Source organism: Equus caballus, chromosome X (assembly GCF_041296265.1).
Source record: "Equus caballus isolate H_3958 breed thoroughbred chromosome X, TB-T2T, whole genome shotgun sequence".
Taxonomy (NCBI): Eukaryota; Metazoa; Chordata; class Mammalia; order Perissodactyla; family Equidae; genus Equus; species Equus caballus.
The window spans coordinates 142171680-142243768 of NC_091715.1; the positions used below are offsets into that span (position 1 = coordinate 142171680).

The 72089-nt window shown below is 40.4% G+C and overlaps 1 protein-coding gene across 1 annotated transcript; it reads left to right on the forward strand.

The window, feature by feature from the left end:
* The first annotated feature begins 17476 nt into the window (after positions 1-17476).
* LOC111771545 (uncharacterized) lies at positions 17477-45336 on the forward strand. Its single transcript, XM_023633766.2, has 4 exons — positions 17477-18057; positions 43547-43685; positions 44586-44768; positions 44960-45336. The coding sequence occupies exons 1-4, from the start codon at positions 17894-17896 to the stop codon at positions 45251-45253; spliced, it is 780 nt and encodes a 259-aa protein (XP_023489534.2). The 5' UTR covers positions 17477-17893; the 3' UTR covers positions 45254-45336.
* The last annotated feature ends 26753 nt before the right edge of the window (positions 45337-72089 follow it).

The following is a 72089-nucleotide window of genomic DNA, read 5'->3' on the forward strand; positions in this document are numbered from 1 at the left end:
ACCTTGGAAGCAAGCCCTCCAGTTTCATTTAAGCCTCAAGATGACTACAGTCCCAGCAGACATCTTGTCAGAGAGACCCTGAGCCAGAACCGCCCAGGTGAGCCACTCCGAATTCCTGACCCACAGCAGCTGGGAGATTATCAATATTCACTGTTTCTGTAAGCCAGTCAGTTTGGCAGGAATTTGTTATACAATAATAGATAACTAATGAAATATGTCACTTTTGCTATATTTTTTATTTCTTTGATTTTTAATGAGGTTTACACTTTTTTCAAATGTCATTGACCATTTTCTTTCTCTCATTTATGCCTTTTGAATCATGTTTATAGGGTGTCAGTCTTTTTTCCATTGATTTTAAGATCTTTATATAAGAACATTAACTTTTTGCCTATCATAAACCTACTATTTCCCCTCAGTGTTTATTCTTCTGAGATGAGGAGTAAAGACAAAAGGCCAGATTGGATGGTGGGGAGAAGCCATGAGATTGCAGGCAGGGGGCATCCTGAGATGTGTGGGGAAGTCACAAGAGGTGGATGAGAGTGAGGAGGGAGGCAGGAGTGCCAGGAGACTGGGCTAGTGCTTCTCAAACTAAGTGTTTACAAGAATCGCATGGAAAGCTGCTTCAACTGCCGATTCAGTAGGTCTGAGATCAGGCCTGAATTTCCAGATAACACTGATGTTGCTGATCTGGGGACCACACTTTGAATCACAAGGATTTAGAGAGGTAGGAGATAGTTTGTGGAGGAAATCTTAGAAAATAGCAATAAGCAAAAACAAAAGTTAAAATCACCTCTAGTGTCGTGATCCAAAGACACCAACTCTCTGTGTTGTACTGAGAGGCCGGACCTCTATCTTGCAGAGGGCAGAGAGGCATGGCTATGTTGATATATGTATATATATATATTTTTTTGAAAACCAGCTTTATTGATTAAATTTTTTTGTTTTCTATTCTTTTTAATTTTTATTGAGCTAATGATAGGTTACAATCTTGTGAAATTTCGGTTGTACATTGTTGTCTGTCAGTCGTGTTGTAGGTGCACCCCTTCACCCTTTGTGCCCACCCCCCACCCCACCTTTCCCCTGGTAGCCGCTAATCTGTTCTCTTTGTCCACATTTTTAAATTCCTCATATGAGTGGAGTCATACAGAGATTGTCCTTCTCTATCTGGCTTATTTCACTTAACATAATTCCCTCAAGGTCTATCCATGTTGTTGCAAATGGGACGACTTTGTTCTTTTTTATGGCTGAGTAGTATTCCATTGTATATATATACCACATCTTCTTTATCCATTCATCTGTTGCTGGGCACTTAGGTTGCTTCCACGTCTTGGCTATTGTAAATAGTGCTGCAATGAACATTGGGGTGCATGGGACTTTTGGAATTGCTGACTTCAAGCTCTTTGGATAGATACCCAGTAGTGGGATAGCTGGGTCGTATGGTAGTTCTATTTTTAATTTTTTGAGGAATCTCCATACTCCGTACTGGTGGCTGCACCAGTTTGCATTCCCACCAGCAGTGTATGAGGGTTCCTTTTTCTCCACAACCTCTCCAACATTTGTTACTATTAGTTTTAGTTATTTTTGTCATTCTAATGGGTGTAAGGTGATATCTTAGTGTAGTTTTGATTTGCATTTCCCTGATGATCAGCGATGATGAACATCTTTTCATGTGCCTATTGGCCATCAGTATATCTTCTTTGGAGAAATGTCTATTCATGTCTCCTGCCCATTTTTTGATCAGGTTGTTTGACTTTTTGTTGTTGAGCTATGTGAGTTCTTTATATATTATGGATATTAAGCCTTTGTCGGATGTATGACTAGAAAATATTTTTTCCCAGTTAGTGGGTTGTTTTTTTTGTTTCAGTCCTGTTTTCCCTTGCCTTGAAGAAGCTCTTTAGTCTGATGAAGTGCCATTTGTTTATTCTTTCTATTGTTTCCCTTGTCTGAGAAGACATGGTGTCTGAAAAGATCCTTTTGATGCTGATGTCAAAGAGAGTACTGCCTACATTTTCTTCTAGAAGCCTTACGGTTTCAGGTCTCACCTTTATGTCTTTGATCCATTTTGAGTTTATTTTTGTGAATGGTGAAGAAGAATGGTCAATTTTCATTCTTTTACATGTGGCTTTCCAGTTTTCCCAGCACCATTTGTTGAAAAGACTTTCTTTTCTCCATTGTAGGCCCTCAGCTCCTTTGTCGAAGATTAGCTGTCCATAGATGTGTGGTTTTATTTCTGGGCTTTCAATTCTGTTCCATTGATCTGTGCACCTGTTTTTGTACCAGTACCATGCTGTTTTGATTACTATAGCTTTGTAGTATGTTTTGAAGTCAGGGATTGTGATGCCTCCAGTTTTGTTCTTTTTTCTCAGGATTGCTTTAGCAATTCGGGGTCTTTTGTTGCCCCATATGAATTTTAGGATTCTGATATATATATTTTTTGAAGGTGGTGCTAACAAGGTTTGTTGCTGGCCTAGCTGCACCTTGAGAGGGAGGGAAAGGAAGGACTTAGGGTTTGTGGTGATTAATACAAGTTACAGGGTCACAAGACTCATTCCTCAGGCATCCTTACCTCCCTCCCTATCACTCATTGCCTTTCTGATCTCATTCAAAATCATCGCTTTAAAAACCATGTATGTGCTCCTCCCGAATTTACTTTTTCAGCCCAGACCACTCCCTTGAACCCCAAACTTGTACACCCAACTGTGAACTTTGCATAGCCACTGGGGTGTGCAGTAGACATCTCAAATCAAACCCTAGATCTTCTCCCTTGAACCTACTCCTCTTGCAGCCCTCTGCATCTCAGTAAATAGCAGTTGCTCAGGGCAAAACCTTGTAGTTTAACTTGATATCGCTTTCTCGTAACCCAAATCTAACTCATCAACAAAATCTGTCTACATGTCCTTCTAAATACAGCCACTTCTCACTGTCACCACTGCTTCCACCCCAGTCCTACGCATCAGCAGCATCTCTTGCGGAATCACTACAGTAGCCTCCTCCTGCTCTTCCTGCTTCTGCGCTTGTTGCATTCGATGTACTCTGCACAGCTGCCAGAGTAATGTTCTAAGTGTAAAAGTTATATCATGTCGCTCTTCTGCTCAGCACTCTCAGGGGAAAACCAAAAGTCCTGTATGATATTCTCTCAGTCACCCCACCCCCATCTCCTGTTGCCTCTCTGATTCCCTCTCTTACTCTCTCCCCCTTGCACTTAATGAACAAGGTTGGGGGAGGGGATACAATTTGCTTCAAAGAAAAGGCAAGGCACGTGTGCTGTAACATCAGACATGAACCAAAGAAAACCAGAGTGGCTTTTGGTATACGCAGGAACTTTGCTTTCTAAGTATATGGACCCTGGGCAGAGCACCCAACACTTCTCCTCACAGTGACTCAGGACTGAAGGGCAGCTGGGTGCCTGGAGCAATGCCTGGGGATTCTTTCATAGACAGAGAGAGGCATTGTTATGCTGAGATTTGGTGTGTTGTAATTCTTTCTTGCTTGTTTGGTACTGTTTTGAGTCTTTCAATCTCCTAGGATGTGCCACAAAAAACTGTAATAATCAAATGTAGGCTATGAACACAAAAATTAGACGACCACTTGTCTTGATTACGATAGTCTTGAACCTAATTAAAAAAAACAGTAGTGATTTTAAAGACTGCTAGAATGTGGGACTGACCAGTCCACTGCCCCCGCATTTTGTAGCTTGAGAATTAGGCTAAGAGAAGATACTATATGCAGTGTCACCCAGGGGGCCCTACCTACAGCCCCATCCTGCTTCCTCTTGAGCAGTGTTGAGAAGGCTGTTGTGATGAGGGCTCCCAGCAACAGTTTTTTGGGGAATCAGCGAAGTACTCTGTGAAGGATTTTCTGAATATCAATAATCTTGAAAATGGTTCACTTTTTTCCAATTTTACATGGAGTTGAAGTATTTATTTCAGAGGGTAAGTGCTCTAATCATCTTCAATATACTTCATGAGAGGTTTTGATTTAAGGCTTGTCAGTCGATTTCTGCCAAGGTGGTGTTTTGAAATCAACACACTATTTCCAGTGCCGGTAGAACATAGGGCTGCACCCGTGTTCTCTGCTGTCATGGGGAGTTTAAAAGCTCCTAATGGATCAACAGAGCAATCCAGAGTGACATGGAAACAATTTAAAACTTTATGCAAAAATAGGTCAGAAAATAAAGTCATGATAGTAACCTGAAGGTGGTTATAGATCCATAAGACTAAATGGGCTAAAATTGCTTGGCCATGTCTAATTATGGTGTACTAACTTTCAACATTTCAAACAGAACTTTCAGTTGTTAGTTTTTGAAAGTCTTCGCTTGCATTTTGGGAGACATCAAAACCAATGAGAAAATTACAGACTTGACTGAACTGGGTCACATCAATCCACGGAAGCTAGTGAGAAGCCTGGGCTGCTATCGAATCTTGATGGTGTCATGCTGCAAAACAATACAGAGCACTTCAGACCTGAGGAAGGAGCTAGACTTGTTAAAATACAGACAAGCTCAGTCAAAAAGCATTCTGGAAGCACCTACTATGTGCCTTAGCGCTGTTAGACAATGTGGTGGTACTGAAGTGGAAGTGATGGTCAGTCTGGTAGAAGGAGATGAACCAGAAGACATGGCTAAGTCTACAGTCAAGCATGAGATGAAGAGAGTGTTGGCTTTGGGTCAAGAGCACCCTGAGTTCAAATACTCTATGACTCTACCATGTCATAGCCACAAACCTGGATAATTTATTCTAACTTTTCTGAGCCTTGGTTTTCTCATCTGTCAGTTGTGGTTGATAAGGGTGGTCACTGTGGTGGGGGTGATGTGAGATTATGTATGTAAATTCTCTGCACTTAGCATGCTCTGAGTAAGTGTTGGTTCTTTCCCTTTTCCTGTTCAGCTCCTGTACATGGTATAATACCGACATTCAGAATAAGGCAATTAATAGGTACATTTTTGTCTGAAACTTGAGAAGGGAAAATTAATATGTCCTAACTGCTGGGCTGGAAATGAGAGGAGACTGTATGGAGGAGGTAGGAATGGGTAAGGTTGACCATGGTCACAGGAAGCAAGGACAACACATAGTCCAGGGCTTTCCAACTATTTTTCACATAAAGACCTACTTACAAAATGATAATGTTGTATAGCACACTGAAGTTGGGCAAAGGAGGCTGTTCACAACTCAAAATGTCCTTCCCACGGGCTGAGCCCTTGTCCTAGGCTCTGCCAGCCAGTGGAAGGGCCGAGGGGATCAATAGATGCCAGCTTGTGACTGATTTGTAGCCCACTGGTTGGGAAGCTCTGGTGCAGAGAACTTAAAGGTTCAATGACCTGCACCAGACCCCTTGAACCCTTTTTGGAAGGAGGCAGGGGGTGAATGAATAAGACCTCAGCCAATTCCTTACACTTGGCTTCGCAGTGATAACGATGGCTGTGGCACTGTTACCCAAGGTGTGGTGCCAGGGACTAGGGAGGGGGGCCACACGTACACAAGGAGTAAAGGCCAATTGCACAGATGTCTTTAGTGCCCTCCCCTCGCTTTCCTGCCTTCTCTAGGTGAGCCCATTGCGCTGGCCTGCTCTAAGCTGCCGAAGTTCCCTCCATTATGGGCCATTATGCATGGCCCATAATCCTTTGTGTATCAGCACTCAGTCAATATGTGTTGAGTTGGATTGAATAGATAAGGCTACTGGCAAAAGGCCCTGCCCTGCATGTTGGGGCTAGTGCCCTGCACAAACGCACGTGTGCAGGCAGGGGAGGCTATGAGCTCATCACTTCTCTGTCCTCCCTTATCCTTTTCTCCAGGCCTTGCTCACTGAGCCCGGATTCACTTCCAAACATAAAGACTTTCTAGTTATAGTTGAACTCATTATCAGGGCTCATGGACACCAGGAATGCATAAGGGCACAGAGGAGGACATGGGAGAGGGCAGACAACCATCAAGAAATGTGACCATAAGTACCACTCACCCGCCATCAGAGCAAGACCTTGGGGAGGCTCCCGCCCTGTGGGTTAGTCCTTAGAAAAGGATACTCCTTTTGCTGTCTTCCCCACGGCCTCTGCCTGAGAGTTCTGGCACTTTCTAAGAACTGGGCTGTGGCCTCAGCTGAGCCACTGATTTGTGAATTTGGACCAGTCGCTTGTGGGACTGTATGTGTCTAGGGGCCCCTGTAGCCTTGTCAGTCCATGGGTCCAAGTCTCAAAGTCTCTTACAAGCAATAGGCCCTGTAATGTGAGAATGGTACTCTCCCTAGGGACCAGATCACACACTTGACAGGTGTTATGGGTTGAATTGTGTCCCCCTCCCAAAAGATGTTGAAATCCAAACTCCTAGTACCTAAGAATATGACCTTATTTGGAGATAATGTGTTTATAGAGGTAATCAAGTTAAAATGAAGTCATTAGTGTGAACCCTACTCTAATAAAAGGGGAAAATTGGGCACAGACACGCACACAGGGAGAACACCATGTGAAGACACTGGGAGAGATGGCCATCTACAAACCAAGGAGAGAGATCTGGAAGAGAGTTTTCCTTGCAGCCCTCAGAAGGAAGAAACCCTGCTGACACCTCGATCTTGGACTTCTAGCCTCCAGCACTGAGACAAAAAATGTCTGTTGTTTAAACTCTCCAGTTTGTGGTAGACAAGAGACCTAGAAAACTAATACAGCAGGTAAAGCAGATTTTCCCCAAATTTCTTTCACTGGGAGCTGACAGTGTGACATATGGCTGTTCTTAGTTACTGAAAATTCCTTTCACCTCACCTCTCAGGGCCCTCCAACAAGCAGGCTTTAGAGGCATACTATGTTACCGGACTCCAGGGAGAGTGAGTCACTGTACAGAACAGGCTTCCATCTCAGTGGTCATTCCTGTCTCTTCCTAACCGGAAGGTTCTAGAAGTGGAAGGAGAGGGAGAAGACTGGTGATGAAGGGTTTCTTTATCAAAGGGCTTTAAGCACCTTTCTTGGAACAGGGACTGCATCAAGTGTCCTCACCTTAATGATTCATCAGCAGAGGCTACCTGGGACAGGGTAAGTTTTCTGATTTACACAACCCTCTCCTAATGCACTCTTGTCACTTAAAAAAGGAGGTAAAATTTAGTGCTGTGATGGAGGGGCTCTTCTAAGGAACTTAAAGTGCTAAAGACTTAGTCATATGGCCTCTCAATGCTCCCTAATCAGTGTCACTCGGCCGTTGCTAAGATTTTAGTAAGTCCATCAACAGCCTCTCACCTCCTCTCAGTTCATTATTTCATGCAATTAGAGTGCCTATTATGGGAAGTATGTACTGTCATCAGCAGCTTAGACATAAAATTATTCTCTGTGTAGTTGGTCAAAGCACCTCTACTGAGCTCATCAAGATTTTTCAACCAGAACCAGGAAATTGCTGTCTGATTATTCTCTCCAGTCCCATCAGTTAAGGAGCCCTTTCCAATCCAGCATCTAAAGGTTTGACCAAATAGATTTTTGTCTAAAAAGATTGATCCTGAAAAATGAGATGAAGAGCTGTTTAAAGTGGTTTAGGGAACAAACAAACAAACTTCTTTTCATCAAAGTACAGTGTCTTCCTCACAAATTGTTTTTGGCTTAATTCCTCTCCAGTAAGTTCCACTGCCTGAATTTGCGCAAAACATATAGGAGTTGTGGTGGCAAAGATGTCATATTGGAAGTTAAATCTTTTTCGAAGAAGTGTTACAGGGAAAGCAGCAAGGTGCGCATTGAACAGGAAGTTACCATATTCTGTGTTTCCTAAGTTGCTCTGTCCTCTAGAGGTCAGTACTCTTCTCTCTTTACTCTCCATCCTCGGCCATCTTGTCCACACCCCGGTTCCCATCCTTACACTGGTAATGCCCAGAAACGTTTCTCCAGCCCAGACCTCTCCTCTGAGTGCCAGAGCTATAGAGCCACCCGCCTCTTGGACACCTCCACTCAGTTGTTCCCCAAACTCCTCAAACTCATTCTGGTACGGGCAAGTAAAAGATGAAAATCACCATCATCTTATCCCACCCAAGTTTGCTTCCCCTCCACTGCCTAGCATCTCAGGAAATGATACCCACTGATGTGCCAAGCTCTGCAACACCTTCTTCAGTTCCCATCCTCAACAACTTTCCTTTCATCCCCATATCTGTAGCCAAACCTTGTCAACTCAGTCTTCTTAATCTCTTCTACCGTCTCATCCTCGCTATCTCCCCAGTTATTTAGTGTTGTTCCCTGAACAAGGAGATACTCAGATGGGACTTGCTATGGAAGATTCACATAATGGACCCATTTATGAAAGGGTCTCCCCAAGATTCTGTAAGTAGGCATCGCCATGGAGCCTTTCCTGGCAGCAGATGTGAGGAATGAGTTTCCCTTTCTTAAGAAGAAATCTAGGGCAAGGGGAAGGGGAGAAGCTCTGCCATGGGGCATGGAAGCAGGATGGATGGTGTTGGCACACTCTACCTCCCCACCCCCAGACCCTTCCTGCTTGAGAGGCATTTCCCATATGCTACCTGGGAGAAAGTGTGGGAGGCAAGACCAGGCCTAAATTAGGAAGTAGCTGGGATGTGTCTTCGGTGCCGCCCCTATTTTCCTTTCTTTATTCTATTCTAAAGTCCCCTAGGCACTCAGTACCTTCGCACTGACCTTAGGTGCCCACAATTCTTGATGGGTGCCTGAGTCACCTCCTCAAAGTAGTCCTAGATCTGAAATCAACTCCTTCACCTCCTCCATCATTCCTTCCCTCAGTGAGATGGCGAGTGATTTTGGCTAAGCAATGGAGGTCAGTAATGTGATTACACCCCAAGTGGTCATGGCAAACATCTGATTACTGACGACACTAGCAGGGGCTGGTTCTTATTCAAAGGATGAGGAATGTCACCTTGCTTTCCCCTACTCCTGTCCCAGGCTTAGTCTCCAGAGATTGGGCTATACTACAGAAATGCTTGTGGTTGATGAGGATGGTGATCACATAGATTGGCCTTGTTCCCAGGGTTCTGTGTTCTAGTCTCAGCTCTACCCCAAAAGAATGCCAACAAGGAGTTTGTCTTGAAAGTGGGACCACTGGCCTGACATGTGAGCTTACTCCTATTCAAATAACTAATGAAATGCTAGCCTGGAGGGCTCGGCATTCATGTGGCGTCTTCTATGCGCACTGGTGGTCAAGCATATTGACAGATGCCCCTGTTGGGGAGAGAGTAGGAATGGTGTGCTGCTCTCACTCACTTGCTTCCAAACTCAGAGTTTCTGTTCAGCCTTCTATTTTCTATCCTACCTGATTATTTGCCAGCCCTTTGGCTTAATTTTTTATTATAAAATATGTCACACATACAAATGAACAAAAGATGAGTAATGCAACCAAAGCTTATATACCCACCACTCGGCTTAAGTAATTGAATGGTACAAATGCAATTGAGGTTCTCTGTCCATCCCCCTCGATGTCATTCTCCAGCCTCCTCCTCAAGTTAATTGCTATTCTGAATAGTGCTTTTCATTCCCATTTCTCTAATTTTTTACTCATTATGTATATACCCATAAAAATATGTAATCTTGTTTTGCATACTTTTAAGCCTCACAAGGTATCATGCTGTAAATTACACTTCTGCAACTTGCTTTGTTCATTAGCTGTTCTTGAGATTTATCCGTGTTGATAGATATACTTTTGTTCGTGTATTTTAACTACTGTATAGTATTCCACTGTAGGAACGTGGCACGGTATATTTATCCCTTCTGCTGTTGAGGGACATTTTGGTGTTTCCAGTTTTCTGCTTTTACAGTGTGGCTCTGAACACTTTCGTACATGTTTCCTGGTGCAATAATCTCTCTAGGGCAGTTTTTTTTTCTTTTTAAAAGCATTTTTATTTTGAAATAATTTTGGACTTACAGAAAAGTTACACAAATAGTACAGAGTTCCCATACAAGGTTCACTCAGCCTCCCCTAATTTTAATATCCCATAACAATAGTACAATGATCAAAACCAAAAACATTAATTGGCAAAATACTATTAACCAACTTACAGACTTCATAGAATTTCAGTAGTTAGAGCAGAGTTCTTCAAAGTTCACCTTGTGACCCATCAATGCGGTGATTCTCGATTTTGGCTACAATTGGAATCACCTGGGGAACTTGAACACCTACTGATGCTGGGACCACACCCCGCAGATATCCTAATTTAATTTTGGGCGTTGTGGCCTGGGTAATGGAGAGTTCATAGCTCCACAGATGATTGTAATATGCAGCCAAGGTTGAAAAGCACTGCATTAGTGCATCATGAAACCAACTTAATTAATCGTGCTGAACATTAAAAAATGAAGTGGAATAAAATTGAAAATATTAGAGGGCTTTGCATGAAGGATATGAATTCTTGCAGGGAACTTTTGCTTCAATTATAAATATACATTGGCTTACAATTTAAAATTATTTCATACTGTAACTCATGACCAAAAAATACTTCAAGCCACTCTCTGGGTTATAGATCCGGGAGTGAAATTGTTGAGTCACAAAACATATGCATCTTTAACTTTACTGGATATTACCAAATTGCTTCCTAAAGTGTTTGCACTAAATTACACACTACCAGCAGTGTATGAGAGTCCCAATTGTCCCACTTCCTCATCAGCACCTGATATCGTCAGACTTTAAATTTTTGCCAATTTGATCGGTATGAAATGGTTTCTTGTGGTGTTTAGGCATCCCTCGGATGATCAGAATGGTTGAGTACATTTTGACATGTACATCAATCAGGTTTCCTCTTTTGGAAATTGCCTGCTCCTGTCTCTTGCCCACTTTCTAAAAATCTTTTTTTTTTTTTTAGTTTATTGACCTATTCTCTATATATTCTGGATATCAATCCTTTGTCAGACACCTGTGCTGCACATATCTTCTAGCACTCGGTAGCTTGTCTTTATATATTTTTAACGGTATTTGGCGCACAGAATTTTTACTTAAATGCAGTCACAGGTATCAATCTTTGACTTTATGGTTTGTGCTCCTTCTTTTTAAAATGCTGTAAATCTTTCCTTCCATGAATTCATAAAGATATTCTCCTCTGTTTTCTTCTAAAAGCTTTAAAGTTGTGTTTCTTACATTTAGGTCTTTAATGCCTGCTGGAACTTTATTTTTTAAGGAGATCATTGTAGATTCCCGTGCAATTTTGAGAAATAACACAGAGATCTCGTATTGGGGATCTGTCCGGAAACTCTGTCCAGTTTCCCCAATAGTAACACTTTCCAAAATTATAGTATAATTTTACAACCAGGACATTGACATGGATACAATCCACTGATCTTATTCAGTTTTCAAGTTTTACTTGTGCTCTCTTGTGTGTGTGTGTGTGTGTTAAATTCTACACAATTTTATACCCTGGACGGGTGCGTGTATCCACCACCATCAACTGAACAGTTCTTCCATCACCACAAGGATCCTTCGTATTGCCCTTTATAACTACACTCACCTCCCTCCACTGTCTACACTCTCGTCTCATCCCTAACCCCTGGCAATCACTAATCTGCTCTTCATCTCTGTAACATTGTCATTTCAAGAATGTTATGTAAGTGGAATCATACAGTATGTAACTTTTTAGAATTGACTTTTTCACTCAGCATAATTCTTTGGAGATTCATCTAGGTTGTTGCGTGTATCATTAGTTCACTCCTTGTTATTGGGGAGTGGAATCCTATGTTATGGCTGGTACTTCACACGTTGAAGGACATCTGGGTTGTTTTCAGTTTGGCACTATTACAGATAAAACATTTATAAACATTCGTGTACAAGGTTTTGTATGAACATAAGTTTTAAAGTCTCTGGAATAAATGTCCAAGAGGGCGGTTGCTGGGTTGTATGGAAGTTGCATGTTTAGTTTTATAAGAAACTGCCTAAGAATATTCCAGAGTGGTTGTACCATTTTACATTCCTCCCAGCAGTGTATGAGTGACCGAATTTCTCCACATCCTCCCCAGTATTTCACGGTGTCACTAGTTTTATTCTAGCCGTTCCGATAGGTGTGTAGTGATATCTCATTGTGGTTTAATTTGCATTTCTTGATGGCTAATTACATTGAGCATCTTCTCATGTGCTTTTTGAAATCTGTACACTGTCTTTGGTGCAATATATCTTCATGACTCTTGCCCATTTTCTAATTGGCTCATTATTTTTCATTATCGAATTTTGAGAGTTCCTCACACATGTTAGATACGAGTTCTTCGTCGGATATGTGATTTGAAAATATTTTCTTCCCGTCTGCTGCTTGTCTTTTAATGCTCTTCACAGGAGCTCTTGTGGGGCAAAATTTTTACATTTTCATCAGGTCCAATTTATTGATTTTTCCTTGTTACAGATCGTCCTTCTAGTATCAAGTCTAAGAACACTTTGCTTAGTCCCAAATCCCAAAGATTTTGTGCTATTTTTTCTAAAAGTTTTATAGTTTTATGTTTTACATTTAAATTCATGATCCGTTTTGCGTTACTTTTTGTATAAGGTGTGAGGTTTTGGTCTCTGCTCATTTTTGGCCTGTGGGTGTCCAGCTGCCCCAACACCATTAGTTGAAAAGGCTGTCCTTCCTCTATTGGATTTATTCTGAGCATTTACTAAAAATCAGTTGGGCATATTTGTGTACACTTCCTCGGGTTTTTAACCTTTTCAGGGCTTTATCTGACTCCTGGTCCCAACATACATTGTCTTAATTTCCTCTGAGATATTAAAAAAGTGAATCATAATTTTGTAAAGATACCAACGTTGTAATTAACAAGGATTTTACAGCAACATCTAATTAAACAGTGATCATGCAATATCAATTTAACTTGATCACCGTTGCTCTCAACTCTCCATGAGCTAATTTTAACAATTAAATTTGCCTGAAGCCATAGAGAATTGTGAGATGAATAAGAACTTAAATGTATAAAAGTGCAATTTTTTACTTTGAAAGACTAAAAGGGGAAACTTCAAAGCTATTAGATCATAGAAATGTTAGAACAGAAAACAGCAATTGGGAACGGCCTGTCTATGAGGTTCCGCTAGCGAATGAAACTAAAAGTCTCTTTCTATTCTACTAAGTGGGTCTTTACTTATACATAATTATGTCGTCCTACACGGTAGCTGTGTTCTCAGACATTTGTGTGCATGTCACCCTCCACTGTGTAATGTGCTAGAGAGAGCTCTCTCTAGACTAGGCGACAGTAGACTTGGCGTCTAGTCCCAGCCGTGTCTCTAACCCACTCTGTGACTTTAGATAATCACTTAGTTCTCTGGATGTCTGTCGCTCTGTGAAATACAGTTCAATTTAGCAAATATCTTCTGAGTGACAACTCCATAACAGGTCCTGTGAGATATGCTATGATGAGCAAAACACAAATCTTCCTCTCAAGTTATTTTCTGCGTTGGAGGTTATACCTGCAATTTATCAAACACTTACAATAGGTCAGCAATGCTAAGTACTTCACAAGTCTTACTTCCTTTAATCCTCACAGTAACCTTGTGAGGTTAGAGCTAATATCATCCCCATTTTACAAATGTGGAAACTAAGACTTTGAGAAGTTAAGTAGCTTGTCCAAGGTCACACTCTGGATAGCGCTTTAACCACCATATCACATCGATGGACGTCTGTCAGAGGACAGAGTTCAGGTGAGCTCTTTTTGGTCTGGCTTCATATATGAGGTAGATTCTTAATCCAATAGGACTGAGGGTAGCATTTTGACAGGACAAACAGAAGTTAGATATATGTATTAGCACTTTACAGATGGGGAAGCTGAAGTTTAACAAAGTCATATAACTTGCCCAAAGTCACAAGATAGTCCACGACTCAAACCCGTGTTGTTCTTTCTTATGATCGAGAATACGGGTTCCTTCCCCAGGCTAAGGCCAACCTCTCTGCTTGTGCCGTGGATCCCATCTCTTTCTCCTTCTCGAGGATCTGGCTCTTCATCAGTTCTTCCCTGTCATGTGTGGGAATAACCTCTTCCTCTGGCCTGTCTCTTTTGCCGCAGCAATTAAATATAAATATGTCCAAAAATCTTCCTGCATGAAAAATCCCTCCTCTTATCCTTATCTCAGCTGCCTCTCAAGCTAATGAACTCTCTCTCTCTTGCTCTCATAGCCTTCCTTCCGGAAGGAGTTGTCTACACTCAATGTCTCTACTTCCTTACCTCTCAATCACTCCCCTCCCACTGCAATCTGGCTCCTGTCTCCAACACTTCTCATACACCGCTTTTACCAAATTCATCAATGACATCCTTGTCACTATGCAATGTTTCATTTCTCATCTTGCTTGACTTCTCTGCAACAGTCGATGAACTTGACTAATACCCCTTCTCCTGAGGGTTTTCCTTTGGCATGTAAGCCATAGTGTTCTTCTGTCTTTTTTTCCCATCTCTTTCTCTCCTTCCCTGTTTCCTTTGTAGGTTCACTGTCTTCCCACTTACTCACATTGTATTATTCTTTTAATGTTTGCTGAATTCAGTCTGCGATTATTTTTTTGTGGACTTCTGTGTTTCTGCTCATGAAGGATATTGTCTAGAGTTTTATTTTCTTGTAATGTTTTTGTCCGGTTTGGGTATCATGGTAACACTAGCTTCATAAAGTTAATCAGAAAGTGTTTTTCCTCTTCTATTATCTGGAAGAGATTGTATAGAATTGGTGTTAATTCTTCCTTAAGTGTTTGGTAAATTTTTCCAGTAAAATTTTCCAGTGAAATTTAATTTATTTAATAGTTATAGGACTATTCAAGTTACATATTTCATATTGGATGAGTTGTGTTTTTTTTGTGTTTTTCAAGGAACTGGTCCGTTTTGTCTAAATTATCAAATATACGTGTGTAGAGTTGTTCATAGTACGCCCTTCTTATCATTTTGATGTCTGTAGGGTCTATTATGATATCTCTGTTTCATTCCTAATATTGGTCATTTGTGTCTATATTTTTTCGTCAGTCTTGCTAGAAGTTTGTCAATTTTATTGATCTTTACAAAGAACCAATTCTTTTTTCATTGACTTCTCTTTTTTTTCTGTTTTCAATTTCATCAATTTCTGCTCTTATCTCTATAATTTCCTTCCTTCAGTTTGCTTGGAGTTTGTTTCACTCTTGTTTTTTTAGCTTCTTGAGGTGGGAGCTTAGATTATTGATTTGAGAGTTTTCCTCTTTTTCTATATGCATTTAGTACATAAATTTCCCTCTCAGCACTGCTTCAGCTATGTCCTCCACATTTTGGTATGTTGTATTTTCATTTTCATTCAGTTTAGTGTATTTTCTAATTTTCCTGAGACTTCCTCTTTGACCCATGGATTCTTTTGAAGTGTGTTGTTTAGCTTCTGTGTGTTCACAGACTTCCCCATTATCTTTCTGTTATCGAGATCTAGTTTGATTCCATTTTGGTCAGAGAATACACTATATATGATTTTAATTCTTTTAAATTTGTTAAGGTTTTCCCTGTGGCCCAGGGTATATTCTGTCTTGGTATATATTCCATGGGCCTTTGAAATCAGATAATGTCAGTCCTCTGACTTTATTCTTTTTTTTCTAAATATTTTTGGCTATTCTAATTTCTTTATCTATATATAATTTAGAATTTGGTTTTTTAACATCTGCTATATCTACTAAAAAGTTTTCTGGGATTTGTATTGTGACTGCTTTGAATCTACAGATCAATTTGGGGAGATTTGACATCTTAACAATATTGTCTTTCAAAGCGTGGACATAGTATATCAGTCCATTCGGTTAGGACTTCTTTCACTTCTTTTTTTTTTTTCAAAGATTCATTCATTCATTCCTTTATCCAGTAAACAATTTATTCACTCAGTGTCAACCCCGTGGCAGACACTAAAGATAGAGTGGTGAATAAAGCAGATGAGACCTCTGCCCTCAGGGGGAGACAGACAGTAAACAATGATAGTGGGACCAGCAGGGACGCACAAAGGATCGGTATCTCATCCAGTACGGGGCTGCAGAGGAAGGCAGGAGGGGACATTGAAGGCCTTCACAAGGAAGAGCCATCCAACTGGGACCTGAAGGATAAGTAGGAGTTCGCCAGGTGAAGAGGGGAAAGGTATTACAGGCAGAGGAAGTAAGGAGTGCAAAGGCTTTCTTCCAACATTCAGCCCCATGATGGGCCGTCTTGTTTCATGGGACACTAACCTTTGGGGTGGGGAGAACCCCCAGGGACTAGTTTTCACAGAGGAACTCTGAAGTCATGCAAGTGTGATAATGCATGAAATGTGAGGAGAACATGGATCCAGTCAAGTCTGGCTAGTTGATGGGATGTTAGGAGCAGAAAGGAGGGATGTGAGTGTGTGTATGTGTGTCCCCATCTGTCTTAGGGAGGGGGCTGGATATTGAGTTTGGAGAGGAAAATTGGGAAAGGCTTGTGAAGCCTTGAATGCCAAGTTAACAAGTTTGGACCATTTCCTGAAGATTGCATGGTAGTGGTCTGAAAGGTTAGATCTGTGTTTTAGAAACAGCAAGCTGACTGTAGTGTGAGAATGGATTGGAAAAATGGCTTAACTCTGTCTCTTCTAGAATGTAAGCTCCATGGGAGGAGGGATTGGATATGTTTTGCTTACCATTGAATCTTCAACCCGATGCCTAGGACATGGCAGAGCCTCAACAAATATTGGTTGAATAAATAAATGAATGAAGTCGCTGCAAGTGCCCAGACAAGAGATGGTGCAAGGCTGAACTATGCAGCGACAAGTTTCATGTGATATTAAGGAGATAAGGTCAACAGGACCAGGTAACCAAAATGCACATAAACTACTTAGCCCTGGGCCCAGCACAAGGTAGACATTCGATAAGTGGTAGTCATTATTAGCTTTATATCCAAGGTGAAATTTAGTCTGCCTCCCAGGTTTCTGGTTTGGAATTCTAGGAGCATATTGGGGCTTAGCACTCACCAACAGTCCACTGAGGTAGAGAGAAGCAAATGTGGGAGTGGGTAAGTGTGGAAGTGAAGATAATGAATTTAGTTAGAGACATTGAATTTTGAGGAAATGTCATGAGATTATAGGCAATAATGATCCAGGAGGCACTGTAGACAATAAGGCCCAAACAACAGAAAAAATGCAAAGGCCACTATCATCCTGAGGGCTTAGACCTGATTTGGGCATGGGGCAGTGTGCCTCTCAGGAGCTTATGGTCAGGAGACGCTTTTTATGAGGCAACTAGACTAGCTTCTTGCTGATATTTTAAGGAGCTGGAGATTTTTTGGCTAGAGCTTGGAAAACAGGGAATGATGTGGAGTCTGACTAGCCAGTGTCATTGGGCAGAGATCTATTGAGCCAGCTTACCAATGGCCCAGGCTCAGCAGACCGAAGTTCTAGCTCTTCTAGCTCTCAGGACATGGTAAAGAACAGAAATGTGACACCTAGTACTCCTCTTGCTCTTCGAAATTTCTGAAGATTTTCAACAACTGCAAATATCTAGACTAGATTTCAATCTGTGAGCAAATGATAGAGTTTAGTCAGATTACGTCTTCTTCCCTCCTGGCCAACTGGTTCCCTCTGGTCACTGTTCTCCTTCCCATTCTCAACAGGTTGCTGGTTACCAAGCCAGAGTCCTCGCCTGCCAGCCCATCCACCCAGCAGCCCGCCTGTCTGTATGTCTCCCCACCCACTTGGCCACTGGTTACCCACGTCCCTCAAGTTGCTTCAGTCCCGGTTGCTTTGGCTGCCTAGACCAGAGGAATACCTACAAAAAGGATTCTTCCTATGGTAATCTACTTGTGAGTCTCCTGGTGAAAGGAATGAGTCATACAGTAAAGACAATCTGGTCAATTTAGCCAATTCTGCTCTTCGTAGTTCCTCAGGCTTTGGTGAGAACAGATGACATTTTAAGAATCACCCAGCTGCTTGAGCCCAGGACTGACAGCCTGTTTCCCTGGGGCTTCTGCAGAGACCACTCTGGGCAAGAAATGAGGGAACGTGGCTCAGGAAGATGACTAGGCTGGATAATGCTACCCTCCTCTCCATGGGAGACTGGTGTTGTTTTCTACCCACCAAGCACATTTTCACCATTTGCCATTGAGCAGCCAACAATGGAGAGACTTGGCCCTTTCAGGAACTATCAAGGTTGGCTGAGCTTGAAAGCACCTTCCTCTGGTTCTGGGCACACAAGGTAAGTGCATCGTTTGTGATCATGACCAAACCAAATCCTACTCTTAAATCAAGTGCTTGCCTCAGTTACGAGCTCCCATCTTTGTATTCTTCTGGGAATATTCTATTGTTTGGCTTTTTCCAAAATGCTAAAAGGGGAAATTTGAAGTGTGATGGGTTACCTCCCTGTTTAGCTAGTCGCACTGAATTCTGGGAATCCTTGGGCCTGGTGATATCTTAGCTCTTGTTCTCAAGTAATTCGTGAGGTAAAATTCACGTTGATGACATTATAGTTTTTAAGGCATTTTGACAGCCACTATCTCATTAAAACTGCACAAAAATCTAGTGAAGGCCACACAGGACAGGAATTGTCATCCCATTTTATAGATGAAGAAGCTGAAGCTGAAAGAGGTGAAAAAACTGGTCCGAGGTGAAACAGCCCCAAAGTGGCTGAACCGAGACCCGAACTTAGATTGTCCCTTTTCCAGGTCAATACATCTTTCCCTCCCTCACACTAGCAAGTGCTTTGCCTGCGAGGGCTCATGTGAAGCCAGTTGGCAAATGACATTCATAATAGTCATGTTGGAGAGGGGTGGCAGCCGAATTGGGCTTAACATTTTGCATTGCCATTTTTGCAACTTTGCTCAAGTGGTGCGGAGTCAGATTGCTTTGGCTTTCAGCTCTTCAAGAGGTTATCTCCTGACAAATATCTGTGCCTTCAACAGATCAGCTAATTCACAAGCGTGCTCTCTGACCTTGGAAATTCAAATCAGTGTACTTTGGTTTTCACTAAGAAGACTTCTTTTATATCTAGAATCACAGAATCTTAGAGCTGGAAGGAAATTTAGATCATTAACCCAATTTTCTCAGTCAATAGGCTAGGAAACCGAGGCTTAGAGGGAGTAATAGTCAAGGTCACCCAGCTTGTTAATGGCAGACGTGAGCTACAGGGGCCGCGTCTTTTCTTCATATTTCAGAAGAGCTACCATGGGGCAGAGGGAGCAGATTCTCCCCGTGAGTCTTCAAGGCTTGGGAGCGGGACCCACGGCAGATTTGGGTGGGCTCTGAGGAAGCTTCCCAGTCTTTTGTTTTTCACTCCGGGCTTCTTTGGCTTAGGGGCATGCAAGGGAGATGGCTACTGAGGGGTCAGAGAAGGCTATAGGATAGGGTTTGGGGACTCTATCAAGAAAGCTCATAGAAGTCAGACAAGACTGGGCAGGAAGCTACGGCCCACCACTTAGGTGCTTTATGACTTCAGACAAGTGACTTAACCAAAGTTTTGGTCTCTGAGCCCTCCCTTACTTACAAGATGGGTGTAATACTCATTCTTGGGAATATCAAATGAAAGAACAACATATATATATATATATGTGTGTGTGTGTGTGTGTGTGTGTGTGTGTGTGTCTAATGTTTAATAGACATTTAGTAGACATTTCTATTAATAGATAGGTAGAGATTGATGATAGATAGATAGGGAACCCATGGAGTGATGTCACTCCCCATAAATAGGCAGCCCACAAAGTCCATGTCCCTCTTGTCATTGTTACCACCATCCTTTAGGTTTCAAATGGCACCAGCGGCCAAGCAGCATTAGCATTAGCACTGAAATCCATCTGTATGCTGGGTCTGTACAAAGGTGATGTCATTAACTGTCAGGGCTGTTATAAGAATTAGGTGAAGAAAATATCACTGATGGATTCAGCATATATTTGGATAGAGTACCTCTCCCAGAGTCTGGCATACAGGAGACCTTCGGAAAAGTGTGGTGAACCAAACATCTGTGGAATGAATTAAAGAAAGCTCTGAGTGTATCAGGAAGTCCTCTCAGTGGCCAATAATGCCCATGTGCTCAGATGAGTTGAACAGTGATCTTATGTTGGTGTTTGTGAAGAGTCCCATAATCTTAATAACTACAGCTCTCTGGGGTCACATTTTAGGTCCTAAAAACAGTGGGGAATATGGCTAAGTGGGAGCAGCATTCAAGTCAAAGTTTCTGCAGTGGCAACTAGTTGAACCTGACTGGCAATTAAACATGGGCACAGAGGTGATCTGCTTTCATTTTTCTCCTATGACTAAGCAACTGAACTGACTGAAACTAGGAGCACAGATGCCACTGGAACTGATTGGAATCTTCCCGGGCTCTGTGCCCTGAGGTCGGTAGATGACTGCAGCGGCAACATGATTGTGAACAACTGGGGAATTCCAACATCTCTGGGGTAGGAGGAGGGAAAGTAGCCAAGGCTTTCAGTGCTATAAACCAAATAACCTGAAGCTTCTGTGGGGTTACCTGCCTCGGGGGGCGGGGGGGGGGGGATCAGATTTAGCTAGAGTCTCAGGGCAGATGGAACTGGGTGTGTTGTGTCACTTATGAAGTGAGTGCTCGCTCTGCGCCGTAAAGAACCCAGTCCAGGCTCTGGCACTGAGAAGGTGCTTAGCAAACCTTTGGTGAATGAGTCCAATTGGAGACTCATGGATTATCAAGCACCCAAAAGAGCTTTTGTTTATGTGGGTTCTATCTATTGCTATTTAATATAATGGAAATTAAAGCCAAGAAAATTTAAATATTTCTTTGTTCATTTTGAATAACATTTTTTATGAAAAAACTCATTTTCCGTGGCATTGTTTTGTATCTTTGCGAATCTCTTTAACATCTGGCTTCATAGAAGATGGCTGGATTTTCCTGTTTCTCCCTTCAATCTATTGTGATATATGCCATGCAGCCTCTTGAAAACTCCACGGGGGGCTGGCCCCGTGGTTGAGTGGTTAAGTTCACGCGCTCCACTGCAGGCGGCCCAGTGTTTCGTTGGTTCGAATCCTGGGCGCGGACATGGCACTGCTCATCAAACCACGCTGAGGCAGCGTCCCACATGCCACAACTAGAGGGACCCACAACGAAGAATATACAACTATGTACCGGGGGGCTTTGGGGAGAAAAAGGAAAAAAATAAAATCTTTAAAAAAAAAAAAAAACTCCACGGTACACTCATGAAAGAAAAAAACCTAATGCCTTAGTATTATTACGAAAATAGTCTTGATCTAGTAGACTCCCTTAAAGGCGCTCAGAAACCCCGGCCATCCGGGGAAATGCTGCTCTAGGGCACACATCTCACAGGGTAATTCCTGGGTCATAGGCTGTGCACGTTTGTAACCTCACCAAATACTTCTAAATCGCTCTCCAAAGCAGTCGTGACAGTATGTACAATCAGCAGCAGCGTTTTGGAGTTCCAGTTTCTCACATCTGAGTCAAAATTTGCTATTATAAGACTTAAAATTTTACCAACCTGAGGAGTATGTTTTAAGTTTGCATTTCCATGATTACTACTGAGATTGAATATATTTTCATAAGTTTATTTAGGTTCCCTCTTCTGCGAACTCCCTATTACTGTTTTTTGCAAAACTTTTAATTTTACGTGTTTTTTGAGTATTGATTAATAAGAGCTTTTAATATATTCGTTATATATTCTACTCCTTTATCAGGAATAAGTGTTCTAAACAGTTCTTCCATGATATTGCTTGACATTTATTTTTTCCCAAGACGACTTTTGATGCACAGAAAATTTTAATGTTATCAAAATTATCAATTTCTTTTTACAGTTTATGCTTTTTGAGTCTTACCTATTTAATTCTTTCTTACTCAGAAGTTATAAAAGTGTTCTTAAAATTTTTATTCTAAGAGTTTTAAGAATTTTATTTTCCTATTTAGTTATTTAATCTGTCTGAAAATTGACAAAGATTTTTGATATAAGGTTAGGTAAAGATACAATTTTATGTTTTTATCTTTTATATAAAGATAACCAGCTGTCCTAGGATTATATGGTAAACGTGCCATCATTTCCCCCACTTATTTCCATATATGTAGGGAGCTGTTGCTGGATTCTCTATTTTGTTCCATTAGTCTGAGTAGCCACACTTGGCTTTTCTTCTTCAAAATATTTGGTTATTCTTAATCCTTTACTCTTAAAATTTTTCCGTGAGATGCATAATACATACCAAAGAATATAGAAATTGTTCACGTACAATTTAAATTGTAAAATGAACACGTAACTAGTACCTTGGAAACCCCTGTAAACCTCTGCCCGATCACATCATTCTCCACCCCCGAAGACTGCTGGTGAAGGCTGTCCCTAAGGCCAGCTTAATCGTTCACCTGCTTCTCATTAGAGTTTTACTAACTGTTTATGTAACCCCACTATATATTTTTTAGTGTTGCCCATTCCTTGTATAAATGGAAACATATTACATGTTTTCTCTTGTGACTTGCTTCTTTTGCTCATTATGTCCCTGAGATTCAGCTTTGTGAGATGCATGTAACTATAATTTATTCATTTTTCTTGCTACGTAATATCCCACTGTATGAATATACCACAGTGTATTCTACTATTAATAGACACGTGGGTAATTGTTCAGGTTTATGCACGTTTCAAATAGTTCTACAATGACTATCCTTTTATATGCCTCTAGATGCACCGATGAAAGAGTTTCCCCCAAACAAGGAATGTAATTGCTGGATTCTAGAGTAAGGCACGCCAATTTGGGCAGGTAGTGACAAACTTTTCCAAAGTAGTCATTCCATCGCTACCGGCAGTAGATGCAAGTTCACGTTGCCACACAACTTGTCAACAAATATTCTCTAACATTTTTAACGTTTGCCAATTTGGTAAGTATGGAATAGATCTCATTTTAGTTTTAATTTACATTTTATTTATTAAAATGATCTTAAGCATACATTTAGGGACTCATGCAGTTCATTTCCTTCAAAATGTGTCTTTTGCCCAGTTTTTTTATTAGGTTATAATTTTCTTATTGATTTTTAGGAGTTCTTTATATATATATAAAGTATATATATAAGTATATATATATACTTTTAAAGATTGGCACCTGAGCTAACATCTGTTGCCAATCTTCTTTTTTTTTTTTATTCTTCTCCCCAAAGTCCCCCAGTACACAGTTGTATGTTCTAGTTGTGAGTTCCTCTGATTGTGCTATGTGGGACGCCACCTCAGCATGGCCTGACGAGTGGTGCCATGTCCATGCCTGGGATCCAAATCAGCAAAACCCTGGGCCGCCCAAGAGGATCGCACAAACTCAGCCACTCGGCCGTGGGGCTGGCCCCCGGAGTTCTTTATATATTCTAGATATTAATTCTTTACCAGCTTTATACACTTAAATATCTTATTCCAGCATGTGGCTCATCTTGTTACTTTCCTTGGAGGCTCTCTTTTTTTGGAGGTTCTTAATTTTTTGAGGGGGGAGGGGGAAGATTGGCCCCGAGCTAACATCTGCCACCAATCCTCCTCTTTTTGCTGAGGAAGACTGGCCCTGAGATAACATGCGTTCCCATCTTCCTCTACTTTATAGGTGGGACGCCTGCCACAGCATGGCTTGCCAAACAGCGTGTAGGTGCACACCCGGGATGTGAACTGGTGAACCCAGGGCCACCAAAGCAGAACATGCGAACTTACTGCTGTGCCATCGGGCCAGTCCCCAGAAGTCCTTAATTTTAATGTAGTTGAGTTTATCATTTTCCTTATTGGTTTGTGCTTGCTCCTTAAACTGAGGTCCTAAAGTTGTACTCCTGTATGGGCTTCTAAATATCTGATAGTTTTGCATTTTACGTTTAAGCCTTCAATACATCTGTAAGGGATTTTCACATGGTGTGAGGTATGAATCTCTTACCGTTTCGTTTCTTTTTTTACATAGATAAACTGTTCTCCAAGAACCATTTGTACTATAGTCCATCCTTTTCAATGCCCTGCAATTCCTTCTCTGTCATCAGTCAGGGTACTGTGTGTTTGCATTCGTTTCTGGACTCTGTTCTATTCCAATGGAGTATTTGTCTACCCTTGCACTAAAACCACATGGTCTTAATTACTATAGTTTTTCTCTTGAATTATTTTTTTAGGAAGATGTGATGTAAAAGAAACACATAAATAAAATTATTTTAGGCATCAGTGTAACATCAAATAACAAATTTCTCATCCGACAAATCCTTAATTATCATCAGAAGAGGATCATAAGCACACAGTATTCACAGCGCTTTATTTCTGTTGAGTACTGTGAATCTTGATGCCTGGCAGAATTTATTCTCCTATCTGGATCATTGTCTTTTGGAATGTCTTGGCTACTTTTTGCTCTTTAGTTTTCAGCATAAATTTTAGAATTAGCTTGTATTACACAAAAAAACTTTGGGAATTTTATTGGAATTGCATTGAATATATAGATCCATTTGGTAGAGAATTGATATTTTTAAGATATTGACTCTTCCTATCTAAGATCATGTTATATGTCTCCATTTATTTATGGTTTTTAAAAGAGTTTTTCAATGAAGTCTCATAATTTTATCCATAAGGGGCTGGCACATAACTTGTTACATTTATTACTAAAAGTTTTATTTTTTTACTACTATAAATGATATTTTTTTAGCTCAGTAGACTGTACCTTTTAAAGCAGATTTAGCTTTATAGAAAGATTGCTTGGAAAGTACAGAGAGTTCCCATACATGCCCTGGCGACCCGCCCCCCATACAGCTTCCCCTGTTATGAACACCTTGCGTTAGTGTGGTACACTTGTTGTGATTGATGAGCCAATATTGAAACATCATCATTAACTAAAATCCACAGTTTAAATTAGGGTTTACTCTTCGTGTTGCACATTCTATGAGTTTTGACGGATGTGTGACGATGTGTATTTACCATCACAGTATCATACAAAATAGTTTTGCTGCCCTAAAAACCCCTTGTGCTCCACCTATTAATTCCTCCCTCCCTCCGCCTCTGGCAACCACTTATCTTTTTACTGTCTCCCTTGTTTTGCCTTTTCCAGTATGTAGCCTTTTCAGATTGGCTTCTTTCACTTAGCAACGTGTATTGAAATTTCCTCCATGTCTTTTCATGGCTTGATAGGTCATTTCTTTTTAGCACTGAATCATATTCCATTATACCACTATTTGGATGTACCACTATTTTTTATCCATTCACCTACTGAAGGACAGCTGGATTGCTTCCATGTTTTGGCAATTATGAATAAAGCTGCTATAAACGTCCATGTGCAGGTTTTCATGTGGACATACGTTTTTCACCTCTTTTGGGTAAATACTCATACGATTGCTGGATCACGTAGTAAGAATATGGATATTTGGTCTTATAAGTAACTGCCAAACCGTCTTCCAAGGTGGCTGTACCATTGTGCATTCCCATCAGCAACGAGTGGGAGTTCCTGCTGCTCCAGCTCCTTGACAGCATCTGGTATTGTCAGTGTACCAAGTTTTGGCCATTCTAATAGGTGTGTAGCTGTATCTCATTGTTTTAATTTGCAATTCTCTAATGACATATGATGTGGAGTATCTTTTCATATGCTTATTTCCCATCGGTATGTCTTTTTTGATGAGGTGTTTGTTAATGTCTTTGGCCCAATTTTTAATTGGGTTGTCTGTTTTCTTATTGCTGAGTTTTAAGAGGTTTTTTTTGTATATTTTGGATAACTGTCCTTTATCAGATATGTCTTTTGTGAATATTTTCTCCCAGTCTGTGGCTTGTCTTCTCGGTTACGGTTTTTTTGTAGATGCCCTTTGTCAGGTTGAAGAAGCTCCTGTCTGTTCCTAGTGTGTTGAGTGTTTTTTTATCATGAAAGGATGTTGGATTTTGTCAAATGTTTTTCTACATCAGTTGAGATTATCATGTGATTTTTGGTTTTTATTCTATTGATATGACATATTACATTAATTGATTTTCAGATGTTGAACCAACGTTGCATTCCTGGGATAAATCCCACTTGATCATTTGTTATGTACATGTTACTGGATTCGCTTTGCCTGTATTTTGTTGATTGTGCTGAATATTTTTGCATTTTGGAACTTTTTTTCTGGTATGTAATTAGGTTACTTGTAATAGTTTGATCTTTTCTGGTCTTTCTTTAAAACTGTAGGAGGAAACAGAGCAGCATTTGTTCTAGAGTTAGTTATTTCCTACCACCAAGGCAAGACTCTTCTGAATACTCTACCCTATGCCCTGTGGGTCATGAGGTTTCCAGTGTGGCTGGTGGGAACTGACTCTATTCCCAGCCCTATGAGGACTAACTCCAAGTACAGAGTCCTTGAACTTTGGGGGAAGATCTTCCTCCAGCCTCGGCTCCTTTATTCAGATGTATGTGCTGATGAGTACTCTGCTGATACTTGAGAGAGATCCTCTGTGAATCTCCATCATTTTCTCTTTGTGCAGGTCTCTCTTCTTTGGTACTCTGTTCTACCTAACTCTAGCTGCCTTGGTCTCCTCAGGGTCTCAGAATCCTTCCTCATCTTCAGGGAAACACAAATCAGGTGTGGTGTAGTGGAAAAAGAACTGGGCTGTGAGTCAAAAGGCCTGGTTCCTAGACTCTGCCATACCATTGCCTCATTGTATGGCCTTGATCATGCATCTGCCATTCTATGAGCCTCAGGATCTCTCTGTCTGTTTAACAAAAGCATTGCTTGAGATGACTCTTCAGCTCTAAAATGCATAACAACATACATGTGTCTTGTGCTTCACAATTTACCAATAACTCTCATATTCATTTTCTCATTTATTCCTTCTCCAGATAACTCTGTGTGGTAGTCAGGGCAAGAATCATTATTCTATCTTATAGATGAGGAAACTGAGTCTCAAAGATGTTATATCACAAGGCTAATAAATAGTAGTATTTGGACTCAAATTCAGGCTTGTCAAATGTTTCCCTAAATCCAATGCTCTTCCACTTCACATACTAAATTTCATGATCCATGAGTTTCATTTGTCCACTCAACCAAAGCTAATTGATTATGTGTCCCAGGTTCTGTGCTTTTGGGGCAGCAGACAATTTTAAGAACATCTCAGTATTTACCGGAAAGCAACACCAACCATGAGTCAATTTTTCTTGAAAAGAACACTTTTATATTAACCAGCAGATAGGCAGCAGGGTTCATTCAGTGTGGTGGAAAGCCCCTCATATTTTTGCCATCTCAACTAAGATATCAGCTGGATCAGCCCAACCCAAATGGTTATTTGGTTATTTTCAAGTTCTGAGCTTGCTGGTTGAGTATGGCATTTCCCTTATTCCCTTGGAGGCACTGTACATGCTGACCAGTTGTCCTCTTTTATAATTACTACTTAGAACACATTTGATGTTGCAGTCCAAAAAAGCTGCTGGTACTAAAGAGAGCTGTTGTTTGTAGCAGGGAGGCTGGACCTTGATGTAGATCAGCCAAATGTGCCAGGGCCTGGCACTATGATGCTCAGACCTCTCTGATGCCCCCGTATAGGCTTGGCAGCAGTGGGTTCTTGGCAGTGCCTTTCCCCAACTTCCCAACTTGCATAGTTTCTCTTCACATGACCCTCAGGCTACTGCAGCTCATGAGGACCTTTAAAGACCAGTTTGGAACTGGGTATTAGCAAACTGCACACAGAGGATGGTTCTTGTGGGAGTTCTCTTAGTCATTCAGCAAATATTCGTTGAGTGCCTGCTTTGTGCAAGGCAGTGTGCTAGATGATTGAAATGCAGCAGTGAATAAAGCAAAGGTTCTTCCCTCATGGAACTTACAATTTAGCAGGGTGTGGGGGCCTGGAATTGGCCACCCCAAGAGATGTCTCTTTGGCATGAGGATTGTTTGGGGCTGGTTACTTTGAATCAACTGCAGACAGGAAAGCAACTGAAAAGTAGAATTTACCTACCCTTTGTTAAGAGACATTTACATTTGTAAGGGAAATCTCCATCTGTAAAGGTGTCTCCCTCTCTGTACCAGGAAGAAGGGGGATGACCTTATCTCTAGAAACTCTTATCAATGCAGAAGGCAAGGACTTAAATTTGCATAATAATCATTCTTGTTTACTGTGCTTGTCTGGTAACCTCCTGTAACTGACTCCCTCCACCCCCAACATTCTCCTTTGTCTTTAGCTGGAGATGATATTTAAGGTGGTGGCTTCAGCCATTTTGGCGAGTTGCTCAGCTTGCCTGAGCTTCTTCCATGTATACATGTTATAAAGCTTTGTTTAATTTTCTCCTGTTATTCTGTCTCATGTGAATTTAATTTGTTCTCTGGCCAGAAGAACCCACAATAGGTAGAGGAAACGTCTTCTTCCCCTACAAGGGGAAGACAGATAGTAAACATGATCCATACATGAATTTTATGATGGTATATTAGAAGATAACAGCTATTTATAAAAGTGAAAAAGTAGAATAGGGTAAGGTAGATTGAGAGTACAATGTATGTGTGCGGGGGATGTGGTAAGGTTGGGGCAGTACGCTGTATTAACTAGGATGGTACAGACAGGTCTCATTGAGAAAGTGGCATTTGAGCAAAGACTTGAAGGAGGTGAGGGAGCTAACCTCATGAAATTTTGGAGAAAGAGCATTCTAGGAAGAGGGAACCATCAATGCAAAGGCCCCGAGGCAGGAGTGAGGCACACATGTTTGAAGAGCAGCAAGGAGACCAGTGTGGCTGGAACAGAGAGAGCAAAGTAAGTGGCAGAAGAAGATCAGACAGGTACCAGGAAAAGAGACCAGACTACATGGCCTTACAGGACATTTTAAAGACTTGGAATTTTCCTCTGAGTGAAATGTGGAGCAAAGTGACATGATCTGACTTAACATGTTGGATGGATCTCTTTGGCTGCCATGTTGAGAATACACTATAGGGGTCAAGGGCCAAAGCAGGGAGACCCTTTGGAAGTCGAATGAAGTAATCCAGGTAAGAGACGAGGGTGGACTGGACCAGGGTGGTAGCAGTGGGGGTAGTGAAAAGTGGTAGGATTCTGGATATATTCTGAAGGTGGTGCCATCAGAATTTGCTGACAGATTGTTGTAGCATGAGAGAAGTGACAAGTTGGATGCATATGTTTGTGGCATGACAAAATGGAAGGATAGAAGTCCCATTCAATGAGAAAGGGCAAGTCATGGGTGGGCAAGCTGGAGAAAAAGATCAATAATTTAGTTTTAGACATGTTGAGTTTGAGATATCTTATGGTCACACAAAGCCCTGTATGTGAATGTTTGTAAAGGCTTTATTCACAACTTTCAAAACTGGAAAAACCTCAAGTGACCTTCAACAGATGAAAGGATAAACACATTGTGGTACATTCATGCAATGGAATACTATACAGCAATAAAATGAAATCAACTATTGATGCACACAACCACACTGATGAATCTCAAATGCATTGGGCTAAGTGAAAGAAGCCAGACTCAACTGGCTACATACTGTATCATTCCATTTACATAACATTCTGCAAGAAGCAAAACTAAAGAGACAGAAAACAGATCAACAGTTGTCAAAGAATGGAGATGTCAGGTGGGGTTGACTACACAGGGGCACGAGGAAATTTTTAGGGGTATTGGAAATGTTCTATATCTTGCTCCTAGTGATAGTTACACACTCTGTGTTCATCAAATCTCGTAGAACTATACACTAAAAAGGTGAATTTTATTGTATGTAAATTACACTTCAATAAATCAAGTTAAAATATCATATAGCCCATTCTTCAAGTTGCTGGGGTAAAACACATACTACTTGAATGAAAATAAATGAATCAATGAACGTGAGGCAGCGTTGGTGATACGGAAGAGCAATTGCCTTTTGTGAATCAAGGTTTTCCTTCTAGATCCTTATAAAGTAGTAAAGACCTTTATTTTGATTCCAAGTGCTAGCATCTGAAAGTGGTGAGCAATCCTGGCCACTACTGTCAAGTGCACAATGTATGATCATCATAGACTCTGATGGTCTTAGTCAGGGAAGAGCATGTGGATGAAAGCAGTCATACAAAGCATTTGGGTCTGTGCCTTTCTGCTGTGGGGTTTGTGGCTGTGCTTCGTGTGTATCAGAGGGCAACTTTGAGCTGGGCCCCAATGGGAAATGGAAAATGGAAATTTCTGGAAGGGTTTTTTAAGGTTGCCTATTGTACAAATTTAGCCAAAGAGACTTTTCTTGATTTTCCTAAATAGTTTGCCCTAGTTTACATCTGTGGGTTTTTGTTTAGATAGCAGCTGTAGAGAATTATAGCTTCCAGCCTCAGGCTTCCAGATTCTATCTTTGCACATTCTGAAATCAGTCAGTTATTTTAGAGTCTTGCAGCTTGAGGATTCCCTCAGAGCTCTTATGGGGCCCATCAAAAGGAAGCAGCCTACCTTGGCCTCTGCTGTCTTGCTCTGCCTTGATTTTGCAAAGTTCCAAGCGAACACAAGAGTTATGGTACTTTGTCAGACACAGAGGAAGGCTCTACATCTGTCCCAGGTCCTTGGAGCTCCCAGTTCTCATTATTAGCTTTGATAGAAGCTTCCAGTGGGGCCTAGCTAGACAATAGTCCATAAGCCATTGCCATTAGATGGATTAAAGTCACAAAAATCAGCCTTGGACTGCGACCTGCCTGTAGCTTATCTTAATGCCACAAGAGCATTGAAATGAATGCCTCTAATTAGCCAGCCATATGGCTTTGCTGCACACATGAGCCCTACCAAACACAGTCAATCAAAGTTTATGGGCTTGTTTCCATTCAGTCCCCAGTCTCATGTGCCCTTTCCCCCCTCTACCATTGTTGTTGCTGTCCCCTCCACCTGGAATACTCTCTTGCTCCCAGCCCTCCCGGATGCGCTGTTGAAATTCTCCCATCCTTCAGGGCCAAGTTCCCATCCACTCTCCTCTGGGAGGCCCCTCTGAAACTCTGCCCTGGAACACTTCGTCTCTCCATTGACCCTCCTGAGTGATACATATGTCCCAGTCTTAATACTCTTTCTAGATCACAAGTGGTGGGAGGACAAAGACAGGGTTTAGTCATCCCTGTACCTGTCCAGCCCTACCCCTCCTGCACCCCCTGCTCCACAGCTCGTCTCTGGGTCTACCACAGTGCCCTGCTCAGAATGGGCAATTAGAAAATGTTTGCTGACATGGAAAGCCAGAAGTCAGAATGAGCAAACGATTGAAATTCTGTTCTCTTCATCTGCCCATGGGAAATCAGATGAGCTTTGAGTGTACACCACATGGCATCCAAATATCTAATATTGTCTTTAAGTGTTAGAATTTCAATATACAAAACTCAGTTATAATTAAGACTTCAAAACTCTACGGATTTCTTCCACCTCCACATAGAAATTTAAAAACATTTCAGCAAACAAAAATGAATGTCTGCTCGAGTTTGAGAAACTAGTGGATTCTGATTGTTTAAAGAAAACTTCAAAGCAGAAGGGAGCTGAGCAGCATTTAATTTAAAGAAATCATCTGATTATAGGTGAGACACTATTCCCTGTACAAATGGCAGCAAAAGGCTGCATGTCGATTAGAGAAAGGAACACAAAACTAGAATTTTAATTCATACCTTATCTGATTTGAAACCTGAATTATTTTCTGTTGTGATTTATATGAGATTAGATCTCTCTGCTTCCACTAAATCAAGCTTAACAGGAGGAGATATTGCAAATAAACAATGTTCTCTCAAATGGTGTTTTTAGTATTTTCATTAAAAATGAAATCTAGCTGAGCTTTTTACTGCAGACATTGATGGCTCTATAAATTTTGAAGAGCCATGCGCTAGAATTCATGGACTCCTAACAAGAGACTTATGGATACAGCAGGACTCACAAAGCACGGGCTTAGAGCCCAGGAAGGTCTGAGCCTCAGTCTTGTCTCTGCTATCGACTTGGGGAAGTCCCTTGTCCTCCCTGGGCCTTGGTATCACATGTAGAGAGAATTGAATTATGGTTTTATTTTCTGTCAGTGAACCTTGGGCAATGAAGTAAAGAGAGTTAAGTTGCAGTTCTCCCACTGTTTTATGTTATTGTTCATTATTTAGTTTATTTGCAATCACACCCTATGATTTCTAAGAACGTTACCAACTTAAAAGACTGACATGGTGTCAATACTTTTTAAATGCCTCTGGCATTTCAGTCTCTCTGGATGTATTAACCTTCCTATCATTGTGATGAGTCAATGTTAAAGTCAAACAAGAAAATGTCAAACTCCTGTCAATTTCCTCACTTGTGTTTGCTACTCTGCAGAAACATCATTGAAAGTATTGTATTAAAACATCCCTTAGTTTAACTTCTTGCTTCTTCATTTGCATTAGAATGCACTGTTTAATGCATTGTGGCAGGGAGGGGTCAAGGTGCAGGCATCAAATCATACTGGGAAACTGGGTTGCCAGCACTCAGAATCTAGCCATTACACCACCAACATTTGTGCATTACCCGACCCATGGATGCCTACGGAGATCCATTTGTGGGCCTTGACACAACATATGGCACTCCATGTAGTGGGATCCAGCCGAGAGTGGCCTGGTCATTGGCACTAGGAACAAGATCCTGGTTTGGGTCCTTAGACAATTCATCCGGTTGTCAGAGGGAATCACCTATCTTTTATCCAGCTGTTCTGACGTCATGTACTGGGCCATATTAAAGTGGGGTTTGCTCACCTGGAAGGGCCTATTTTGTTGCCCTGCATTGATGGACGATCCAGAGATAGTTTCTTTCTGAGGGATTGAGGTGTTGAGCTAGCCGATGTCCAAGGTCCCATCCAGCCAGGAATTTCAGTAGATATGGCTTGTGGAAACAGAAATCTTATGTCTGATGAGTTAGCCTTGCTCTTCAAAGACATACTTCTCCATTTATCTCCCTAAGCATCCACATATTCCAGTTAGAGGATTTCAGTGGCATCTCCGCCTGCTTCAAGAAGGGAGGTAGAGGTGAAATGATTTTCTTTTTAAACCTGGTTACTGCTCTGCAAAGTAGTCAAGTTTTGACTGACATTATTAGAAATTTTGACTGCAAAAATAAGCAATGAAATTTTCTTATTTCTGGGAATTATATTGATTTTGGTGATGAACATTTTCCTTGGAGTTTCATTTTTGCAGTTTGGACTCTCAGCCAGGCCTCCCCCTAATATCCTTTAAAAAATAATCGATGCTATTCTTTGAAGAACTGTTAAAAATTATAGAGGAAATGAAGGAATATTTCCCACATCCTCCATTTTAAAAGAGATTTTCATGATAAGGAAAGCTAGTGTCCAATACAGACGCACTCAGAAAGTTGACAGTCCACTTGCAGTAGCCACTTTACAAATTAGTGATAGTTTTATTTTTGTCAGTATAACTGAAATTGCTTAGTGAAGTATTGGTCTGATTATTCTTTTCATGAAACAAAATCCAGAATGTTATCTACTTTTACGTCAGAACCTGATTCGAGCTTTGTTCTGTTTTGAGCTTTACAACCTATTTTAAAAATTAAATTACTTTTCTTCTGCAAGTCTTGGTATGGTCTGAGGCTCAAACTGATGAGGATTTTTAGGCTGCTTAATTTTAAAATGGCTTATGATGAGGATTTTTAGGCTGGTTAGTTTTAAAACTACAGATGAGATTCAGGCTCAAAGGAGTGGAATTTGTTTGCCCCTTTGTTGGGAAACATTTACATTTCTAAGGGAAACCTCTATCTGTGAAGATGCCTCCCTCTCTGTGCCAGGAAGAAGGGGGGATGGTCTTATCTCTAGAAGCTCTTAATCAATGCCAGAGGCAAGAACTTAAGTTGGTTACTGTCTGCCAACCTCATGTAACTGACCCCCCCCCCCACAAATCCTCCTTTGTCTTTAGCCGAGGATAAAATTCAAGCGGTGACTTCTGCCATTTACTCAATCCGGTTTGATTCTTATCTAAAAGTTGTGGGACCGCCAAATGGCCAGACCATACGGGCACTGATACCATTTTAACTTTTTTACATATTCTTTGTCTTGTAAAGAGATGACTCACATACCTATGCCTTAAATTTAGTCCTAACCCTCAACTCGGGGCAGCAGCAGCAGGAGCTCTGACTGCCCGTGGGTCCTGTCCCCACGCACCAGCTCTGCCTGCCCATGGGTCCAGTCCCCATGCCAGCGGGGGCAGCAGCAGCGGCTCTGCCTGCCCATGGGCTCTGTCCCCATGCCAGCGGGGGCAGCAGAAGCGGCGGCAGCAGAAGCTCTGACTGCCCATGGGTCCTGTCCCCATGCCATTCCACACTATTCTCTAAATAAAAGAGCACTACTGCCAGATCTTGAGAGTCTAAGAAATCTTTCTTTCGACTCCTCGGCTCACCGACCCCGCATCAAAACCATCTTGACTTTTTTTGACTTTGAAAAATGTGAATGCACAGTGATACTGCTATTGGTCCTATTACTTTTTTTATTGAATTCAACAAATATTTGTATCTTTAGTGAGGTACCAGTCTCCTTGTGTGTTTTCAGTGGTCTGCAGCTCTATCAGCCTTAAAAAAGCAGGTGGGCTCTATGAACCGCAGGTATACTGAGCAAAGGGCAAGATTCTGGAAAGTGGAACAGACTTACCAAACGGCAAGTCCTGATATCGACCCTGATATCAGTTTCCCCACACTAAACCCAGCATATATGGGGTTAAAACCAAAACACTCATTCCCTGCTTACTCTCTGGCTTCCTGGCTCCAGAATCCGCTATCCTCCATGGAGACAGACACCGTCAAGGACTAGCACCTGGACCATCTCCTCCCACAAAGAGATACGAGCTGGTGGGAAAGCTGCTGACCAGCAAGGTCACGAGCTCCCTCCTCTCCGCAAGTGTCTCAAGGCCAAAGACAGGCTGGTGGGAAAGCTCCAACCAGCAAGGCCATATGCTCCCCCTCCCCTACCTAAAGCCCCAAATAAAAACCCTTCCTTTTAGCTTTTCGGGGAGTTTGGGATTTCAGCATTAGCTGCCCTCTCTCCTTGCTCAGCGCTGTGCAAAAATAAAGTTCCTACTTTCTTCCACAACCCCCGGTGTCAGAGATTGGCTTGCTGCGCAACGGGTGAGCGAACTCACTTCAGGTTCGGTAGCAGTCCCAAAGAAAGACCTCAAGAGCGCTCTCAGCCTACCCACTGAAGAGGTGACCTGATAAACAGATGAATATGCATGTGGTTTTTCTCTTTAAGGAATGCCAGCTCCATTCATGTCTGCCCTATTCACTGCTGTGTTCTCCAGTGCCTGGAGCAGCACCTGGCACTTAGTAGATGCACAATAAATATTTCTTGAGTGTGCTAACTGTGGAAAGAGCCTTCTCACACTGAGCTACTGTGAGCTCTTTTCAATAATATAGTCCCCCAGAACATTTAAAATCAAATCTAATTTTAACAGAAATGCATATTAAAACGTTGTCTTCAAGAATATGCCTCATGTAAAAAGACATGCGTTTAAAATAGAAGATTACTTGAGACCATTTTTGAAACGAAGAGGTTACCTAGGTCACTGTTCTATTCAAGAACTGATGTGACTCCTTGATGGTCATCACTTCGATTTCTAGCTCTCACCATGCTTGGCATTTGAGCACCTCCATCAGCTGCTCTTTCCTGCCTTTGTAAGGACTCAAGAGCTCTCTGGTTTGGATTACCTTGGAGGTTAACTACGCAACCTTCCATATGATGCTTGAATCTTTTCTCCAACATCCCCAACAAATGTTCAAGCAGCCTCTACTAATGAGGAGTAGGCGAACGAGTGGGCCTGGGCTTTGCAGTCAGACAGACCTTAGGGTGAGTCATGCACAGGTTATTTCACCTATCTGAGTGCCACTAAAACAGGGGTAATGACACCTCAATTCCTAGTTCGCCATGATGATTAAATGCAGTGACATGTGAAAGCAATGAGCACAATCAAGACAACTCTGGGTGAAAAGTCAGGGGCCTCAGCGACAGCGCTGAATTCTGTAATTCTGTTCTGCCAGGAAATAGTCTTTCTCTGCTCCCATCTGAAACCACTGGTGCCCAGATGCTGAGACCCAACCTGTTACCCAGGAAGTCTGGAGCAACCTCAGGTCAGGATCTCAGCGTGCTCAGCATGCTGGTTGGTCTGGCTGCTGGTCTCACCCTCACCTTTCAGGAACTGCCTTTGTCGTCATCACTTGCCTGGTGTTTCAGTGCCTACCTTTCAGGACTTCCCTTGCTCCCGTCCAACCTCTCCTCTGTCCTGGGGCTCACTAGCTCCCTCCCACCCTAATGCCCTCACACTAATTTCCACTGGCCTGCATCTTTCTCTAGTGCTAACCTTCAGATGTCAGGAGCAAAATGCCTCACCAGCTCCCCAGACAAGAACAGGTTCATTGGCTCTACGTAGCGACTCTCTGCTGCCACCCATCTCCCATTCTACAGCAGTCGTCCCTCAGGTAGGCAAGGGCAGAGCAAAGTTCCTCATTTCCCTCCCTTGTTCCAATACTGTTGTCTCCTCTAACTTTGATGTAATGTTGCTGCAACATTTCTCAGGATTAAGTCTGGGAAATGTTTTCATATCTTCACAAGATAAAAGGGAAACTTTGCCAAGTGAAATTGATCATTATAAGGTGGTGAGAATTTTTTTCTTCCAAGGCTGAAAAAGATCCGATTTCTCTTTTGTTTAGTCTCAAATTCAGTGTGCAATCACATATGTGAGAAAGACCTACTGTGTGCTGGGCATTGTGTCAGCCACAGTAAGGGATACAAAGTCAAGTGAGGCACAGCTCTGCCCTCAAGGACCTTGCGTCTGGCTGAGCATAAGGGTGAATACATGGGAAAATACTCGGCAGTGTCCTACATGTAGTAGTAGAACTCTGTGTCGTTTGGGGAGGCAGGGAAGGGGATTCAGAGAAGTGAAAGGTGACTTCTACAAGAGGGGTTTAGGAAAGACGTCACCCTGCTCACCTGCACCAGGGGCCTTACCCAGTGAAATGTGGCCCCAACTGCACCTTTGAATCCGCTGGGCAGTTTTTGAAAAGCTGCAGTCTTCCAGCATCAGACTTTCTGTAGGATGGCACTTAAACAGGTGGCGAGCCAGTGCAGTCTTTTAAATGGGGGCGGCGAGTTTACTCTTGGCAGAAGCAGTATGTTTTGAGAGTTGTCATTTCTGACGTGCATACTATACAAACAAAACTTTGTTTTCTCCCTTTCGTTTCAAGGTAGGAACTTGAATATCAAAATGAATCAGGCTGGGGCTGGCCCCGTGGCCGAGTGGTTGTTTGCATGCTCCGCTTGGGCAGCCCAGCGTTTCGTGGGTTTGGATCCGAGGCACGGACATGGCATCACTCATCAGGCCATGCTGAGGTGGGGTCCCACATGCCACAACTAGAAGGACCCACAACTAAAATATGCAACCATGTACTGGGGGTGCTTTGGGGAGAGGAAGAAAATAAAAAGGAAGATTGGCAACAGATGTTAGCTCAGGTGCCAATCTTTGAAAAAAAAATAAAATGAATCAGGCTGATTTCCTTAGAAAAATCAAAACATCTAATTATCTAATGCTTCCAACATGCTGCTAGAATCTGGTCCTCCAGTTACAGTAGAGAAACAAATAGTTCCTAGGGAAAGGATGAGTATGCTCTGGATATGTGGAAGAGAGGGAAAGGCATTCTGGGGGGTGGGATGAACGTATGGAGGGCAGGGGAAAAATGAGAAGAGGAGATAACGCAATGACAATGGCAATGAGCCCAAATGCAGACCTAGACTTGAATCTAGGCTCTTTGCCTTTTACTACTGTGTGACCTTGGACAAGTCTCTTAAACTCTCTGAGCCTCAATTTATTTTCTTTAAAATGAGGGAAGAAAAATAATAGTCCTATCTTATGGGAGAAGATGTGAGGTCATACATGTCGAGTGCTTGGTATAGTGCCGAGCAGAGTCAGTGCTCAGTAAGTGGTGGCTTTTACAAGCAAGGACAAGGCAGGCTCTGGGACAGAGAAGAAAGAGCCCAGATGGAAAGGAGGATATAACCCAAGTTCTCTCTGAACACTTTGTGGTTCAAAATAGCTCACAAAGCTGGAGGCAGGAAATCTTGGCAAGACATTTAACCTCTCTTAACCTCAGTTTCCTCATCTGCTAAATGGAGTTTTTTTTAATTGAGATATAATTCACATACCATAAAATCTACCCTTTTGAAGTGTTGATAGTATGTTCACACTTTTGAACCCATCATTACAATCAATTTTAGGACATTTTCATCAACCTAAAAGGAAACCCATACCCATTAGCTGTTACTCTCCATTCCCTCCCTCCCTGCAGCACTTGGCAATCACTAACCTACTTTCTGTCTCTGTGGATTTGCCTATTCTGGACATTTCATGTAAATGGAATCATACATTATGTGGCTCAGTGTCTAGCTTCTTTTACTTAGCATAATGTTTTTGAGGTTGTAACATGTATCAGTACTTCACTTCTTTTTATGGCTGAAAAGTATTAAATTTTATGGATACACTGCATTTTGTTTATCTGTTTTTCAGTTGATGGGTATTTGGGTTGTTTCCAATTTTTGGGTATTGTGAAAAATCCTACCATGAACATTCACTTACAAATTTTGTGTAGTCATATGTTTTCAGTTCTCTTGGGTCTATACCTAGGAGTGGAATTGCTGGGACGTATGGTAACTCTATGTTTAACTTTTTAAGAAACTTCCAAACTGTTTTCCACAGCATCTGCACCATTTTACATTCCCACAAGCAATGTATGAGGGTTCCAATTTCTCCACTTCCTCATCAACACTTGTTATTGTCAGTCTTTTCTGATTATAGCCATCCTAGTGGATACACAGAGGCAAAACAGAGACTCTAATTCCTGTTCTTTTATGAGAAGTATAGATAGATAATTATAAAGAAGAGCTTAGAAAACTATAAAATGTTCATCAAGTATTAGTAACAAATAACTGGGTTCGTAGCCTGGGTTTATCATGAATGTTGGGTTTTGGAATTTCTTTTGTGAATTGTAGGGAGCTAAGGCAGGATTTAGAGGAAGGAAGTATTTTTAGAAAGATTCATCTGGCACTAGTGAAAAAATACTATAGCTATTTCAGAACTCAAATAGCTTCATTTCAGATATTTGTGTATGTCAGGGTAATTGGTGAGATTTTCAAAATTAAGACACGAAAACAAAAGTGGCTTCATTTCTCTGGTGTTGTTATAAAGTGAAAACTAGCTAAAATGATGCCCAAAACTTGGCCCTTTATTGAATTTTCTGCTCTAGACCCTGCCAAGTGAGTCACTGCATATAAGAAGTCTGGCTGCTTTTTCTATGCTGAGTGCACTGCCAACTCCACCCCAAGTCAACCTTAGGCAAGTCACTTAGCCTCTTAACTTTCCTCATAAGTTTGCTGAAGCTTAAATGAGATAATACCTATGAAAGCACCTAGCACTGTGCCAGGAATGAAGTAAGTGCCCAGTAAAGGCAGTTTTTTCTTGTTACTGTCAGCCTGGACAGTCGGGCAAATCCCACAGTGGACCCACAGCGCTAAGGTTAGGGCCAGACTCAGAAGGACTGACCTATTTTGACTAAGGTTTATCATTTATTTTTATTATATTCATTATATTATTAATAATTTGGTTGCGGTATAGTAGACATACAGTAAACTGCACATATTTAAATTGTGCAATTTGATAAGTTTTGGCACATGTATGCATCCAGGAAACCATGATCAAATAAAGATAGTGAATCTACCCATCACCCCCAACATTCCTCGTGCCCCTTGGTAATTCCTCGCTCCTACCCCCTCCACACCCCCACTTCCCAAGCTACCACAACCTGCTTTCTGTCACTATAAATGAGTGTGAATTTTCTAGAATATTATGTAAATGGAATCATTCAGTATGCACAATTTTTGCTCTGGCTTCTTTCACTCAGCATAATTGTTTTGAGATTCATCCATCTGGAGTGTAGCAATAGTTTATTCTTTTCATCGCTCAGTAGTCTTGTATGCTGATTGTATGACTATACCACAGTTTGTTTATCCATTCATCTGTTGATGGACATCTGTACACTTTTCAGTTTGGGGCTATTACGAATAAAGCTGCTATGAACACTTGTGTACAAGTCCTTGTGTGAATACGTACTCTCATTTCTCTCTGATAGATACGTAGAAGTGAACTGGCTAAATCATGCTGTCAGATGTATGTTTTTGATTTTCTAAGAAAGTGCCCAACTGTTCTCCAATGTGCTTTTGCCATCCCACTAGTTGTGTAGGACAGTTCCAGTTCCTCTGCATCCTTGCCAACACATGGTATAGTTAGGTTTTTTGATTTTAGCCATTCAAATGACCATGTAGTTGTATGTTATTTAGGTTTTAATTTGCATTTCCCCACTGACCAATGATTTTGAGCGTTTTCTATGTGCTTATTAACCATTCAAGTATCTTCTTTGGTGAAGCGTCTGTTCAAATCTTTTGCCCAGTTTTTAAAATTGGCTATCTGCTTTCCTATTATTGAGTTTTGAGGACTCTTCACATATTTGGATACAAGTTCTCTATCATATATATGGTTTATAAATATTCTCTCCCTGTCTGCTGCTTGTCTTTTAATTCCCTTAACAGTGTCCTTCACAGAGTAGAAGTTTTTATTTAACTTTGATAAAGTCCAATTTATCAATTGGTTCTTTTATGGATTGTGGTTTGGCGTCACATCTAAAAATCTTTGCCTAACCTAACATCACAACCATTTTCTCCTATAGTTTACTATGAAAGTTTTATAGTTTTCAGTTTTACATTTAGGTCTTTAATCCATTTTGAGTCAATGTTTGTATGTGATGGGAGATATAGATGATCAGAATGCTATTTTTTTGCATATTAATATTTAAGTTTTACAGCACCATATGCTGATAAGACTATACTTGCTCCACTGAATTGCCTTTACACTTGTCAAAAATCAGTTGTTTAGATACGTGTGGGTTTATTTCTGGACTCTATTCTGTTCCATCGATCTATTTATCTATCTTTATACCCAAACCACATTGCTTTGATTATTGTAGCTTTGTAATAACTCAAAATCACGCACTGTTTGTCCTGCAACGTTGTTCTTTTCTAAAGTTGACTTAGTCTTTTGTGTTTTCATTTGAATTTTAAAATCATGTTACCAATTTCTCCAAAAAACTTATTGGATATTGATCGGGATCAGTTGACCCTGTAGACCCATTTGGGAAGACTTCCACATCTTAAAACTACTGCGTCTTCCTACCAGTGAACAAGGGCTACTTCTCCATTTATTTAAGCCTTCTTTAATTATTTCAGCAACATTTTATAGTTTTCAGTGCACAGGTCCTTCACATATTTTGTTAAATTTTCCCCTCACTTTATCTTATTTTTAGATGATATTGTATTTTTTTATTTCAATATCTGATCATTGATACCAGATGGAAGTAAAGTTGATTTTGTACATTGATTTTGTAATCTGCAACATTGCTAAACTCATTTATTAGTTTTAGCAGCATATCATCTGTGAATAAAGGCAATTTTACTTTTTCTTTTCCAATCTGGATGCCTTTCATTTCTTTTTCTTGCCTAATTGCCCTGTTGAATATAAGTGGTGAGAGTGGGCATTCTTATCTTGTTCCTGATCTTAGGGAAAAAACATTTATAGTCTTTCCCCATTAAGTTTGATGTTAGCCGTGGTGTTTCTGTATATTGCTTTTATCAGCTTGAGGAATTTTCCTTCTACTCATAGTTTGTTGAGTGTTTTTATTATGAAAGAATGTTGGATTTTGTCAAATGCTCTTTCTGTGTCTATTGAGATGACCATGTGGGTTTTTTTCATTTAACCAATTAATATGGGGTATTACATTGATTGATTTTTGGATGTTAAGCCATCATTGCGTTCTTGTGATAAACAGTACTTGGTCACGCAGTATAATCATTTTATTGGTTGCTGGACTCAGTTTGTCAGTATGTTGTTGAGGATTTTTGTGCTTATATTCATAAGGGCTATTGGTCTGTAGTTTTCTTTTCCTGTGATGTCTTAGGCTTTGGTTTCAAGGCAATAGTGGCCTCAGAGAATGAGTTTGGAAGTGTTCTCTCCTCCTCCATTTTTTGGAAGAGTTGGTGAAGAATTAGTGTTAGTTTTTCTTTAAACATTTAGTTGAATTCACCAGTGAAGCCATCTGGGCCTGAAATTTTCTCTATGGGATAGTTTTAAACTGCAAGTTCAATTTTATTAATGTATAAAGGGCTATTTGGGTTATGTATTCCTTCTCCTTCTTCTGCTCTTTTTTTTTTTTTTTGCCTCCTCCTCTTCCTCCTTCTTTTACTCAATATTACTAGTTTATTATAAAAGATACAACTCATAAAGATCCGAAAGGAAGAGATGCATAGGGCAAGGTATGGGAGAAGGGGCACGCGTAATCCATGCCTTTTCCATGCGTGTCACCCTCCTAGAATTTTGATGTGCTGAGCAACCTGGAAGCTCTCCAAACAGTTTCATTTAGGGATTTTATGGAGATTCGATTTCATAGGCATGATCAATTAAATCATTGGTCGTTGGTGATTTACTCAATCTCCAAGCCCCTCCAACCTCCCCAAATGTTGAAGGTGGGGCTAAAAGTTCCAACCCTCTAACCGCATGGCTGGTTCCCCTGGCAGCCAACATCCTTTCCAGAAGTTATCTAGGGCTCCACCAAGTCACCTCATTAGCATAATCTCAGGTATAGTTGAAATGTATTTCTTCTTGAGTGAGCTTTGGTAGTTTGTGTCTTTCACAGAATTTGTCCATTTCCTTCAAGTTGTCACATTTATTGGCATACATCATTCATACTATTTTCTTATTATTTTATTATCTGTAGAATCTGTTGTGATGTCACCTTTCTTGTTCTTGATATCAATTAGTTGTGTCTTTTCTCCTTTTGTTGTCATTTGTCTCCCTAGAGGTTTATCAATTTTATTGTTTTCTCAAAGAATCTCCTTTTGGTTTCATTGATTTTATTTGTTGTTTTTCTGTCTTCTATTTCACTGATATTGTTTTGGTCTTCATTATTTTCTTTCATCTGCTGTCTTTGGGTTTAATGTGCTTTTTTTTTATATAGATTCTTAAGGGAGAAGCACAGGTCACTGATCTGAGGCATTTCTTCTTTGAAAATATATGCATTTAGTAATATAAATGTCCCTGTAAGTACTGCTTTGGTGGCATCACATAAATTCTGTTATGTTGTGTTTTCCTTTTCATTCTGTTTAAAATATACTCTAATTTCTCTTTGATTTCTTCTTTGTCTCATGAGTTAAGAGTGTATTATTTAGTTTCCAAATATTTGGAGATTTTCCTGATGTATTTCTCTTATTGATTTCAAATTTAATTCCATTGTGGTCAGAGAATAAAATTCACATGACTTGAATCCTTTTAAATTTATTGCGACTTGCTTTATGACCAGAATATTATCTTAGTAAATGTCTCATGTGCGCTTGAAAAGAATGTGAATTCTAATGCTATTGAGATTATTCTGTAAATGTCAGTTAAGTTAATTGAGAACATAGTTCAAATTTTCTATATCTTTCTGTCTACTTGATTTTTCACTTATTGAGAGAAGGGTATTGAAACCTCTGACTATGATTGTGGACTTGTGTCTTTCTCCTTGCAGTTCTATCAGTTTTTGTTTCATATAGTTTGAAACTCTGCTATTAGGAGCAAAATATTTAACACTTTTGTTCTCTTGATTAATTGACAACTTTATTATTATGAAATGACTTCCTTAGCTTTGATAATATGCTTCATCTGAAATCTCTTTTGTCTAATGTTAATATAGCCACTCTGCCTATGGCTAACTCCATCATCTCTTTCCTACAGGGACAAAACCCAAATGAGAGGCCCTCTGTCTAGGGAGATAAACGGACTTGGTGAAGATCACAAAGTGTCTCCACCAAGAAGCTGGAAGCTTGTTATAGCTGTTCAAAACAAAGAATTCCACCAATGTCCCTCTAGAAAGGTAAGGTCTATTTCTCCAGACAATCTCAGGAGAAGGAAAGGAGTTAGGATGCTAACAGTGCCTGTAGTAAAATAAGGTAATAAAAATATCTTGTGGGTGGAGATACATGTTGAGAAGAGCTTTGTATATAAGGCACACACGCCTCCGGTTAAGCCAAGTCCCTTCCTAGGTGCATTCATCAGTTTTAGGTTGTAGTTTTCTGCATGCAAACACCCAGCACAACTTGCAGCATCTGCCTCATCCCCCTACATATTAAAACCTCAGCCTGGATAGGACACCCACTGAGATGAGCAAGAGCCTCACGTTTGAAACAAGACTAGAATACCCAGCAGAGCAAGTTTATTCACTGAAGTCTTGACAGCTTGAAGGCAGTGATTTCAGAATGGAAAACCGAAAACTGAGGAGAGCTATGTGGACACTGGGAGGAGGAGGTGGATGAAAAAGATCCCTGGTAGTGGCCAAGTGAAGAATGGTCTTCAAAGTGTGTAGGAGGGAAATTAGGTGATTCACACCTGCTCGTAGAGTTCAATATGGCCACATTACCATGGATAGACTGAAGGTGAGACATACAGAAACTGGGTAGTGGTGAAGGGGGAAGGAAGAGAATGAAGCAGTGAATAGGGTGGCTGTGGGGAACGGTTTGGAGGAAACATCCTCTCCCTGCCATGTGTGCCACCAGCATTGACTGGGGAGATGAGGAGGGGGGCAGGTCAGTTTGGAAGGCTCTTTAGGGGTGCCCCCTTCCCCCAACCAGAACATCTTGGTTGCTCCCCATCCTCCCCTAGAGGTGTCAAGGTAGAGCTTTGTGATGTCTAAGCCCAACCCACGGCTGCCATTGGCTGGAGGAGAGCCTTGCTGACCAAACAAAGCTGAAGGGTGTGGCCCCTCTCTGTCCTATAGAGGGGTATATATAGGCAGGTCAGCAGGCCTGGAGTAGACAGACCCCTGGGAGGCGCTGACATGGCAAAGGCGACCGGGAAATCCCAGGCTTCTAGCACAGTCACGGAACAACCCTCGCCAAAGAACAAAGAGAGGAAGATGAGGAAGGGCTCCTGTCAACCCAGGTCCGGAGGCAGTGTCAAGGTGAGATGACCCCGCCCAAGCTCCTCCTCTTCCCCTTTGACTCCCCCCACCAAGACTCCGCCCCTGTCCTTGCCTGGCACACAGCCCCTCCTCAGCCCACGTCCCTTCTCAGGAAGCCCCTGTTCCCACCCATCCCCCCAACTCTTCCCTCAAACCAGTGCCCTTCTGGGCTCACCCTGTTGTCTTTCCAGGCGGCCAAGAAAACTACGTGGGCCAAAAGACCCCTTCGAAGGAGATCCACTAAAAAAGCCTCTAGAAAACGTCCCACCTCTTCAGTCAAATCTAAGGAAGTGAGAGGAACAACCCTATTCGGTCACTATCACAGGCTGAATGAAGAGCTGAATCAAGATAAGCCAGAGGAGGACGCAGAGAGCATGGAGAAGCCCAGCACTTCATGTGCCTACCTGCACCACCAGCAACTTCAGAGCGAGGCCAGAGACCTCACAGAGGAATCATCTGAGAAGTCTCTAACGTCTGACCCCTGAGAAATGGCCAGTGGTGCCGACGTCATTTGACAGCAGCAGGGTGCCCTGATGGTGATTTCAATAAAACGGACCTGTTGTGAAAATGTGTGTGTCTCTGCGAGTTCTCTCATGGGGGGAGCGGGGAAGGAAGGGAAGAGGCAGCTGTGTGAGGGGGAGGGAGGTGAGTCCTGCGGGGTCGGGGGTCAGATCAGAAGGTCCAGTTAGCCTGACAGTGGGGATAAGGATTGGGTCAGGACTCAGCACTAAAGACAAACTTCTTCCTTAACACTATCCCACAGACAAGCAGGAAAAATGTTTGGTGTTTCTGCATGTGTTTGCAGGGGGTTTGGGGCCAGCAATATCAGGGTGTAGATTTCAGGAACCCATTGGGCAAAGTGTGTGGAATGACAGTGCCACCTTACCCCTCAAAAAGGCAGATAAATACATCCCCTTTAGGCCACCTACCTCAAAGTAGTGATTGTTACATCCTGCCCTAAACTAAAGGCCCCCCCAAAGGACCAAAAACCTCACCCTACTAAAAGTCAACGATGGCACCCCCAAGGACTGACATAATACTGTTTGTAGGCTACAAACACAGCACTGATTAGGCCACTGTCTTGTTAAGGAAACTTGGGATGGAACAGTTGGCTACAAATGGTGGGGCAGTAGGAGTCGTTCACCCCTGGTGCAGGCAATAAAAGGGAGGATTGTTTGCAGACAATTTTTTAATTAAACTTTATTTTTAGATAACTATAGATTCACATGCAATTGTAAGAAATAATACAGATAGATCTCATGTACTCTTTACCCAGTTTTCTACAATGGTAACATCTTCCTTCCAAAACTATAGTACAATATCACAACCAGGATATTGACATTGACATAGTCAAGATGCAGAACATTTTCATCACCAAATGAAACTTCATGTTGCTGTTTTATAGACACATCCACTTCCCTCCTAATATGGACTGAATGTTCGTGTCCCCCTATATTCCTATATTGAAGCCTTAATCCCAGATGTGATCGTATTTGGATGTGGGACTTTTGGGAGATACTTGGGTTTGGATAAGGTCATGGGGGTGGACCCCCATGATGGAATTGCTGCCTTTATAAGGGGGTGGAGAGATCTAAGCTTGCTCTCTTTGCAATATGAGAATACAGCAAGCAGGCTTCTATCAGCAAACCAGGAAGAGGGCCCTTGCCATGAACCAAATTGGCTGGCATGTTGATCTTGGACTTCCCAGCCTCCAGAAGCGTGAGAAGTTAATTTCTGTTAAGCCGTCCAGTATATGGTATTTTGTTATAGCCGACTGAGCTGACTAATACATCTCCCATACCCACCTCCTCCTCCTCAACTCCTGGCAACCACTAATCTGTTTTCCATTTTTATAATTTCATCATTTCAAGAATGTTATATAAATGGAATAATACAGTAAGTAAACTTTTGGGATTTGTTTTTTTCACTTAGTATAATTCTCTGAAGATTCATCCAGGTTGCTGTGTGTACCAACAGCTCATTTTTTAACATTGAGTAATTTTCCATGGTATGGATATACCACGGTTTGTTTAACCATTGCCCCACTGAAGGACATGTGGGCTGTTTCCATTGTTTAGTTATTGTGAATAAAGCTTCTATGAACATCCATATACAGATTTTGGAGTGAACAAAAGTTTCCATTTCTCTCAGATAAATGCACAGAAGACTCATTCATGGGTCATATGATAGTTGCATGTTTAGTTTTTTAATTAATATACCTTATTTTTTGGACAGTTTTAGATTTATAGAAAATTGAACATACAGTACATAGATTTCCCACATATTCGCCTCCCCCCTCCTCCAGTTTCCCATGCTATTAACATCTTGTATTAATATGGTGCACTATTGAAGAAATAATGGTTGAAAACTTCCCAAATTTGGTAAAAAACATACATTTACAGATTCAAGAAGCCCAGTGAATCCCCAACAGGATAAACTCAAAGAAAACTGTGCTAGACACATATACTCAAACTGAATAAATTTAAAGCAAAGAAAAATAATCTTGAAAGCAACCTGAGAAAAATGACATATTACATATAGGGGGACAATCATTTGAATGGCCTCAGATTTCTTATCAGAAACCATGGAAGGTGGAACACACAGCGGAACAAAATAAAGAGCTGACATAAAAGAATGGTCAACCCAAAATCCTATACCTAGTGGAAATATCCTCAGGTAATGAAGGTGAAATAAAGGCATTAACTGATGACGGAAAACTAAGACAATTCATTTTCCATATGCAAATTGATTTTCCATAGAGCATTTCCACCTGCTCTAAATGAGATACTTAAAGGGATTTCTTAGGATGAAGGGAAATAATATCAGAAAGAAACTTGGGGTATCAAGAATGAAGGAAGAGCAGCAGAAATGATAAATAACTGGGTAAGTATATTTTCTCCTCAAGTTCTTAAAATATGAATGGCACTTGAAGAAAAATTGTAATATCTGGGTGGGGTTCAATATATGTAGATACAATATATATAATTACTATAGCATAAGAAAGTGCAAGGGGGCCTATAAATTTGTACGTCTTCTACATTTTCCTTGAAATGGGGTGATATCAACTTTAAGCAGACTATAAAATATTACATATGTACATTATAATCTCTAGAGCCACCATTAAAAAAAGACTTCTAGTTTCTAGTTCACATGTAAGGAGCTTGGAAGTTGCCACTCTATCCTAACAATAAGTAAAAAGCTGAATGGACTAAAAAATCAACTCTTCTCAGACTCTTAAGAGCAGAACACAGGACAAACCACTGTCCCCAAGACTGGAGAGACAGACAGGTGAATACAAGGAGTCTCAGCTTACTAGGACAGAAAACCAGAAGCTGAAGCCACCACAGGAACCAGTGCTGGGGTCGGAAAACCAGAACTGTAACTGATGAATTGCTGGACTTAAAAACTTAGAGTTGTTGACAAAAACTCTCAGAGTTAAAAACTGCAGGGGAACCAGTCATGAGGCAGGCGGGGGGGGGGGGGGGGGGGTCGGGTGTGGTGCAATAGTGTGAATAATGTGAGATCTACATCTAGGACCTCAACCAGCTTCCACAGGAAATATCAGAGAAAACTTCCCTTATGCTTCTGGCAGGGGGAGGGAAAAAGGAACTATTTTAAAATATGCCAGAGAACTCTGTTCTTCTTAACAAGGCTTGCCCTCAGGAGAACCTAGTTAACCAGAGCCTAACCTGCTGTGGTAATATCAGAGCCAAACTGACCTGGGGAAAGGAAAATACCCAACTCCAGTCAGCTCTAGCTTTCTATGTGGGAGAAGGGAAATACCCAACTCCAGCCCACTCTAGCCATCCTGTTCCACCTAAGTGGAGGAGAAAACACTGAGAAACATTTGTGAAGTTTTAGGTCTAGAGGCACAGGCTCACTAAAAGAGTGAGACCTAATCATAGGACTTCAGAACACTTCCCCTCTCCTACAACTTCCCACAACATTAATAAAGGCCTATTTACAATTCCTTTTACCCAGTACACCATCTCCGGCTATGAAGAGAAACTTACAAGGCATACTAAAAGGTAAAAAACATAATTTGAAGAGACAGAGCAAGCTTCAGAACCAGACATGGTAGGGATGTTAGAATTATCAGGCCAGGAATTTAAAAAATGATGATTAAAATGCTAAGGTCTCTAATGGATAAAGTAGACAGCATGCTGATGAGGATGTGGAGTAACAAGGACTCTCTTGCTGGTAGGAATGCAAAATGGTGCAGCCACTTTGGAAGACAGTTTGGCAGTTTCGTACAAAACTAAACATACTCTTACCATATGATCCTTAAGCATGCTCATTGGTATTTACCCAAATAAGCTGAAAACTTATGTCCACACAGAAACTTGCACAGGGATGTTTATAGCAGCTTTATTCATAATTGTAAAAACTTTGGAGCAACCAAGATGTTGTTCAGTAGGTGAATGGATCACCTGTGGTCCATCCAAACAATGGAATATTACTCAGCACTGAAAAGAAATGGCTATCAAGCCATGAAAAGACATGGAGGAAACTTAAATGCATATTACTAAGTGAATGAAGCCAATCCAAAAAGGCTACGTACTGTGTGGTTCCAACAATATGACGTTCTGGAAAAGGCAAATGATGGAGATGGTCAATTGAGCAGTGGTTGCCAGGGCCTGGGGAGGGAGGGATGAATAGGTGGAGCATAGAAGTTTTTAGGACAGTGAAAGTACTTGGTATGATATTATAATGGTGGACCTATGTCATTATACATTTGTTCAAACCAATAGAATGTACAGCATCAAGACTAAACCCTAATGTAAACAATGGACTTTGGGTGATTACAGTGTGTCAATGTAGGTTTGTCAACTGTAACAACTGTCCCACTCTGGTGGCGGATGTTGATAATGGGGGAGGCTATGCATGTGTGGGGGCAGGGGGTAAGTGGGAAATCTCTGTACCTTCCTCTTTATTTTGCTGTGAACTTTCAACAGCTCTAAAATAATGAAGTCTTTAAAAATACATACATACATATATATATATATATATATATATATATATATATATATATAAGAGTGATACAGCCAAAAATCAAATACACAAAGTGGCATATTTAAAACATTCAAATAATTTTTAAAATGTCAAGAAAGGAAGAACAAGAAATAAGAGCACAGGAGCAACAAACAAAACTGATATAATGGAAGACCTAAATGCAATCATATCAGTGATTACATTAAATATAAAAGGATACACACACCAATTAAAAGAGAAACTGTCAAATTGGATAACAAATCACAAGACCCAACTATACGTGCTTTACAAACAATATACATTTATAGAAACAAGTAATATACAAACATATACAAATATACATAAACATAAACAAATATACAAACAATAATATATTTACATAAACTATAAGTAAAAGAATTGGTGAAGATATAACAAGTAAACACCAATGAAAATTAAGCAAGCATGTGTATATTACTATCAAGAAGGAGACTTCGGAATAAGGCAAAATGCATGGGATAAAAGGGACATTATCTAGTGATTAAATAATCTATTCCTCAAAAATATGACAATCCTAAATGTGTATGTACTTCATAACAGAGTTCCAAAATACATTAAGCAACAACAGAAATGAAAGGAAAAAGGAAAAATCCACAAATATTCCCAGAAAATCTACCACTCCTCTCTCAGTAATGCAGAGCACAGGTGGTTGAATCAGAAAGCATAAGTCAGAGCTGAACAATAGTATCAGCCAAGTTGACCTAAATGACATTTATAGAACAACCCACCCCAAACAGTAGATTACAAATTCTTTTCATGCACATATGGGCCATTCTCTAGAATATGTGATATCATGGTGCATATAGTAAACTTTAACAGATTTAAAAGAATTGAAATCATACAAAGTATATTCTCTGACTATATCAGAATTAAACTAGAAATCACTAAGAGAAAGATGTGGGACATTCCTTAATAACATTTCTAAACAATTCATGGTTCAAAGGTTATATCTCAAGGGGAATTATAAAATATCACTAGTTGAATGAAAATAAAAACAGCATAACCAAAACTTGTGGGATGTAGCTAAAACGGTGCTTTTGGGGAAGTTTATAATATTTAATGCTTACATCAGAAAAGAAGAAAAATCTCAAATCAATGATATAAGCTCCCACCTTATGAAACTAGAAATATAGTATCAAAGTAAATGCAAAGCAAGCAGAACGCAAAACTAAGGAAATAATAAAGATCAAAGCCGAAATCAATGAATTTGAAAACAGAAAATCATCAGAGAAAATCAATGAAACCAAAAGCTTGTTCTTTGTAAAAATCAGTAACACCGGTAAACCTCTAGCCCAAGGGACCAAACAAAAGAGAGAGGAGACACAAATTACCACAATCTGGAATGAAAGAGAGGATACTGCTATAGATACCATAGACATTAAAAGGATGATTAAGTAATATGCCCAGTGATTAAGTCATAGGCTCTATGCCCAGGAATTTGACAGCTTCAATAAAATGGACAAATTCCCTGAAAGATACAACCTAATAAAAAGTCACTTAAGAAAAAGGTAACCCGAGAAGTCATATTTTCATTAAAGAAATTGAATTTATAGTTAAAAGCCTTCCATAAAAGAAAACTTCAGGGGCCAGCCTGGTGGCGCAGCGGTTAAGTTCTCACATTCCGCTTCAGTGGCCCGGGGTTCACCAGTTCGGATCCCGGGTGAGGACCTACACACCACTTGGCAAGCCATGCTGTGACAGGCGTCCCACATATACAGAGGAAGATGGGCACCGATGTTAGCTCAGGGCCAGTCTTCCTCAGCAAAAGGAGGAGGATTGGTGGCAGATGTTAGCTCAGGGCTAATCTTCCTAATAAAAAAAAAGAAAGAAAGAAAGAAAACTTCAAGTCCAGATGGTTTCGTCAGTGATTTGTCCTAAATATCTATGGGAGAAATAATACTCATTCCACTACACAAATTCTTCAGAAAACATAAGAGATGGAAATACTTCCAAACTCCTTTCATGAGGTCAGCACTAACCTGATTACCAAAACCAGACAAAGGCATTACAATAAAGGAAAACTGCAGATGAACATCCTTCACGAACGTAAAACGTTCTCTCCACAATATTAGCAAATTGAATCCAACAATATATAAAAAGGATAATGCATCATGACCAAGTGAGGTTTATCCTGGAAATGCAAGGCTAGGTCAACATTCAAAATTCAATCAACTGGGGCCGGCCTGATGGCGCAGCGGTTAAGTTCACATGTTCCACTTCTCGGCGACCCGGGGTTCACCGGTTCGGATCCCAGGTGCGGACATGGCACCGCCTGGCACATCATGCTGGGGTAGGCATCCCACGTATAAAGTAGAAGAAGATGGGCATGGATGTTAGCTCAGGGCCAGTCTTCTTCAGCAAAAAGAGGAGGATTGGCAGTAGTTAGCTCAGGGGTAAGCTTGCTCAAAAATAAAAAAAGAAAGAAAAGTAAATAGACATAAACCTCTGCCACTTCAGAAGACAGTTTGGCAGGACTTTTTTCAAGTTAAACATACACTTCTCATACGACCCAGCAATCCGACTCCTAGGTCTTTACCCAAGTGAAATGAAAACCTGTATGTGAATGCTTACAGCAACTTTATTCACACTTGTCAAACGAAAACTGGAAACAACCCAAACATCCCTTAACTGGGAAATGGCTAAACGGGGAAACATCCATCCAATGGAATACTACTCAGTAATAAAAAGAACAAACTATTGATGTGAAAAACAGCATGGATGAATCTCAAATACATTATGCTGAGTAAAAGAAACCTGTCTGAAAAGGCTGCATACTCTATGATTTCATCCCTATGACATCTTGGAAATGGCAAAAATATAGGGATAGAGACCAGATCAGTGGCTGCCAACGGTTATGTGTGTGGGGCAGGAGCTTTGACTATGAAGGGTAGCGTGAAACTTTTTGGGAGTTAGTGACGGAACCGTTTTGTGTCTTGGTTATGGTAATGGATACATGACTCCGTGGTAGTGGTTGTCTAAACTCATCAAACTGTATACCAAAAGAGGGAATGTTTTTAAATGTAAATAAAAACAAATTTAATTTAAGAAAATTATAAATGGAAAACAAATCTCTCTAGCTGATTTTTGGATAAAGGTTTGTGAGGGAGCAAGGGTAGATGCGAGTAGACCGGTTAAGAGGTTATTCCAATTTTCCACATGAGAGATAATGGGAGACTGGGTCAGGGTAGTGACAGAGGAATTGGATCCGAGTGGACAGATTTGAGAACTATAAGGACGTAGAATAAACAGCACATGGTGATTGACTAATTGTGTGGCAGAGGGAATCGGATGAGTCTAGAATTACTCCTAGGTTTTTAGTTTGTTAACCAGAATCAGTGTTGCCATTTATAAGATAGAGAACAGAAGAGGAGCATCAAGAGTTGGAAGATAGATAATACATTCATTTGGGGAGCTGGCGCATTGTGGAACATCTATCTATGTATGGGATGTCAAGGTAGAGATGGTCAGCAACGACTTAGATATTCAGGTTTGTGCTCAAGGGGAAAGATCTGGACTAGAGGTCAAGATTGGGGAGCCCACCAGCTTGGAGGTGTTTCTTCGACATATACAACATCTTCCTGACCTTATCTGGCTCCTCCGTTGCATTTGACAGTTGACATCTGCCTCTTTTTGAAGCCTTCTGCTTTCTTAATTCTGTGACATTGCACCATCCTAGTTCTCCTCACATTTCTGTGTCCTTTTTCCCAGTCTTTTTTGTGAACTCCTCTTTGTCCATCCAATAAATATTTCCGGAGAACCTGCGATGTGCAAAGTGTCATATTAATGCAATAGTAAGTAAGAGTCAGTCTCTGCCCTGAAAGAGCGTGCAGTCTAGTGAACTCTTCCTCAGCCCGCCCTTTAAATGATGGTATCCTCGTGCTTCTGCCTACCGCTCTTCCTGGTGTCCATATACTGTCTGTCCTGTCTGAGGCCAGCCTAATAATCCTCCATGTTTATCCCCTGGACTTCTCCTTAGTCTTTGACCAAGTCAGCCATATTTATCCTGAGAATACTTGAACCTATGCTCAAGTGGTAGCCCAAGAAGTAGAATAAATTGATTTTAGCCCTGGTTCTGCCATTCAGTGGTTGTGTGATTTCAGTATGTCCCTTGTCCCTCTCTTGGCTTCCAGATCCTATCTGTACACAAAGAGCGTGGTGCTAGGCAATATCTTTTTAGGACAGGCTATAATTCTGTTTCCTCAGGCTCTTCTTCAGACCTTTCTTTGGCTTGATCTCACCCTCAAATTCTTGAAACTTCATACCGCTTATCATACCTCGGAGCCTTAAGGGCACTTACAACTACCAGGTTCTAGGTTCTCTCCCAGATCCTGGGCCTCTGGCCCAGTATGCAGTCATCTCTTGGCCAAAGTCAGCACATTCACTGAGGAAGAGGTTAGAGCTCCTTCCTTACTATTGTGTCAATGAGCACCCCTTGAGCCCCTGATGCCAGCCAACGTGAAGCATACCTGCCTCGCCCTGCCCACCTCCTGCCTACTTCCTGCCTATCCCCACCCTGTTCCAGGAATACAGGTATACCATTGGGAAGGCAGCCCCATTTGTCACCAAGCCTGATTTGTCTCCTTCTTTCAGACTCCAGTCCATGGCAGGGACAGCCATCCTGGCTAAGTTGGAGCTTTTAGCCACTTAGGCACAGATACCTTCGGTCACATGCTGTTCTGTCCATATGGCATTTGGCTTTTGTAACATCAGCTTTAATGTTCTACAAGTCATGTCTGCCTTTGTAGTTAAGGCTCCCCAGGCTTCCAGAACCTTTTTGAACAGGACTTAAGATTTCTATTTTTATGGAAATCCAGCTGACTTGGTCCAGGGTATGAAGTTTCCACCTTTAAGAAACTCCATCATCAGTTTCTGGAGGGTAAAAAGAAGGTGCTTATTTTCTCATATAAGATGAAGAAATTGGACTCATTTTCCAAGTGGTTTGGGTTTCCAACTGTGGGCCACATTATCAGCACTTTTTGGGGGCCTCAAGTGGAAAGTACTTGCAATTCAGCCCTGTTCCAAAGGTATTTAGATCTTCCAATGGAGTGAGGTAAGCTAGTGCACACATTAATTCCTCCATCATCAAGTTGTGCTTGTTCATTTTCCTGCATTAAGCTCAGACATCAGAGATGAGAGTATCTGAACCTTGTTATCTCCCCAGCTTGCAGAAATGCCTCTGTCCCCCTCTTCCTGCAGAGTGCAGTTCATGTTCCCGGGTTTGATAGAGCTGTGGGCAGCTTGCCATTCATTTGGGGCAGCACCTGCTTAGACATAGTACACTCTTACCCAGGTCCCAAGTGAAGACTTCTCTGTGTAGCTGAGTTTCAGGACTCATTGGCCTTGGAAGCTGCTCAGTTGGTTTTCACTTTAATTTTTTGTTGCCAGAGAATAAATACCATAAAACCCAATAAGTTTCCCTTTCTGCTTTGGCTGCCAGGAAGCTGCCAGCCAAGGTCAATGCCCCATGCAACCCCCGACCCTCTATCTCCCTAGCAGGGAACACCCTCTGCCTTTCTTAGCCTTAATTGCCCCACTGGGCACTGCATTTTGGCCTCTAGGTGGCCCCAGAACATCTAAGATGAACTGGAAGGGGCCTGAATAAATAATCCATAATTATTCACGGGGTCCTCAGGAGTCAAGGGCTCAATCAAGTACATTCAAAGCAAGCTCAAAAGGAGATTGTCCCTGGCCTACATGATCTGGCCTCTGTTCACCCTTCAGGCTCATCTTTCTCCAAGTTCGCCTTCACTCACTCCACTCTGGCCACATGCGTCTTTTCTTTCTTCCTCTAATGCACTGAGCTTGATCCTGTCTTAGGGCCTTCACTCATGCTATTGCATTTGCAACACCTGCTACCTGGCCATCCTCAACCAGTCTTTGGGTGACTCCTACTCCATCCTTTAGGTTTCAATTTGTTAAACATGTTTTTGTCAGAGAGACCTTCTCTGACCTTCCAAAACTGGATGAGTTCTCCTTTTTATTCTGCTTCATAGCACCCTATACTCTTCCTTCATAGCACCCATGACAATTTGTAATTATTTTGGTAATTTTCTGTCCTATGGCTCTCTCCTCCACTAGGCTATAAGCTCTAGGAAGTCAGCAACCGTGTTCGGTTTTGTTCTCCGCTATATTCCCCGTGCCTGGAACATACTAGAGGCTCAACATATGTTGAATGAATGAAGAAACGAATGACCATCTGGAAGATCAGGCAGCACTGTCACTCCTGGAGGTAGACAGCCCAAGAACAGCCATGTTGACTTGCTCCTCCGTCACCCAGCCACTCTAGGGACTCAGCGCTCTCATAGCTCCACTTTAGCCAGAAGGCAGATCGCAGAAGGATGAACTCTGGCTCAGAGGTCAGGAATCCTAGGTTCTTCTTCCAGCTCTTCTACTTACTAGTTTCGCGATCCTAAATAAGCCTTGTGCCCCTCTGGGCCTCAGTTTCCCCCTGTGATAAATGGGAATAATAATTCTTGTCCTGCCTACCTCACAGTACTTTAGCGATAATCAAGTGAGACAAGTTGTCCTATGGCACTCTGTAAGCAATGATGCACTGTGCACATGTAGAGAATGGCTATCACTGTTAATGTCCCTCCTTAATTGTCACGGTTATTGCCAGCAAAGATTTTCTCAAGGCTCTCCAACGTCAAGCACTGTGCAATGCTCTGGAACCCTGGAGTGGGTTGGTTGCTTCCTGTGCAACCAAAGGAAGCATTCATTAGAGAAAGCATATGTTCCAGCCCAACCCAGCCTTCTGGTGTAGATTTTACTGTTTTTCTTTCCTGAAAAGCTAGATCATAGCAATTTAACAGAGGATGAAACACTTTGAGGCCACAGCTCATTGTTTCAATGGCAGTGTGATTATAATGGATGCAGGGATGGCCCAGAAGGACTAACGCCTTACCCTTGATGTGCAGAAAGTTTGCAGTGGTCAAATTCCAAGGATGGCTCATGTAACAAGGGGAGTGAATATCCCTTTGTAACACAGAACAGTGGCTCCAGGGGGACATCCAATCCAGGAAGAGCTACCCTCAACTATCCCCTACAGTAAAGAGAGATTTGCAGCCCAGGTTTAAGGAGACAAAGGTGAAAGAATACATAGCAGTTTTAAAGAAATCAAAGCCCCTTTGCCCATACATAATCCATCCCCTGGGCCGGAGTCATTTTTAGATGGAATAACAAACACACTACTTGTAACAGCAGTACTTGTTTGGCTCATGGTGATCATTTAAATATTTTTTAAACAAAAAACAAATTTCTTTGCAGTATCATGAAGAATGAGACTTGAAAGAGGCAAGAGTTACTCTGACTTTCCATAAACAGAAAGAGATGAATTCCAAAAACTAAAGACTGGGTAATTTTGAAGGCTCGTTGGACATCTGTTCCCAAAGTGAGCTGATTAAAAAATTGCTGTTGAATTGGAGAAATGTCTTTTAATGACATGTGCCACAAGACTGTCTCTGGCATTGTTCCAGTCACTACTTCTATCAATAGCATAGGTGAAGACATATGAGCCAGCTGGTCACATTTGAGAGTTCTCTGTCTGCCCTCATGGAAATAGGCCTGGTCTGCTCTGAGATGTCCACCGGTGAAAAGGTTTGGCCGGGTTCAAGAGTGGCTTTGAATAAGGGAGGAGGAGCATTCAAATAAGCAGAGCTGTGGGCAAGAGCATGTTACCACACAAAATTGGGGTTTTCTTGCCTGATGTGCCCCCAAAAAAGCCAATTATTCTAGCATCAGCTTTTTGGAAAAGAAATCAGCTTTATTGCTAGATTGATCTGCAAGGAGATAGGGGCATATGCTCTCAGATCTGTATCTACAATCCAGGGTTTGGGGTACAATTTAGGGGATGAAGGGCAGGGTGGTCTGAAATGTGGAGATAGTTGGTTGGAGGTAAGGAAAAGTGAGGTAATCGATGATCTGCGCAAGTGTAGTCGAGCTTCTTGCCTCTTCATAGGATGCATGTTCACAAAACGGCAGCGTTACCATGATCTGAAGGTGGAGTTTATAGCTCCTTGATGTCAAAAAGATCACTTATCAAGCATTTGCGCAGGCCCAGTTGATGGGTTGGTGGTCTCAACAGGCCTGAACTGGACAAGGGGTCTCAGTTCCTCAAAAAACACTCTTAATTACTCTGTTGATATGATGGGGTCAGTTGGACTGGTCCTGGAGGACCTGCAGTTATAAGCACAGCCATGGTGAGCACGTGAGATGATATAGGACACTGTTGAGGATAAGGGAGTAGACCAGTTGGACTGGAAAGGAGAGTCCATGTTGGGAAGAAGAATTGAATGTAGTAAGACTGGTAGGACAGTGTGCAGGGGTCAGATCGAGAGAGCCCTGAGAGCCTGATTCTGACAATGGGCAATAATTCATTCACTTATTCGTTTACTCATTCAGCATACATTTGTAGAGATTCTATTTTCTGCCAGCCCCTGCACCTTCTCCTGGTGCTAGGCATGCAGAGATGAGAAAGATGGGATCTCTGCTTTCAAGATGTTCACTGTCTTGCAAAGCAGTCCAACTCATCCATAAATAGCCGATAACAAGACTGTGCCAGAGAGCGGGGTCGGGGGTGGGGGTTGTTAGGGGAGTCATGGTGCAGTTGCTGGGGTGGAGGTGAGGGTGAGGGTTGAGGGTGCAGTCAGATGTGTTCTTTAGGTGAGCACTTCCAAATTGCCCTCCCATGAACCAGTGTTTGTTGTGTGAATGTATACCGCAGAACAGTGTGGAGAGTTTTTCATAAGAAAAACGTATTCAAAATGTTTTAATGTAAAATTTTTAATTTTGCCTACTTTCCTGATAATAGGTACTCGTCTTTTTTTGAAACAGTGGTAATTAAGTAGATGGTAACTGGACTTCTTTTATATGTCTTTACTTGGCAAGAAGTTGCACCTCATATCACTGCTTCCCCAACTGGTTTATGTCTAGTGGGTGCCTTCTGGAGTGTGGCAGATGCCACCTTAGAAAGTACATGGGAATCAGCAGCAAGAATGGAAATGAAGGACAGACAGCCTAGATAAAGACAGAAGGAGAGGGAACGAAACTGGAGCAGGAATCAAGTTGACAGGAATAAGCTTGGGGCTCTCCTGACACATGTGTTGATGACACATACGGACAAAGAGCACACAAAGAGCTGGACAAGTCCAGGGAGGACCTAGCATAAGAAAGGGAGATCATTTAAAATGGAAAAGATTCATCTGGTATCAAAAGGAATGCCACACTGGAGAGGCAATTTACAGAATGGCAACATGAGGAGCTCTTCCTTATCTATCCCCAGCTCAGCATATTGGAAGCTCAACTCTTCCCAGCTGAGCTCAGGACCAAGGGATCCATATACCCCCAGCTTCCAGACTTGCTTCTATATAATATACGATTTTTAAAAGTGTTCAAGTGTAACATACTTAGAGAAAAGTGCACAAACCATAAGGTACAGATCAAATAAGGATCAGAAAGTAAATAATCATGTATGTCTATTCTAGATCCCTCGCTGTATAAAATCTTTGGTTAATAGTGATAAGAGTATCTAGCTTGCTGTATTGAAGTAGTGATGCTAATGGGCTGGCTTGGTCAAGGTTAAAATAAAATTACAGGGATTTTTAATATTAAAACAACCCTTGCAATATCGTATATGAAACAAGATGCTCACCAAGATGCCTCCAAGCTCTCAGAATTCTAGAAATACTTTCATTTGTATTAGGTTATTGGTTATTTGATATCGGAAAGTCCAGGACTAAAAGATGAAAACGAAGCTTAATTGTAAGTAAATATGGCCCCTTTTAAGATTATTCAAATTCTATTCTATTTAAGAGCTGGCTAGAGAATAATTTAAGTGAAGGATTTAGTCATTATGAAAAGTAATTTTTAGCCATCTTTAGTTAAACAATCTGGCAATGTGTATCAAGGGCCAGAAGACTTTTCTTGATATTATAATTAATTCCATTTCTTTGACTCTATTCTAAGGAAATAGTTTTATGCACAAAGATAATTGTCACACTATAATAGGGGTAAGTAGAAAGAGCCTAAATGTCCAATAGTAGGGGTATGTTTAAATAAATTATGATATCTCCACATAATATTATGCAGCCATTAAAATAAGGTTTTAGAACTTTATTTAATAAGATAAAGAAGAAACTCATTATAATGTTAATTTCTAAAAGCAGAATATAAAATTATAATTACAATAAGGTCTCAATTATGTAAAAGAAATATAAATGAAAAGAAATCGACCAAGATAGTATCATGATTGCTTCTGCCTGAAGAGATTATGTTTTTTTAAACTTGTTCTTCAAACTTTGTATTTTTCTACAAAGATGTGCGTTGCTTTTATAATCATAAAGAGACAACGATGATGTATGTTCAATTATTTCAAAATGATTAGAACAAAGTACTCCACAAATAATAATGAAGAGGATTGTGCTTTCTTCCTGATGCATTATTTATAGGGAAAACAATTCCTATTAGTTCCTGTTTTCAAAAAGCAAAATGTATACTCTTCACTCAGTTACCAATACAGTGCTGGGGTAATGTTGGTAAAAGGCACAAATGATGGCCCCAGAGATCTCTCTGTTGATTAAGTGACCCTTTGAAATTACTACATGAAAAGGTCACTTACTCTCCAAAAAAAATAATGTTTTGTCCACGTCCTCTAATTTCATACAATGAGAGTGTAATTTAAATATACGTATTTTTGAAATTTTCAATTTAGTTTGAAGAGGTATTACGTAAATATTTTGAATATTCAATTTAAAGTTCAACATAATGGAATGGCAGCTTTTTAACAACCATGGTATTCCACAAGGGGACAAAGACAACTTTTAAAAGTTTTAATTGGCAGGGACCTTTTTGCAGAAAGGTTACCTTCATTTGAATACTCTTTGTGTGTATGTGGTCCTAGGAGCCTTAACAGCTCTCGAATCAGCTGATGGATCATCTGTCCTGTCCTCATTTGACAGATACGTCTCTCAGACGCTGATCAATCTCTGTTGAAACGAACAAAGGGGCAAGGGACCTTTTTGAGCTGTTCTATAGGAGATGTGTCCTGAAATGAATGCTCAGAGGGCCCTTTATGCGCCAAGGTTGTGCTGACTCATAGGCGGTAGGTGCTGTTTGTCTAGCCATGTGGATGGATGGAGGTACATTCAGCCTTGCCCATTCTCTTCTCAACTTGTTTTTGTGATCAACCACATGCATTTCCAAAATGGTAGGTTGACAGTGTCTGGGTAGCAATAATTAGAAGGGAAGTGGTACACACATCCTTCTTCCTATTCTTCATTCTCATAGAAGGTACCAACTAACCATCAAATTGGATCTCACCCTTTTCACAGCCCAACCATACACTTAGTTGTTGTTTTAGCTTGTCTTTGCCCTCAGCTACTCAGTCCTGACCTCCCTGCATCGTCTCCCCCATTCTGTTCCAATCTCCTATGTCTTTGTGTGACATCTTTCTTTCCAAATTCCCAGGATCAGACCCTGGCCTGTCTCTAGTTTGATTCTTTCACTCCTTGGAAGCTGATGCCCATTTACCTATGACCCCAACCTTTAGCCCCTTCCCTCTCATCCTAACACAAGGGTCCTGTGTAGAGACACCCTGCAGAGCTCTCAGCAAAGCTGACTTCAAACATCTGCTGAAATCAGCCCCTCACATTTCATCACTGACCATAGTTAAGACTAGTTCAAATAAACAAATAATTAGAGTTGAAAAGAGATATGTGGATGTTCAACAACAAACCAACCTGCAACACTATCCAGAAGGGCCATCTAAATTACAGCTTATTTTACCACATCAGTAAGGAAGTACACAATTTGAAAACATTCGAAGGGAATCATTTTCCACAATTTTGCCTGGCATTGAATGTTGTCCAGTCTCCCAGCCCAATGTTGCACGTCAATCCATTTTCAAGTATTAGGTGTGAATAAATAATGAATTCATGTAAGAGAAGGACAAAACTTAGTGTCCTATAGGGTGCAGGCGATTGCATCCCATGGAATGTAAAGTCATGAGGTTTTGGGAAATCAGCCCCCAAAGGAGACTTGAACTTTTTTGTTCAGGTATTATTTTGAAGGACCTTATTCTTTCTGTACACTGGGAAGCTTATGGCTTTTGAGATGCTTGTTAATATTGAATATTCCCTCTCTCGTAAATCATTAAGTGATTTTTTTACTGGTGGGATCCAGAAGTGCGGAAACAACTTGACTGAGAGTTTCCGCCCCTCACAATCTGTCTGTGGGCTGGGAAATTAGCTAATTTCTCAACAGGCAGCAACTATTAGAAAGTTCATTAACTATTTTCAACTAGCCACGCAAATCCAAGAAGCGAAGTGCTTATTTGCCAGGCAGAGTGGGCCTTGTTCTCTGGTTCTTAGTTATCAAGATAACTGATAAACTTGTTTGTATTTTCCAGCCAGAAGCTATCCACTTAATGCTTTCAATATGGAAACACTCTGGTTAAGGCATTGAGCAGAATTTAAAGGAATTGTTGAGTCTTCAAAATTATAGTATAAACAGAGGGCAATTTAAAAAATTTGTAAATCCTTCTTCCTGATTCTGAAGTCTTTCCCTGGGGCTGACATTAGGCAGGGCTTGGTCATTTTCCTTCAGGAGAGAAACACTAAGCTCCCCAGGAGATTTTTTTGACTTGACCAGCCACAAGTTTCCTCCACAGTCAAAACTTACAAATTCTTAATTTAAACATTCTGAATTTCTGAGGAATCAGGACAAAAAAGACTGAAATTACATATTTGGTAGTGACAAATAAAAATGGCAAGCAATAGGATATATTGGAGAATATGAGGAAGCCATTTATTATAAACCTAATTCGACCTGACCTTGTCTTTCCAAAAGGGCCTGACCGTGGCCGTTGAGCATGCATTGTATATCTGCTTTAGACATTCCCTATGGCAAGAACAAAGGCCCTTGAGATAAAGGTGCAACTTCCCTCCCCCTCCCAACGTTGGCATTCCCTTAAGGATTAAGTATCTTTCCTTAGGCTAGGAACTGACTGCTGCGCTCACCTGTGACCACCCAGCTCAAGACAATAGACTCGCCTCCTGCTACGCCCTCTGGGATAGCAGACCCACTACCTGCTGTGTCCATCAAGCGCTGTGCCGACAGGGCAATCTTGTGACTATTGTGGGAGGGACATTTCAATCATATGTGAAACGTCCTGTTTGTGGGTATATAACCACTCTGTATATCTCACTTCTTTGGTGCCCTTTCTTCCTTCGGGAAGAAAGGCCCCAGGCCATGGTCCTCAGATTTCAGCTCAGAATAAACTCACCCAAATTTTCATTTATAGATTGGTTATGGATTATTTTCATCGACAGTAGCTCTCAGGGTGACCTTCGCTAAGTAATGTGTGTGCATGAATTTGGGGGAGTGGTTAGGGAGGGGACATAGGTGAACACAACTAAGGAGTACCCAGTCCTAAAGTAAATTTAAAATCATCCATTTCCGAGGGAGTAGCATCCTGTTTGCATGTCATTCCTATCACTCCCCTGGTACAGGCTCCCGGCAATTGTTTTCTAATCTTCACGTGTGTTGCTGATAAACATAGAAATAAGGAAATTGGCTGTCTTTTAAAATATTCTTTAAGCTCAACTTTGGAATGTTTTAGGACAACTCCCAGCCTCTGTAAGCGTATCTAAGACTTGACTGAATTTTTGAATGACTGATTATAGCTTTTCCAGAATTTTCAAGAGACAATATGTCTATCAGTTGCTTGCAGTTTATTTGCAGATTGTACTGCAGGGTTAGCAAGCGATCGATACACATTCACTTTTTGTGTTCTCACGGCATGCCCAAGAGTAAAGAACCAAGGACCATCAGACGTGGTCCTTATTTATTGCAAAATTACCATCTGGCTGGAGAAGAAAGTCTTAGAGAATGTTTATAATTTATAAATAGATAATTCAATACAAAAACATATATATGAAAGAGGATCAATATTAAAAGTAGTCAGAGAGGAGCAAATATCAGTGCTAGACAAAATGGATGGGAGTTTAATTAAGGAGGTGAAACGAGTGAATTTAAAGGAAGTTGAGAAAGTGGACACAAAAAGAGCACAGTTATATCAAGCATCTGGAAAATTGATGCTCCCTCCATTTAAAAATAGTTTCTTGGGGCTAGAAACTGGAAAGGAGGTGGGGGAAGTGGTTGAAGAATGTTGCATTTCATTTGATTAATACGTAAATATCAACTTCGCCAACATAAACACCGTTGTATGGAAAGAAGCAATTCTAAAGTTAACAAGCCATGTATTTCTCTGAGGAAATAGCTCTGAAATGTTGCTGCTGAAATATTTCTGATAAAATGTGTTGCTTTGTGTATAATAGATAGTCAACATATGTTTATGGCGTCAAACTGAATTGAGAATTAAAGCCACTGGCTTAATTTGTAGGGTTACAAATATATTAGTGAAGAAGAAGCGACCCAGGTCCACAAATATTTAGCAAATAATACAAGAGCATGAATTTATGGATAGGGGTATAGTCTTGAATTTCAGTTAATAATAGATGTAAGCGTAGACAGTGTATATATAGATTTTTTTCTTAAATTCAGACTCTTATTTGGCGAGTAAGCTGTGTCCAAATATAGGCTTTGTCTAAAATGTAGCAGGATTTAAAAGAATCGTCTGCATGTTAATCTTAAAAATAGAACATATACAATATATTTGGTTCAACTTCATTCAAAATATTTGAAACTGCATAGTTGAATTACTGCTGATTAGAAAGTTTATTGACTATAAACAATAAAATCACCACAACAAAAAAAGGCACAAACACGTCTTGTCTCTAGCTAAAATCTTCATTAACTCTTTTTCCTCTTACATCAAAGTAGAGGATTCAGTATGAGAAATGACATAAACTTTTAAATTGGCTTTAACTGCTTTCTGAAAGCACCCAGATATAATGTTGAACGAGGTAGCCTTTTAATTTTCCTTATTTATTAAAATCTTCATAACTTCATTGATTAATTTTGCAATATTCATTTTACTATTGTCAAAGTTCAGAGCAAGTCTCCCCGCAATGTGTTACTTTGGCCTGTGGATTATTTCAAGCTGAAGACAATAAAGGCCCCACAGACTCAAGAAGAACTATTTACCTCCCCCTTAACTGTCTAAAACAATTTAGGTAGGGAGTCTGGACCAGGAGGAGGGGGCTGTTACCAAAGACAACTTTGTTTCACACAAGAAATACTGTTCCACATGGCATGGCAAATATTGATTGACCAAACATTTGCTCTTCCCATCTCCCTGTGAACTGTCTTCCTCCCCTCAAAGTCCCAGACCTCTACCCCCTTCTCCTTAGCTCAAAATAGCCTTACAGTCTTCAGGCCTCATATTCTTATGGAACCCCCGTACGTGTGTAGTTAAATTTGATGTTTTTCCTGTTAATCTGTCTCATGTCGATTTAGTTCTTAGACCAGCCAGAAGGACCTAGAAAGACAGAGGAAAAACTTTTCCTCCCCAACCATCAGCATAATTGACTGGATACTTCAATGGCTATGCACTGCTCACTCTGGGACTGCTGCAGCTAAGAGATCCTGGGACCTCTGACAAGAGCTGGAAGAAGATGAGAGTTCTTACCATGTCAGTCTCCCACATCTCTGCCTGCAGGGTCTGATAGAAGCAAGAGTGGTGAGAGTCCTTTTCTTTTCAGCGGGAGAAAATATTTGTGTAATTAGTTTCTTGGATATAGAGGCTCTGGTAAAAATTTGTTACCAGTACTCTTGTTTACTATTGATACTCTTCCTCCCAGAGATAGTCATTGTTTTCTTTTATCTTTAGTGTCATTTGTCCCTTTTGTCTTGTTCTATGTCCTGAAGACTTGGCTTTGTTACCAGTGAGAATATTCTTTCTGGTCCTAGTCATCCAGAAGGTGCACTTATCAGAGTGTACCATGGTGGCCAATTGAATAGACTGGGATTCCAAGACACAAGGTCACAAGTAGGACTCCCTTTGTCTGGCCATGCCAACTCTTGGGGAAATTTGTCATAAGAGGTCTTAGTCCATAAAGGACCTTTGTTGTCTCAACTTTCGTTGCTTTGTTAGTCCTGGAAAAACCCCATTGCAGTAGTGCCTGCCCATTATCACAGATTAGTAGGTCTGTGACTGGAGATGTTTCATGCTCTCATAGGAAACCAGAGACACTATTTTCACTACAACATCCTTATTGTCTTATTATTCATACAGAAATGAAGGTCTTTTATTTTCTTAGACTAACTTTGGGAGGGAACTTTCCGGATCTAGTGAGGGTTGCAACTTTTTGCACTTTCTTGTGGGATGGCTTTTGCATCCTTAGTTAAGCCATAAAAAGTCTTATTAGTGTGAGTTGCTATTGAGATTAATAGACCCTACACATCAATGGCCAGACAATGGATCTTGTGAATTGGAAAAACCCATATCTGATAAATTTTAGAGAACCCTCATCCTAAATAATTGTCTTATTGACATCTATGGAAAGACCAAATTAAGTAGTGGATACAAAGAAATATAATGACTAGCCTTAGGGGCTCCTTTTAACAAGATGAAAGAAGAGAAATTAGACTTAGAATAAAAACTAAAACTCCACATCCAACATAAATCCTCCCTTCTTAAAAGCCAAAGAGTTAAGCGTGCCACATTTCAATATACCTGCTTATTTTCAGTCTAAGGACTGCAATTCAAGAAGCTGTAGATATCTACAAAAATTGCAAAATCTTACTAAGCTTGTTTTATGTCCTAAGAACTTGGCTTGGTGACCATCGTTTTGGGGCACCAAAATATGGTCAGACAGAAATGTGGGTTAAACTCCATTTGCAGCTAGGGTCCTACCAAATGGCTGCTAGCCGTAAGGGAAATTACAACCTAGAATTACAATGGCCATTATGGAGAATGTTCCAATTGGATAAGATAATTTAAAAAGTGCACTTAAAGAAAGGACTTCCAAATCAAATAAACAAAATGGAATACTAATTTTAGTTAGTATGTAAGAGCCTCCAAAAGGCTTCAAAATTCCAAAATATCTTCATTGAAAGATTTGTTGTAAAGGCTAATAAAAAATTGAAGACATGGGAGGTACCTTAGATGGAGGACAATGAGACTGACTTGACTTGTACTGCTCTGCTCTATTCTTATTTACCTGAGTCCTCACATCTTACTAATTTTCTGTCTGAGCTGCCTTTCCACTCTGAAGAGACCATTAAACAGTTACCTTTTACAATAAAACCACCTGAGGTTACAGACAATCCTCCTCAGATATCTTTCACTCCTTGGTCAAAGGCCAAACTAAGAGCCATAGTTAAAGAATTTCTTAAACCAAGGGAGGATCCTCAAAAGTTTTCATAAATGGACTACCTCCTGAGATTAGTGGATAGATAAAAAGGCAGGAAATAAGACAGGAGACCACTGCTCTGACTGAACTTGTGACCATAGCTGATATCTAGAGCCTGATAGGAATTTCTTTTTAGGCCTTCCCCACTAAGCTAAAATAAAACTATGTACCCAGAGGGAAAGAAGGAAATCATAGACAATGAGGTTGGATGGGTGGATGAGCCCCTTTATATCACATAGGTGGCAACCCAGTTCTTTGGGGAATTGAAAACAACAGTCTTTGACTTGCAAATCTCTACAAAACCAGAAATATGGCTCTAGAAGTAATTCAAAAGCTTGCTTATCTTTACCAGTCCCCAAGCCTTGCCTATTCATCTCAAAATGCTTGTAGATATTGGGATGCTAGAAATAGGGCTGTCCTGCACTAAAGAAAAAATTTAAATTACCTTAGACCTCTGATAATAGGCAAATATGCCCCAAAAACTTCCTCTTGGAGGAAACTCAAATACTTTCTCCGTGTCTTTGTGATGTAGATTGTCTACTCCCACCTTTCCTAGGACCTAAGAGCCATTCTTTAAAATGCAAACCTTAGGGAGATGTTTCTCATCAAAGACAGAGAGAGAGAGAGAGAGAGAGAGAGAATGCATTTGGAAACTGGGCAAATGAAAAAATATTCTCTACAAACATTAGTGAATATAAGGTCTCTGCATCTGTCTGTATGTTTATATGTGTCTATATATATATATTGTAAATGTGTTATATTTTTCTACCTCCAGATGGTATTACCAAAATTAATTTGTAAAAGAGCTCTGTTTAATTGAGTTGTAGGCAAGTACTTGTAAGGATCGGCTCTTCTAAAACTCTCAGAAATATAAAAACTAACCCAAATGTTTTTCAAATTCATGTGATCTAGAATTAATTTTTAATAAATAAAAGCTAATTGAAATTTGCTTGTTCAATTAAAATAGACCTGCCTTTAGGGTTATTAACATTAAGTGTAATACTTTTATTCTGCCTAGGTTTACTAAGAGACAAGTAAGTTTATGTTATCTTTCTTATAATATTTGTCAGCGGAAAAAATAGCTTTGGGTGATGGCTGAATTTGTCTAATGTCTCAAAGTTTTTTGTGAGTGGTCTAAAACGCAATTGTTGAGAGGAAATGATTCGGATAGATGTAAGTGGGAAAAGAGATTTTAGGTGCAATAATTATATTTTATGATATGTGTGCTTAAAAATAGCTCCAAAATCTTTTTTGTAAGTTGAAACTTTTTGAGTTTTGCTATGTTGAGTTAAATAATGGCAATTTATTGAATATCTAGATCATTTCCAAAGGAGATAAAATAATGAAACATTAATTGCTGAACATAGGTCTATCTACTTTTTGCTTCCTTTTACTGGGGAATTAAAGATGTTTTGGTCTGTTAACAAACACATCTTGTGCCACATTAAAAAACTGTGCTATGAGGAAATGTATGCTTATAGAAATTATGAAATATATTAATACATTTGCCAATCTAAAGAATGCTGAGCGGCCGGCTCCATGGCCGAGTGGTTAAGTTCGCGCGCTCCACTGCGGTGGCCCAGGGTTCAGATCCTGGGCGCGGACATGGCACTGCTCATCAGGCTACGTTGAGGCAGCGTCCCACATCCCACAACTAGAAGGATATGCAACTAAGATATACAACTGTGTACAGGGGGAATTTGGGGAGATAAAGCAGGAAAAACAATATTGGCAATAGTTGTTAGCCCAGGTGCCAATCCTTAAAAAAAAAAAAAAAGGAAGATTGGCAACAGTTGTTAGCCCAGGTGCCAATCTTTTAAAAAAAAGAAAGAAAATGAATGCTGATATTACAGACAGTTCATAATTGCTTACTTCCTGCTTTTTCACTAGAAATTAAGATTTCAGTAAGAATTTCTTAATTTCATTAATAAAGATTTCTCAAAGTTAAGAATTCTAATTAATATAGATAATTAAAGCTACTAGAAATAATAAGGTAATCATCTCCATATTCAAGGAAAATAAAATGTGTGTTTTTGGTAAAAGAAGGAATAAAGAATAGAAATGCATTTTTGTTGAGGAAAAAGTAAGTTGTAAAAGGTTTGTGGAAAAGGAATCTTTGGAAAGGAATTTTATGCATGATCAGGACTGGCTAAGATGAGAATGAATTTAATTAAGTGAATGAGCTTTAAAATTGAAAGTAAGATGATGAAAATTAGAATTTATTTTTTCTCTCTGTTAAAAGGACAAAATTCTCTTAGACTGTTGATCTGCTCTTGATAAGATATTGTGAAAGGTATTTCTTTACCTTTTAAAATAATATGTCTTGAAAACAAAGATTTTACATTTTATCAGAATGATTTCCTGTGCTCTTTATCATCTGGTCTTTGATTACTTAAGTAAACCAAGTCTTCTTAACATTAAAAGAGCTAAGTTTTGCTCACAACAATGTAACCTTCTGAATTTGTCTTTGAAATCTTTAATTGTCACTATGGTTAAATGGATGACAAAGTATTATTTCATAGTGACCTATGATCCTATTTAGTCAAGTGTCCAAACCTTTTAATATTTTTGACAAACTTCCCCAAATCAAATTCTAGAAGAAGTTCTTTTGGCCTCTAGCTGACTCTGGGATTTTTCAGAGGGCACCTGAAACATGTCAAAAGATTTGCTCTCTCTCCTTTTAAAAAGAGAGATGTTACACTAATTAGTCTTATTTGACATGTTAAATTACATGTGAAACATTGTCAAGTAATGCTAAACCTTCTTAGATTATATTTGTGTGGATATGTATTATTAATATAAGTATTCTAGAAATTATATGAAATGGCTGGAAATCTGTTATGTCTTGGTATAATGTTATCAGTCATAATGTCAGTTAACTTAAAATATTGTATGTTACAGAAATAACCAAATTTCTTTGTCAATTATATTGTAATGAGCTCTAATTAGATCTTATCCATGGCCATTTAAAAATCTTTTTACAGGCAGTTGTTGTTTTACTCTGACACTTTCACAAATATATTTCATCTTCAGAGAAAATTATGGAAAGGACTTTGAAAAGTACTTTAGAATATAGGTTTTTGATAACTTTAAGATCATATCATTGAACTGGGTAAGAATTTACAGAACTCTAACAAAGAAGCTGATGGCTTCATAAAATTGCTAACAAAAGATCAAAGTCAAGAATTAATTACACAGGCCTGAATGAACTGAGGAAGATGATTATAATTTTTGACTTTTTGTTTAAAATATTGCCAGTTATTTTTTTGTTTTCCAGATATAAGGAAACTTTTCCTCTTTAAGTAACTATGACTTACAGCAATTTGGTAAATTACATCTTTATAAGCAGAATTGAAACATTTCTTTTTTTCTCCCTACATGATCCCTCCAGAATTCAGAAGCTCTTAATGAGTATTCTTATTTTCATGGCAATATAGTTATTTACTTTAGTCCAATAAGAATTTGTTCTCCTTGTAAGAAGACACAATTGGAAACTGGTTGTATTACCAAGCTTTGACTAGAAAGTCATATTTGAAAGAGAAATGTATAGATTCAGATATGACCAGACAGTTTTAAGGAACTAAAGTCGATTTTATGGAGCCAATAAAGGCCCTTGGAAATATTGACCTGGTACCTTGCTTACAGAGCTCCTGACAGCCTAACCAGGTGAGTAAGGAAGGTCACTTTCTATCAGGCTCAGGAACCTTAAGAAATTTTGGAGACATTGGAAAGAGAGGAATTCACCCAAATCTGTAGGTATTGCGGGTGAAATCTGATGTCAAGTCCTTGACTTGGCTTTCTTGGCCTCTGGAGGCCTTTAAAAGTTCAATCTGAGATTTCTTATGAAAAGTTCCATCAAAGCAAATTTAAAAGAGCTTATAATGATCAATTGCTATTCTTGCTGTTTTTATGTAAATAATCAAGCCAAGTTTATTGAAACTAGACTTGCTTGCAAACAAATTAGTCTTAATTTGGCTGTCTTTGATAGAAATGAGGGTGATTTTAGAGAGAAAAATTATGTTTTGGTAATACACGTTTGTGGATATTAGATTCTTTTGCTATTCATTGTCCTTTAATGTTTTGTTCTCTACCCGTAATCTGGACTAGATTTTGAATTTTTCTAGTTTCCTCCAATAATTGCCTACATTCTACAAACTAACCTTTCCAATTTTTTTTCTCCCACCCTCTGATTTGGGATTATTAAGAACTAAAACTGCCTTTTTCCCAAAACCAGAGAAGCTAAAGTAGGACAATTTGATATAAACTTCAGAGAAATCACCACAACAGCTCATATATGGATAGCCTTCATGCCTGTCACTATGTGGGCCACTCAGAAAGATCATCAGAGATGTTCGAACTGCAAACTAGGAAAATCTCTCAGGTTCCCACTATCTGACCTCACTCTATCTGAAGATGCTACAAGCTTGACATCTGACAGTCTTCTTGCTGGCAGCACTCAGGACCCAGAAACTGGGTTTACAATTTGCTCCAACTCTTAGCCTTTATTTTTTTTCATTTCATAGAAATGCCTCTTATTAGATACCTGATTGCTTGCTTATGCAATATAGGCCTTACTTTGGGATCCCACCTGCAAGAATGCTTCCTGAAACTGGACACAACTGTTTAACTGGATTGACCTATTCTCTAAACTGAGAGATTAGCTCAAAGGAATTGAACTAACAATTATTGAACTAACTATTGTACAAATATTGAACTAACAATGAAATGAACAATGAAATTGAACAAAAACAACTTCTGGACTATGAAACTTCTTGGGAAAGTTTCAGAGGAGGGAACCGTAGGGGTTCAGAACAAATCTCCCCAGAATGTGCCACTTTGGCATGTAGATTATTTTAAACTGAAGATAATAAAGGCCCCACAGACTCAAGAAGAGCTTTTGTTTTGTGAGGAAGATTGGCCCTGAGCTAACATCTGTTGCCAATCTTCTTCTTTTTGCTTGAGGAAGATTGTCCCTGAG

Coding starts and splice junctions, on each gene's coding strand:
- LOC111771545 (XM_023633766.2), top strand. CDS start 17,894: ATGCTACCCTCCTCTCCATGGGAGACTGGTGTTGTTTTCTACCCACCA. Junction 18,058..43,546: donor TCTGGTTCTGGGCACACAAG/GTAAGTGCATCG, acceptor TCTTTCCTACAG/GGACAAAACCCAAATGAGAG. Junction 44,769..44,959: donor GGTCCGGAGGCAGTGTCAAG/GTGAGATGACCC, acceptor TTGTCTTTCCAG/GCGGCCAAGAAAACTACGTG.